General features: G+C 40.2%; 1 long non-coding RNA gene across 1 annotated transcript; it reads right to left on the bottom strand.

The window, feature by feature from the left end:
• Nucleotides 1-29,171: 29,171 nt before the first annotated feature.
• Nucleotides 29,172-47,227, bottom strand: LOC125908961 (uncharacterized). Its single transcript, XR_007453500.1, has 3 exons — nt 47,062-47,227; nt 35,639-35,789; nt 29,172-29,730 (listed from the first exon to the last, which is right to left on the bottom strand). It is a non-coding gene; the product is annotated as an uncharacterized LOC125908961 (long non-coding RNA).
• Nucleotides 47,228-72,089: the final 24,862 nt, after the last annotated feature.

The raw sequence follows: 72,089 nt of genomic DNA on the forward strand, positions 1-72,089 counted from the left end.
TGTTCCCTGGGCTCAGAACACTTTTGGGTGATCTTCTCCCTTCAAAGGCCCGATCTCCAGGCATCTCTGGCATTTGAGCTTTGCCTGAGTGCAGGATTAGTGGGCATTGCTTCATTGGCAGCCCTTTATGGTGATTTCATCTTCAATTTATGAGCTATAAAAAATGTCCTGCTCCTCTTTTTCCTCCCCTGAAAATCACTGTGTTTTCCCAGAGCCAGGCCTTCTGGGCTTTCTCCAACCATCACACCATTCCACTTTATCTGACAGATGAGTGGGGACTCAACCAAAGCTAATGGGTTCCCTGAGATTATGAGCGATTGGGTGACTCAGCTACTTTGTCACCAAGACAAAGAAGCAAATTTTCCTGTTTCTCAAAATAGTTTCTGAATTTCTCCCTGGGTGTTCATTTCCTCCTACCTCCACATTAATGGCTTTGTGACTTTTTGCTGCTCTCCACTCAATATAATTAGACTCTGTGGTCTCCAGGGCATGGACTCACATTAGGGGTTCAGAAGCTGTGTGCTCCAGATCACTTGGACTCAAATACCTTGGAGTAGGAACAAAAAAATTCCACCCCAGCCCCACAAGTGCTGATACTGGGAGTGTGCACCATGGCTCAGCTTACTGACAGAGTGATTAGTACATTTGCCATCTGACTCCAAGCCTCTAGCTGATGGTGGAATGAATAGTTTCCTACATGTATTAAGCCTTGGCAACTAGGTTTGTTGGTTTAAATCCCTTTCAGCTTCTTGGGAAGTCAGTGATCTCTCCCTGCTTAGGGCCAGCCATAGACATTCAAGTCATAGGATCTAAAGTTGGAAGGCCCTTAAGGATCTGCTGGTCCAATGCCTCCGTTTTAAGATAAGGTCACTGAAACCCAGAGAGGTTGAACTGAGCCTTCTATCCTAATTTCAGGACATTATTCATTTCTCTAAGATGCTCTAATGCACAGTGAAAATTAAACATGTCCTGAGCCAGGACTTTTAGCATTTAATCAACAATATTCTATGTCTATCTTGGTGCTAGGCATGGGGATTTGAAAACAGCAGAAGGTGGACCGTGTTGTCTAGTTGCTGGTGAGTTTGTGGTAACAATAACAATGCAGTGTGGTAGGAACTTTCTGACCCAGTGTTGGCCTTGTGAATGGGCCAGCTTCCTGTTGTGTGGACACATTCTCATCATGTGTTTATCCAGAAGTGCCCTTAGACTGGAGCCCTGTGCTTTTGGCAGCCATGCACGTTGGAGAGCCTTCCTTGAAATGTATAAAGTACTTCCCAGGTACCTGAGATGGGCTTGGATTGGTGGTGCCATCCATGCAGGGCTCCTAGTCTGTTTCTCTCCATTTGGGGAGAGATCCCCTGCTCTCTGACCCCCTGCCACCTGAGTAATGTGGACCAGATAACTTGAGGAGGGGGAAGTGCTTTGGAGCACATGCATAAGAGGTTGTCTTGAGAGTCTATGGTCAGTCCTTGATTAGAGTAGGATGGCCTGGGGCACCTGGGTGGCTCAGTCCGTTAAGCATCTGACCTCAGTTTGGGTCATGATCTCATGATTCATGAGTTCGAACCCCACATCGAGCTCTCTGCTCTCAACACAGAGCCTGTTTCGGATCCCTTGTCCTTCTCTCTCTCTCTCTCTCTGCCCTCCCTGACTTGTGGTCTCTCTCTGTCTCTCTCAAAATAAATAAACTTAAAAAATTAATGAAGTTGGGTGGCTTGGCAAGCATATTACTGCCACTGTCTGGCATGGTGTTTCTTCCTTAGCATGACATGAGATGGGGCAAACACAAAGTTATTGACATGCTGATTTTGGGTGCATCAAATCATATGGAAAGAGGCTCTGAATAAAAAGATAGAAAATCTTGGACCCTGCGTATCCTGGGATGGCTTTACACGTGCCACTTCACCCTGGTGAGATTCTCTATCGAAACTCCATTTCCATCTTTATCTGCTGAAGCCTGCACTGTCTGTACCTCTTCATCGATTTACCCACATTATTCCCCTGGAGACTGGAGGCAGGCACTTAGGAACTTTCACTTTCCATAGAAGTTAATCTTCTAGCCCAGCCTGACTCAGCAAGGAGCTTTTGTAAAGAGGTTTGTATGTTCCTGTAAATCATACACTCCACACAATACTGAAACTGCCTGCAAATATGTGGGGGAGCAAATTTGAAGAACTGGAGGGAGGTATGAAAGACCCTCTCAATAGAGGCTATTGTGACCTTCACCTTTTGCTTTGAGGAAAGTGATATGTCTAATAGGCCATTACCAAATTCTTCAGGGATTGATTCCACACTCAGACATCAAAAATGATAGAGCACATCGGGGAAGGAAACACACTTTAATTTTCCTGTGGGGGTGCTGTGCCTGGAGATGTGCTCACTTAGTAGTGACAAGCCAACTCAATTAGCTGGAAAGGAAAGGGTCAAAAGGAAGTCATTATGCAGATGTATAGTCATCTAAAGATAGCTGCTTTTATTTTTTAATTTTATTTTTATTTTGAGAGAGAAAGAGAGGAAGAGAGCGAGAATGAACAGGAGAGAGGGGCAGAGGCAGAAAGAGTCTTAAGGAGTTTCCATGCCCAGCATGGAGCCTGATGTGGGGCTTGATCCTGTGACCCTAGGATCATAATCTGAGCTGAAATCTGGTCAGAGGCTCAACCAACTGAGCCACCCAGGTGCCCCTAAAGCTAGATGCTCTTAATAATTTAGACAGAGATTGCAGGATGGGAACAGATCAGAGGCTTTCTAAGTTCAATTGTAGTGCTATTGCAATATTAGCTCTCCTGATATCATTAATTATATTCAAAAGAGCCAATGAGAAAAATGGCTAAAAAGTAATAGACTGCCATTTGAAAGAAATGAATTATTATAAGTTAGGTTTGAATTTCTTTCATGTGGTACATAAGAGGTATTTAATAAATGCCAGTGAAATAAGTGAACACTTATTTTAGTTTGTATGAGTTGCTCTTTATTGGCTATTTATTCATTCAGTAAGTGTTTTGGGGGTATTTATTATCAGGAGAGATGTGTGAGCTTGGAGATTAAATTAAATAGTCCTTGTCCTCAAGGAGCTTACCAGTACATGCACATATCAGCATATAAACCAATATAATAAATACTATAATGGGAGGATGTTTTAAGAAGGAAGATCTTAGTCTATCCCAGAACTGGCAAGGAGGAATTCACTGAGAAGGAAGCTTTTGGTTTGAAATAGGGAAAGAGTTTCTAAGACGTTAAGATTATAAAATTAGAACTTCCAGGTAGGGGTATAAACAAAGGCAAAGACAACAAAAGGAAAAAAAGAAAAAAAAATCATGAAAAAATGTTGGTTTATATAAGGCTGGACTATATTGCAAGAAAATAAGGTCAGAAAACTCACCCAAATTGATTTGAAATACCCTAATATCTTACCAGACAATAAGAGAATGGGAATATATAATTCACAAAAAGAAAATAGAAAAACTGATACACTCATAAAAATATTCAACTTGCCAATAATCAGAAAACACAATTTAGATCAAGACACCAATTTCACACATCAGAGTAGCAAACACTTTGAAAAATGATGTTGGTGAGGATTCAATAAGACAGGCACTCCTGTATGCTGCTAGGAATGTGGGTTGAGAAAGCCTTCATGAGAACAATTGGATGATGTATATTATATTTTTTAAAGCTTCTATTAACTCAATTTTTTTCACTTCTTGAAATCTGTCCAAAAGAAACATTGAAGACGGTGATGAAGATGTGCACAAAAATATCAATCATTGTATTATTTATAATTGGGAATATTATAACCAGAAAAACTATGATAACAGGGGATGATTATAGTAAAACTGATATAGTTATACATCATAATATTATGTATTAAGGCAACACACAAAAAACAGATTAGGAATGATGTATACCAATGGCAATCGCTTATGATAAAATACTGACTAGAAAAAGTAAGGTTCAAAATTCAGTATGATCCCAACTAAGCACACAACTTCTACTTTAGGCAAATATTAAAGAACTGGGTATAGCCTTATCTTCCTACATGAAAAAAACAAACCACAGATAAAATATATAAAACAATGTTTTTAAAGATACTAGACATCAGGTGATCAAGGGCAGTGATCCCTGAGAAATGAACCTTTAAATTACCTTGGTTAATGACTTAGAGAATTTCCAGGTTGAGTGCAGAGCTATGGACCCCAGATACAACTTGGTAGATGGCTTAGCACTGATGGCACAGAGTTAAGGGGAGGACTGAGAGTCTGGAGACACTAATGTGCCCAGAATTTATAGGACAGAGTGCTGAAAGGAAGAGAGCTGTACAGACACAGAGAACTCTGGATGACTTCAGAGGTTCTCCTTTAGTGTCCTTTGGATAAATACCTAGTACTGCAATTGCTGGATTGTAGGGTAGTTCTATTTTTAATTTTTTGAGGAACCTCCATACTGTTTTCCAGAGTGGCTGCACCAGTTTGCACTCCCATCAGCAGTGCAAAAGAGATCCTCTTTCTCCACATCTTCACCAACATCTGTTGCTGCCTGAGTTGTTAATGTTAGCCATTCTGACTGGTGTGAAATGGTATCTCATTGTGGTTTTGATTTGTATTTGTATTTCCCTGATGATGAGTGATGTTGAGAATGTTTTCATGTGTCTCTTAGCCGAATGGGTGTCTTTGAAAAAGTGTTTATTCATGTCTTTTGCCCATTTCTTCACTGGATTGTTTTTTGGGTGTTGAGTTTGATTAATTCTTTATAGATTTTGGATACTAACCTTTTATCAGTATGTCATTTGCAAATATCTTCTCCCATTTTGTTGGTTGCCTTTAGTTTTGTTAATTGTTTCCTTTGCTGTGCAGAAGCTTTTTATTTTGATGAGATACCAATAGTTCACTTATGCTTTCGTTTCCCTTGCTCTGGAGACATGTCAAGTAAGAAGTAGCTGCGGCTGAAGTTAAAGAGGTTGTTGCCCGTTTTATCCTTGAGGATTTTGATGGCTTCGTGTCTTACATTTAGGTCTTTAATACATTTGAGTTTATTTTTGTGTATGGTGTAAGAAAGTGGTCCAGGTTCATTCTTCTACATGTTGCTGTCCAGTTTTCCCAACATCATTTGCTGAAGAGACTTTTTTCTATTGGATATTCTTTCCTGCTTTGTCAAAGATTAGTTGGCCATACATTTGTGGGTCCATTTCTGGGTTCTCTATCCTGTTCCATTGATTTATGCATCTGTTTTTGTGACAATACCATACTATATTGATGATTATAGCTTTGTAATACAGCTTGAAGTCTAGAATTGTGATGCCTCCAGGTTTGGTTTTCTTTTTCATGATTGCTTTAGCTATTTGAGGTCTTTTCTGGTTCTACCCAAATTTTAGGATTTTTTTTGTTCCAGCTCTGTGAAGAATGCTGGTGTTATTTTCATAGGGATTGCATTGAATACATTGCTTTGGGTATCAACATTTTAAACAATATTTGTTCTCCCATTCCATGAGTATGGGATATTTTTCCATTTCTTTGTGTCTTCTTTAATTTCTTTCATAAGATTTATATAGTTTTCAGTGTATAGACTTTTCACCTCTTTGGTTAGGTTTATCCCTAGGTATTTTATGTTTTTTAGTGAAATTGTAAATGGGATCGATTCCTTGATTTCTCTTTCTGCTGCTTCATTATTGGTGTATAGAAATGTAACCGTTTTATGTCCTACGACTTTGCTGAGTTCTAGCAGTTTTTTGGTGGAGTCTTGGGTTTTCCATATAGGATATTATGTCACCTGCAAAGAGTGAAAGTTTGACTTCCTCTTTGCCAGTTTGGATGCCTTTTACTTCTTTGTGTTCTCTGATTACTGAGGTTAGGACTTCCAACACTATGTTGAATGACAGTGGTAAGATGGACATCCTTGGCGTGTTTCTGACCTTAGGGGGAACGCTCTCAATTTTTCCCTATTGAGGATGATATAGCTGTGGGTCTTTAATATATAGCCTTTATGTCTAAATATCTCAATTTAGAATTCAGAAGAATAAAGGCAATCATACTGATAAGAAAGCAAGACTCAAGTCTATGCTGCATATAAGAAACACACTTTAATGTAAAGACACATTCTAGGTTAAAAGCAATGGCATGTTAGATACATCAAGCTAATATTAGTCAAAATAAAGCTAGAGTACCTTTACTAATAACCAGATAAAGTGGATTTCAGAGGAAAGGATATTATCAGGGATAAAGAAGGTAATTTCATAATGATAAAGGGTGAGTTTATTAAGAAGGCTTGAAAACCTTAAATGTTTTTTGCACTTAATAACAGCACTTCAGAATAAAGGAAGTAAACACTGATATGACTGAGGAGAGAAATAGACACTTCCATAATTATAGTTGGAAAGTTTAATGACTGTATCTCACTAATTGAGAGAATAAGAAGAGGGTAAATCAGTGAGTATATGGAAAATTTGGATAACATTATCAACCAATGTGATATAATTGATATTCATAGAATACCTACCAACAGAAGAATGTAGATTCTTTTCAAGTGCCCATTGACCTTTTATAAAGATAGACAATATTGTGGGCCATGATACCAGTCACAATAAGTTTCTAAAAATTCAAGTGATAATAAAGTATGTTCCTGACCGTGATGAAATTAAATTAGAAATCAATACCCTCTCTCTCTATCCCTCCCATGCTCATGCTCATGCTCTCTTTCAAAAATAAATAAATGTAAAAAAAAAAAAAGAAATCAATAAGGGTCTCTTAAAGAGCCCCCAAATATTGGAAATTAAATAACACACTTCTAAAGAACACAGTGAGTTAAGGAAGAAATCCAAGAGAAAATAGAAAATACTTTGAATTGAATGAAAATGAAATACATCCTATTAAAATCTCTGGGATGCCACATACTTGAGGAAATTTATAGAATTGTAAGTATATATTAGAAAAGAAGAAAGGCCATCTAATAAATGGCCTCAGATTCTACCTTTAGAAACTAGAAAAAGATCAATATCTGAATTTAAAAAAAAGAAACAAGAAAAGTAAGAATAGAGATCAGCAAAATGGGTAAAAGAGAGAGAGAGAGAGAAATTAATTTAGTCAAAAGCAGATTCATTGAGATCAGTAAAATTGATAAAATCCCTATACAGGCTGATCAAAAAGAAAGTGAGAGAAGACACAAATTACATTATCAGACATAACTGATGAAATATCCACAAGTTGTATAGATATAAAGAGAATAATAAGGGACTATTACAAACAACTTTATGCCAATATATTTGACAACTGAAATGAAATGGAAAAATTCCTTGACAAACTGCTAAAGCTCATTCAAGAAGAAACAGATAACCCAAATAGCCCTATATTTACTAAAAGAATTGAATGCATAGTTAAAATCATCCCGACAAAGAAAATTCCTGGTTCAGATGGCTTTATTGGTGAATTCTACAAAACATTTAAAGAATAAATATTATCGATTCCACATAAACTGTTTCAGAAAATTAAAGAAGAGGGAATACTTTACAACTTATTCTATGAGGCCAGCTTACCCTGATGCCAAAAGTAGGCAAAGACGTAACAAGAAAAGAACACTACCAGCCAATATCTATTCAATATTGCATTTGAATAGAAATGCGAATACCTTTAACTCAAGTTTACCAAATTGATATCAACAGTGTATAAAAAGATGAAGGCCAATTTAAATTTATCTGAAGAATGCAAGATTGATTTCACATGAAGAAATCATTGCATATCATTTAGCATATGAAAAACTAAAAAAAATCAACAACATATGATTATCTCGATAGACACAGAAAAAGCATGACAAAATTCAACACCATTTCCTCATTAAAATTCAACAAATTAGAAGCAGAAAGGAACTTTCTCAATAAAGCACACCTGTGAAAACCATTTGGTGACATGATACTTAAATGGTGAAAGACAATTCTCTCCTCTTAAGATCAGAAGCAAGACTAGAATGTCCACTTTCACTGCTTCTATTCTACATTGTATTGGAGATTCTAGTTAGGATAATGAGACAAGAAAAAATAAATAGGGACATCCATATGGGTAAGGATAAAGTACAATTCTTTATTTGAAGATGATGTGATTATCTATGTAGAAATTCTGATGAAATCTCTGCACGCACATGGGCTACTAGAACTATTAATAAAGTTTCCAGGATGCAAAATCAATACACAAAAATAAATTACATTTTTGTATAATGCAACAAAGTATTGGAAACTAAAACTTTTGAAATACAGTTTACAATCGCATCAAAAATGTGAAATAGGAATAAATCTGACAAAAGATGTTAAAGATCTATAATATGCAAACTATAAAACACTCCTGAAACAAATTCATGAAGACCTAAATAAATAGATAGAGTTAATGGCTTTGAAGCATCAATCTTGTTAAGATGTCAGCTTTTCTTAAATTAATTTATAGATTGAATGCCTTCGCAGTCAAAATTTTGAGGAATTTTTTATTTATACAAATTGATGGATTGATTCCAGAATTCATATGGAAATGCAAAGGACCTAGAATAGCCAACACAGTTTAGAAAAAGAACAAAGTTGGAGGACTCATAATATTATATTTCAAGATTTATTATAATCAAGATAGTATGGTATTGATATCAAGACTGACAGATTAATGAAATAGAAAGTTGAGAAATAAACTTGCACATAAAGGAGGGACGATTGATTTTTGGCATGGGCAAATTCCATGGAGAAACAATAGTCTGTTTAATGTATGGTTCTGGAAAAACTTGATGTCTATTTACAAAAGGTGAATTTCAGCTTATACTTCACACTATAAAGATAAAATGGGTAGGGACGCCCAAGTGGCTTAGTCAGTTGAGCGTCCGACTTTGGCTCAGGTCATGATTTCATGGTTTGTGGGTTTGAGCCCCGCATCAGGTTCTGTGCTGATGGCTCAGAGCCTGGAACCTGCTTCAGATTTTGTGTCTCCTTCTCTCTGCCCCTCCCTCACTTGTGCTCTGTCTCTCAAAAATAAATAAATGTAAAAAAAAATAAAGATAAAATGGGTAATAGGTTTAAACTTGCAAACTACAGCTATGAAATTTCTAGAAGAAACCATTTGGGAAAACCTTTGTGACCTTTGGCTAGGGAAAAATTCTTTAGATGCAAGATTAGAAGCATACTCTATAAAGTAACAAATGGATAAATTGGACATCATAAATATTAAAAACTTTTACACTCTTCTATTATTAAGAGAATGAAGGTGCGCCTGGGTGGCTCAGTCAGTTAAGCATCCGACTTCAGCTCAGGTCATGATCTCATTGTTTGTGTGTTCAAGCCCCGCGTCGAGCTCTGAGCTGACAGCTCAGAGCCTGAAGCCTGCTTCAGATTCTGTGTCTCACTCTCTCTCTGCCTTCCTCTGCTCACGCTCTGTCTCTCTCTCTTAAAAATAAATAATAAACTTAAAAAAAAAAAAGAGAGAATGAAGATACAGGTCCCAGAATGGGAGACAATATTTGTCAGTCATGTATATCATAAAGGAGTTTTATCCTGTATATATAAAGAAAACTCAAAATTCAATAATAAGAAAATGAACAATCTAATTTCAAAATGGGCATAAGATTGAACAAATATATATTAGAAAATCATCCACCATGATCAAGTGTGATTTATTCTTGGGATGCAAGTGTGGTTCAATATTTACAAGTCAATCAACATGATATGTCACATCAATAAGAAAAAGGGTAAGAACCATATGATCATTTCAATAGATGCAGAGAAAGCATTTGACAAAGCACAACATCCATTCATGACAAAAACCCTTAACAAAATAGGTTTAGAGGGAACATACCTCAATATTATAAAGGTCATTTATGAAAAACCAACAGCTAACATCATACTCAATGGGGAAAACTGAGAGTTTTCCCTTAAGTTAAGGAACAAGGCAAAGATCACTCTCACTACTTTTATTAGCCATAGTACTGGTAGTCCTAGCCACAGCAATCAGACAACATGAAGAAACAAAAGACATCCAAATCAATTAGAAGAAGTGAAACTCTCACTAATTGCGGATGACATGATATTATATATAGAAAACCTGAAAGATTCCACCATAAAACTGCTAGAAGTCACAGGATACAAAATCAGTGTACAGAAATCTGTTGCATTTCCATACACCAACAATGAAGCAGCAGAAAGGGAAATTAAGAAAACAGTCATATTTACAATTGCATCAAAAATAATAAGATACGTAGGAATAAGCCTAACAAAAGAGGTGAAAGACTTGTACCCTGAAAACTATAAAACACTGATGAAAGAAATTGAAGATGACACAAAGAAATGAGAAGACATTCCATGCTCATGGATTGGAAGAATAAGTATTAAAATGTCTATACTACCCAAAGCAATTGCATGTAACACATCCCTGTCAAACAGCCTTTTTCACAGAGCTGGAACAAACAATCCTAAAACTGGATTTTAGACACTGAATAGTCAATGCAATTTTGAGAAAGAAAAGCAAATTTAGGGGCATCACAATCCCAAACTTCAGGTTATGTTACAAAGCTATAGTAATCAAAACAGTATTGGCACAAAAATGGACACATAGATCAATGGAACAGAATAGAAAGCCCAGAAGTAAATTCACAACTGCAAGCTCAGTTAATCTTCAAGAAAGCAGGAAAGAATATCCATTGGGAAAAAGCCAGTCTCTTCAACAAATGGTGTTGGGAAAACTGGACAGCACATGCCAGAGAATGAAACAGGACCACTTTCTTACACCATATACAAAAATAATTTCAAAATGGATTAAAGTCCTAAATGTGAGACCTGAAACCATCAAAATCCTAGAAAAGAACACAGGCAGTAACTTTGACTTCGGCCATAGTGAATTCTTTCTACTTATGTCTCCTGAGGCAAGGGAAACAAAAGCAAAAATAAACCACTGGAACTACATCAAAATAAAAAGCTTCTGCACAGTGAATGAAAGAATCAACAAAACTAAAAGGTAACCTATGGAAAGGCAGAAGATATTTGCACATGACATATCTGATGAAAGGTTAGTATCCCCCCCCCCCGCCAAAAAAATAAAGAACTGGTACTGCTCAACAACACAAAAATGAATAATCCAATTAAAAATGGGCAGAAGATGTGAGCAGGCATTTCTCCAAAGAAGACATCCAGATGTCCAACAGACACATGAAAAGATGCTCATTATCACTTACTATCAGGGAAATGCAAATCAAAACTACCGTGAGATATCACCTCACACTGGTCAGAATGGCTAAAATCAATAACACAGGAAACAACAAGTGTTGACAAAGATGTGGAGAAAAAGTAACTCTCTTACACTGTCAGTGGGAATGCAGACTGGTGCAGCCACTGTAGAAAACAGTACGGGGGTTCCTCAAAAAGTTAAAAACAGACCTACTTTATGATCCAACAATTGCACTACTGGGTATTTACCCAAAGAATACAAAAACACTTATTCACATGAATACCCCTATGTTTATTGCAGCATTATTTACAATATCCAAAGTACGGAGACAGCTCAAGTGTCTATCAATAGATGAATGGATAAAGAAGAGGTATACACATAGTCAATGGAGTATTATTCATCCATAAAAAAAATGAAATCTTGCCATTTTCAATGACATGGATTGAACTAGAGAATATAATGCTAAGTGAAAGAAGTCAGAGAAAGACAAATACCATATGATTTCAATTATATGAAGAATTTAAGAAAAACAACATGATAAAAGGGGTGGGCAGAGAGAGAGAGAAGCCAAGAAAGACTCTTAATTATAGAGAACACACTGATGTTTACCAGAAGGGAGATAGTTGGAGCGATGGGTGAAATAGGTGATGGGGATTAAGGAGTGCACTTGTCGTGATGATGTATGGAATTGTTAAATCACTTTATTGCATACACCTGAAAGTAATATAACACTGGTAAGTAACTAGAATTAAAACGTTAAAAAAAAGTTTGAACAGCTATGTCACCAAAGAAGATATATTGGCAAACATGCCCATAGAAAACATGATGAACATTAAAATTCATTAGGGAAATGCAGATTAAAGCCACAACATGATACCACTATGCACCTATTAAAAATGGGCAAAATAAAAAAAAAAGATGGACCATCACAGGGGTTGAGAAAGATGTGGAAGAACTAGAACTCGCATATTCTACTGGCAGAAATGTAAAAATGGTATAATCACTTTGGAAAACAGTCTGGCAGTTTCTTAAAAATCGAACACAAACATCTAAAAATATGTCTATTCCTTTTCTGGGTATTTACCCAATAGAAATGATAGTATATATCTTTACGAAGATTTGTACAAATGTGTATAATAGCTTAATTTGTAATAACTGAAAACTGGAAACAATCCTAATGTACCCCAACTGGTGAAAAGTAAACAAACTGATATTTTCATACAATGGAATATTACTTAGCAATAAGAGGATGAACTATTGGTATATGCTATAGCATGAGTAAGTCTCAAAATAATTATACTGAAAGAAGCCAGATGAAAAAGTGCATGCTGTATGATTCCATTTATATAAAATTTTAGAAAACGCAAAATAAATTATAGTGACAGAAAGCAGATGAGTGGACCTCTGGAGACTGGGTTGGGAGTAAAGGAGAGGGGGAGGGAGGGATTCCCGAGAAGCATGAGGAAACTTTGGGGAGGGCTGTGGCTTTTTTGTTACCTTGATGGTGGTGATGTTTTAAAGGTGCATGCATATGTAAAATCTTCTCAAATTGTGTACTTTAACTGTGTATAATTTACAGTATGCCAATTATATCTCAATATACCAGTCAAAGAAACCCAAAAATGTTCTATTTACATGAAAAATATATACAGTAAAATATTTTTATTTATTTATTTATTTTGAGAGAGAGAGAAAGAATGGGAAAGGGGCAGAAAGAAAGATGGAGGGAGAGAATACCAAGCAGGCTCCACACTGTCAACACAGAGCCCAACACAGGGCTTGATCCCACAAACTGTAAGATCATGACCTGAGCTGAAATCAAGAGTCAGGTGCTTAACTGAGCCACCCAGATGTTCTACATGGTAAAACATATACAGAAGAACACCAGTAACTCGCTTTTATCTTGGGACTATAAATTAACTTTAAAATACTTTCTATAATTATTAGGCATTGCTTTTATTTTTATGAAAATTAAAGCCAAATGAAAATAGTCGCAGTAATGTCTAATCCACCAAATATTGTATTTGATCATCTGGCTATTGGTACATGCATTGAAACTAACAACACCAACCACTGATCATTTGGTCAGTCACTTATTTGTTCATTCACAAAGGAATCGAATAGAAGTTTTGACCTAGGAGAAGAAGGCGGAATGGAGGGAAGAAAGCAGAAGTTGGTTTTCTGGGAAGGAAGAAAGCATCACAAAATGCATGGAAGCACAAAACAGACTGGCTTGGGTGGGTGAACAATGAGTTCAATATTAATATAGGTAAAGTTGAGATGCGTGGTAATAGGAGAAAAAGATGAACCATCTAAGATCTTTTTCTCTATATCTTCTCTCTCATCCTGGCTTCCTCCCTCCCTTTCTCTGCCCATTCCTTATCTCCTCTTAGGTTGTTTGTTTATTTTTGTTCTTTTGTGTTTTTCTTTTGCATTATAGGGAACTTCTCTACTTTCAACTTGAATAATTCAATTTTTTTCTGTCTGCTGTCTGCTATTCACTGCTTCCAACCAAGTTTCAATTTATAATGCTGTATTTCACATGTATATTTCAATTCTTTATATTCTTAGACTTATGGCTTCATGACACTTTGCTCTAGGGTTATAGGTGCAGATGCCATCTAGAATATTCTTAAGAACAGACATTAGGTATTTTCAAATTCATTTCCCTTTCCTGACTACATTTATTGTGCATCACAGGGAGGTAACACTTGAGTGGTAAGAAAACGGATTACCTTCTTTTGAAGTGAAGAATGGTTTTCTTTGCTATTTCAGCCTTACAGAGACACTTGCATTCTCTCCCATATTCGTTTGTAATCAATAGCACTTGAGCTGCATTATGTTGGAGTTTAGTCTAGGTTTCTAGTGAAATATTCCATAGCAGGATCTTTGGGGTCAGATTAAAGGAAAAAAAGAAAAAAGAAAAAAAAAAAGAAAGAAATCCTAGATGTTACTATTTTGCCAGTTTAAAAATCTGTTAACCTAAAGGAACAATGCAGTGGAACAGGCTCATAGCCATAGCAACAGGTTTTGCTATTTTATTTCAGTATTGCTGAGATAGTGCCCACCATCAAGGCTCACTCTCCAGTGTGTGTGGTCAGGAGCTGGCCTTGGGGGCTTCTCACATGCGGGTGTGCTGGGAGGAAGGTGACCACACTTGTGCTTGCCTGAAAGATTTGCATCGCTCTTTCACAGTGAATTCTTGTTTCTCTGGGATGGGAGTGTTCCCCCAGAGTTTGCTAGTGTCTCTGTCCATTGTCTTCTGGGGCACTTTGGGATAGTCTCCGACCTGTTTCTCAGCACTGCTAACACTTTTTTTTTTTTTTCAATTTAAATATTTCTACAATACTTTTTAAAGGATAAGGCAATTTTAGAATCCATGACATGGCAATGTTTTTAATTTCCATAGAATATTTAAAGATTTTATGCAGAAGGGAAAGTAGAGAGTACTCATTCCCATACCCTCACTTGATAAATACTCTGAATATTACTCTGTAATTTACATAGGAAGTGGGTGGAAGAGGTAAGATTTCAGTTCTACTGGAATGAATATCCAGGTCTATTTCCACCACACCATGCTGGAACATGATGACTACCCTTTCCTCAATATTTAAAAGCAGAAATGATTAAATAACTGGAATAAATAAATAAAACATGTTCAGGGGATAGTTTTACAGGGGCCTGAGGGCTCTAAAAAGGAAAGAGGTAGCCTCAGGCCTTGGTTTCCTTCAGGTTGAAATAATTTGTCTTTGAAAATGGCCTACCCTAATCATAGTAATCATCATCACATATAAAAAAATCCCATTTTATGTGGCATGCTTCAGGCCAAATAAATCCCCCCAAATGCTTTTTGGAGTTAATATCATGGTCCCCCCAATTATATGATGCTGTTATAGAGTTAAATAATTGAGTGGCAGAGTTATAATAATAATGGGCTTGAGGGAAAGTGGGAATGATCAGGCAATAGCAATGGAGGAAAGAAATGTTTCTGAAACAACAGCAAGAATCAATGAGGCAGACAAACAGAAAAGGCAGTTCTAGGTGGCAGGGATCCACTAATCCAGAGTACATGGATAGCTGACTGCCATCTCTCGGTGGCCATGGGTATTGCAGCTCCAAACTGCCTCATCCACAAGCTGGCATACATTTCGTAAAATATTAGGACTATATAAAGTGTTCTATATAATAAGAAGACTTAATATTTATAGAGATATTATTTCCAAGACAGTCCAAGAAGATAGCTTTTAAAGGAATTCATTCTTTTATTGTTTCTGTTCTTTGGAGAACCTAAATATTGACTTTCTGAATTTTATTTGTGATGGGGATAAATATTCATCTCAAGTAGAATCTATCCTATTAGTATTCTTTTCTGATCAGAGTTTCTGGTGAAGACTGAAATGAGTTCATTGAACCGTTAGTCCTTGGGTCAATATGATTCTGTTTTTCAAAGCAGAAGTATAACTGTATTTTGGAAGCCAATCGTTGAATGACGTTTGATTTTCCATGGAATTTTGTACATTTTCTATTTTTGTTTTTGGGTTTTTTTTTGGTTTCAAAAGGGAAAACAGCTTAAAAAGTAATTCTAAAATAATTTCTGGTTTTTTAAAAGGGGGTTTTCTGGGGCGCCTGGGTGGCGCAGTCGGTTAAGCGTCCGACTTCAGCCAGGTCACGATCTCGCGGTCCGTGAGTTCGAGCCCCGCGTCAGGCTCCGGGCTGATGGCTCGGAGCCTGGAGCCTGTTTCCGATTCTGTGTCTCCCTCTCTCTCTGCCCCTCCCCCGTTCATGCTCTGTCTCTCTCTGTCCCAAAAAAAAAAAAAAAAAAAAAAAAAAAAAAAAGTTTAAAAGGGGGTTTTCTAATATAAAAAGATTTTTCTGTAAGGTTTAACCTCTGTCCCTGAAATTATACTTTAGAGTTCCTATAGAGTGGGCTTCATGACTAGAACTGGTTTATGGGAGTCTAGGCTTTGGACAGTTAAATTTACTCAAAAGATGGTATGTTTGACATGCCTCAAGATGGGTTTGAAAATATCATGTGCTGTAACGTAAATCTCAGCCTCACCTCATGATCAGTCAAAGGGAAAAAATGGAGAAATTCATGACAGTGTAAAGATTGCTCTATTTTGCTGTGGAACCCCAGGCCTTCCAGCCCACCATGTGAAGTGTGGGGCTACACTGACAACAACCCTGCTTTGGACTTGTCCAAATGTTTGCTGTGAGAGTGGCATTTTAATCTTAAGAGCCAGTCTGATGTGGAACCCTGTGAAAGCCAGTCTGAGGAACCCTGTGGCCTCCACAGAGGTCTCTCCCGAGTAAATCTCACAGAGGGTACCTTTACCGCAGGCTTTCAAGAATTTGAATCATCTAATAAAAATGGAATATTAATTGGGAATCTAAGATGTGCTCGGCGTTTCAATGTACATTATCTTATTCATCTTCCACAGAATCACTCTGAAGTTGGCATATGTGCCTCCGTTTTACAAAAGAGGAAACAGTCTCAGAGCTGTTTGGCAACATGTTTATACCAGAATGGAGATTCAGGACAGAGTTTTTGACCCTGAATTCCATTTTTTTTCTCATCAGACGGTGCATACTGGCTTTTCAGTTCCTTGAACGCTAGGCTATGTTTTTTTCCATCTATAAATGTAAGGATCCCTGATCTATTATTGATACTAATGCTATATCAGATAAAGCTAAAGAACTTATACCTGCATTTACCTTTTTGCCTGTAAACAAAAACATCCAAACTGATATAAACTCACACATCCCAATGAGAACCAACACACTGACATGCAAAGATCAGTTAACAAAGTCTAATGTAAGATCGGTAATAAGAAGGGATATGGGGGAAGGAAATATATTGCTTTACATTTTAGAAGTCTGATTTCTTTACAAGATTTTATTTTTTAAATTTTAGAGAGACAGAGAGAGAGAGAGAGAGAGAGAGAAAGAGAGAGTGAGTGCACAAGCAGGGGAGAGGGGCAGAGGGGGAGAGAGAGAATCCCCAGCAGGCTCCGGGCTCAGCAGGGACCCCATTGTGGGCTCAATCCCATGACCCTCTGATCATGACCTAAACTGCAATCAAGAGTTGGATGCTCCAATGACTGAGCCATCCAGGCACCCCAAGATTTCTCTTTTTTTAAGTGAAAGATCTCTGCCCCCTTCTCCAAATAAATTCTTACATGGGGCTTCAAAAAAGCACAGAGGAGCACGTGGGTGGCTCAGTCCATTGAGCATCTGACTTCAGCTCAGGTCATGATCTCAGGTTTGTGTGTTCAGGCCCTGAACTGAGCTTGCTGCTGTCAGTGCGGAGCCTGCTTTGGATCCTCTGTCTCCCTCTCTGTCTGTCTCTCCCTCACTTGTTCTCTCTCTCTCTCTCTCTCTCTCTCTCAAACAAATAAAACATTAAACAAGCTGCACTTAGAAAAAATACAGCACAGATAAGAAGCAGTCCTGTTGGAAGTGATTGCAAACTAGAGTTCTGACTTCACTTTACACCCCATCACATTTTTCAGAACTCTAGGACTTGAAAGAACGTATGTTATAAAAGCCCTCCAAGCTGTTGAAGATAACATTGGGTCAACAGTTGTGGATTTAGATTCGAGAGTTGGCTCCCCTTCTTTCAGTGACCGTAAGCAAGTTGCTTAACTTTGTTGAGTCTCAATTTGTGAACTTTAAGAATGGTATAATAGTGCTTTATTCCATGCAGCTGTTATAAGATTTAAATAGGATAATGTATCTAAGGGATATTGGCAAGAACATTTAACAAGCCTCAATAAAGAATAGTACCTGTCACTGCTCATTCTCAGTCCCTCAGGGGTCCTTCTCTCAAACTACCAAGATTAGGTGCGGGACCCATGTGACTAAACCTTGTTCTGTTCAACAAGTACACCACCCCCAAGATGTATCCAGTCCTACATTTTGGTTTACAGTGCAGCTATCCGTATTGTCATTTGGATTCACTATCTCCTGTAAGCATTGTTCAAAGAATGAACAATCATACTTCATTTCAGATTGCGTCATCACCCTGTAACCTCAAGCATTTCTTCCGGTAATGGACAATTGTTCACAATGCTGGGTTTTTTGGGCAAGACAACAACTTGAGCCAGGGCATCTAACACTGCTGCTCCAGAATCATTATTGCCACAATAAAGAAATAGACAATTATGGGGAAAATGTTGCATCAGGGTTGGAAATTAAGGAAGGGTGTCATCCACATGCTGACAGATTTAAGGCATTTCTCGTTGATCTAGTACAGAAGGGTCCAGCCTGAGGAAAGGAGACAGGGGCCACCTTACCACCCCCATTCTCAGCAAAACTACCTTCGTCCACTAATGTAGGAGGATAGCTGCCAGAATGAAGGCAGATAAAGGATGAGTGAAGAAGAAATATTTAAAAAATTAATGCTGAAATTTTAAAATCATATGCTGCGGAAATAGAGAACTAGGATGGATGGGTAATATGTACATTTATGTTAATGTACTCATTTTATATGAGAGGGGGTCAGTAATTACTTTTTATTTTATTTTATTTATTGTAAGTAGGCTCCATGCTCAGTGTGGAGTGGTACATGGGGCTTGAACTCATGACCTTGAGATTAAGACCTGAGCTGATATTAAGAGTCAGATGCTTAACTGACTAAGCCACCCAGGCGTCCCAGTAATTACTTTTTAAAAGCCTGTTACAAGGTTCCAATTTTTTCTTTCGAAAAGGTAATATTTAATAAATATCTCCTATAATTTTACTCTCTAGAGATAACTTCTTGAAACAATTCCATGTAAATGCCTTTGAATCATTTTATACATGTATTAACATGCATATATTGGTAATATATATTATGACTATTATTATTTCACAAAAACATGCTTGTCCTGAAACAATTGCTCATCTATTGTACTTTTTATTTAGTGACACATCATGAATGCTCTGTGAGTTAGGTTACAAACATCTCTTGGCATCCTTTTTTCTTTCCTTTTTTTTAAGCTGAGGTAAAATTCATGTAACATAACATCAACCATTCAAAAGTTTATGACTCACTGGCATTTAGTCATTTGCAGTGTTTGGTAACCACCATCTTTATGTAGTTATAAAACATTTTCATCACCCCAAAAGGAAACCCTATACCCATTAAGCAGTAACTGTCCATTTTATCCTTCCTCCCCTTGCCCCAGCCCCTGGCCACCACTAATCTATTTTCTGTCTCTAGGGATTTACCTATACTGGGAGTTTCATATAAATAGAATCATATGTGACCTTTTGTGCCTGACTTTTTTTTACTAGCAAAATATTCTTAAAGTTCACCGATATTATAGAATGTATCAACACTCCATTCCTTTTTATGGACAAATAACATTCCATTGTATGAATATACTTCATTTTGTGTATCCTTTCATCTGTTGATGGACATTTGGGTTGTTTTTACCTTTTGGCTATTGTGAATAGTGCTGCTCTGAACACATGTGTGTATGTGTTTGAGTATCTGTCTTCGGTTCTTTTGAGTATCTACCTAGCAGTCGAGTTGCTAGATTGTTTAACTTTTTAAGGAGCTACTCAACTCTCTTCCACAGTGGATTCACCAGCAATGTATGAGGGCTCCCAAATTTCTTTACATCTTTGCCAACACTTGTTATTGTCACTTTTAAAAATTATTATTATAGCCATCTTCCTCTGTATGGAGTAGCATGTCTTTCTGATTTTTTTATTTGCATTTCCCTAATGATAAATGACATGAACATCTTTTCATGTGCTTATTGACTGTTTCTTTGGAGAAAGGTCTATTCAAGCCCTTTACCTATTCTGTAATTGGGTTGTTTGTCCTTTTGTTGTTGATCTTGCCAACCTTTTTAAATGTGTGCAAAGTATTCAGTGATGGACTCCACCCTACCTTTATTCCAGTGTAAAATCAAGGCACCATTTCTATGAAAAGGAGAAGTAGACAGTGGGCAGAAAAAAGTAACAATTGCCCACCATATTAGGGAAATACAAAAGGCAAGATGCTCTGAGGACCCCTAGGGGAAGTTTCCCATAACCTTGCAGAGCAATAACTCTGTACCCCAAACTCACCAGTTTTACCTAATATTTTTCTTTTCCTGGCTGGGAAGTCATTATAAATGGCTGCTAGGGAGAAGTAGATGGGGTGGGGATAATAGACTCCTAGAGTTCATGATTTCTGTTCGGTTCCATCCTCTATCAGAGGAATGATTAGAAGCTCACAAATTCTTACCATGTGATTACCATATGCTCTTACCCAGGTGAAATGAACTCTATCATGAGATTTTTAACAAAATACAAAAGGAAGTGTGATCATCCTACTTTGATTGTGACAGCCTCAGTTTTTGCCCTAAAAACCGTGAGCCCTGGGAACCCCCTCCATGAGACATGAAAGGTCTTAGTTTCTGGTGATGGGTGTGGAAAGTTGAGGGGAAAGTGAAAAACTCATATGGCAACCCCAAAATAAAGGCCGAAAGCAATAATGTCTTTAATGTCAAGTGGGTATGGTACAGATAGATAAATGGATAAATGGACACCTTGTGTGGTCACTATTGTTGCTTCTGACTGTTGATGCTAATACCAGCATGACCCAGATATCATTGAAAAAGAAAGCTAATTGACTATGTGATTTGAATGAAAGATGGAAGGGCACATACAAGTGGATTAGGTGGTCAAAAACCCAAACCAAACATACTGCACAATATGCAGAAAAGAATTTGGGAATTGTGCATGTTGGAGAAGGGGATGAGAAATCACATATGGACACTGAATTTCATAAATCTGTAATGAGACAGTTAGGTACTTCTAAAAGACACTAATGTTTAGTTGAAAATAGTGGCCTCTGAATTGGCTTGAGCACACTGCATGAATGAACACACATGATTGTACAATCTTCTTGAATGTTCTGTGAAACTGAGTAACGTTGCATTTTCTGATTCCAGTGTTGCAATTAAAATATTCTGTGGTTGAACAAAAGGGGAAATTTAGTAACTGATCTGTTGGCCCTTCACACTCAAAACACAGAGGCAATTAATAAATTCTTGGCTTTATAGAGATGAGTTAGCATCCTATAGGGTGGCACGTCTTGACACACTGTTGCTGGCTATGAAAAAGGTTTTCAAATGTTGGCCAGCTCTAAAAATATTTTCAAATGTGAGATAAGAAGAATCTCTTTCTCTAATTTAGAAATACCTTGGGGATAAAAATGGAGGAAAGGATTACTTTATGAATGTTTTTAATGTTTATTTATTTTTGAGAGAGAGAGAGAGAGAGAGAGAGAGCGAGCGAGCGAGCATGAGGAGCAGAGGGGCGGGGAGAGAGGGAGACACAGAATCTGAAACAGGCTCCAGGCTCTGAGCTGTCAGCACAGAGCCCATTGCGGAGCTCGAACTCGGGAACAGAGAGATCAGGACCTAGGCTGAAGTCGGACTCATAACCAACTAAGCCACCCAGGCACCCCAAGAAAAGGATTACTTTAGAATAGATTTATATGCTGTCTCTCTGAAGCTGTTTGGTGATCTTTGAAGAGATATTAAGGAGCTTAGAAAAGGATGAATTGACTGCACTTGAATTGTTTTGGGTTGCGACAAACACTTGTGAAAAAAAAGACCCATTTCTTTTATAAGTAAGACTGCTTCAGAATTAAAAAAGAAAAAAAGTTGACAGAAAGGGCAGCCAAATTAAACAGGACTTTCTCCATTTCTTTACTAAAACTGTAACTTATTTGGAGTCCAACTTTGATTTCAGAACTTCAAAATACCTCTGCGATTTAAAACCATTTTCCCCGAGAGAGGCTTAACTTTGGAGTATTTCAAAATTATGGACAATTTAGATGCAGAAATGTATTTGATGAATTTAAAGATGAAAAGACCTGGTGGACAGACAACTGGTCTACCACAGCAAGCCAGTAGATATGGTATGGATGGATATTTTTATAGAACTGGAAATGAATTCCTGCAAGTGTAAAAACCTGGTGTTGCTAATAAATAAAATCTTAAGTACTCCATGCTCAAACACTTTTGTGGAGATGGTATTTAGCTTAATATACTAAAAACCGGAAACTAATGTAATGGGGTTTATGAGAGCAGAGCTGCAAGACAAAATGAATTGTACATTGGATTGCTTTCAGTTTCACCACTACATTAAAGAAGGACGTCCTAAAAGCTTCAGGCAGTTCAGAGAAGAATCATTAGAGAAGGATTTAGAAAGATTACAACTATTCTATTGTATCATGGGGCTAAAATAAACATTATTATTTTTTTAATTGAAAATGGGTAATATCTAATTAGTCCTATTATATTTATGTTCTCTCTTTAAAAATATTATATTGTTGTATGTTAATAATATGTACTAATATAGCATAATAGTAACATACAATAGTTTTAAAAGATTTAAATAATTACCCTATAAGAAGGCAGAAAGACATTATAAAAATAGTATTATACTTTTATTACATGTATTGTTTAGACCTACTATAAATTACTCCTAATTTCCCCTTTAAGTCTTATTTTTAACTATTTGCATTTATGTAGACTAATTATGATTTCAAATGAACATCTACTCTCCATATTTTTATATTAAAGTAATAACACATATGTGTATAATTATTGGATATTACATTATTATGATTTTATTTGAAATGTGTTTGGTTTTCCAAAAACTTGGTGAGTCTACAGAGGTAAATGCATTACAACCAGCACTAACCCTACCTGGACATCCTCCCTCCCTCTTCTCGTAAGGTGCATGAAAGTAGATATAACTACTCAGGCCTATAAAAACCAAAATAACCTACAACACTCAATCTTCCAGCTGAAACTGTGAAGGGAAGCTAATCAGATACCAACTAATGTGGGAATGGATTAATGGATAATTCAACCACATCTATATAGAGAAAATAAAATATGCAAAAAGGAATGTTCTTGTCAATATGGAAAGTAACAGCATGGAGGAAAAAATGTCTAAAAGAGGCCAGAAGTCAGGTATAAAAAAATCCAGAAGAATATAACCTGAAGCAAAGAATCTAACCTGAAGAATCTAACCTATGAAGCAAATGAAAATTTCTAACAGCTGCTTTGCAGTGTAGAACAATTTAAAGAGAACATGAATTCAGTGACTCAAGAACTCAAAGATAAGTTGCTGGAACAACAGAATGAGCTGAAAAGAAAATTGCTGAGGAAGAAAACAATGAGTACAAATTCTTTTTTTAATGAAATAAGCAGAATAGGAATAGAAAAGAAAGAGCAGAAAAGTGTATTCATGACTTAGAGCAAAGGCTTGAAATGATAACCCTGAATGCAGAAAAAAGATTAAAGAGATTAATGCAATTAGAACAACAGTAATAGATAAAAACTTAAGAGGTGATGTCTTTAAGAATAATCGGTGTTCCTAAAGTGTAGGGTGAAAAGAACGCAACAGTTGTGAATGACAGAAAACCCTACCATGGTAGCCTCAGAAATCCTGGGTCAGGCATCCTGGGACTGGTAGAATGACAAGCACATGTCATCATGAATCAGGCTCTTTTCAGCTTTTTTTGCTCCACCATCTTTAATATGTGATTACTGAGCCTTCATGTTTCAGCAAGGAAGATGGATGAGGACATGGGACACATTTCCTTCCACTAGTGAGAATTTGTCTTTTTACTTAAGAAGAAATAAGCTCTCCAGGGCTATTTGCCTATACCTCATTGGCCAAAAATGTATCAAAAAACCACATCTATTTTCAAGGGAGTCTAGAAAGGTATTCTAGTTTTTCATCCTCCATAGTTGAGGAAGGCAAGACAAAGAGGGTATCTATGGCTTTCGGGAGGCCAATCAGAGCCATCTACCGAAACAGCTGTCTGTAGGCATTGTCTAAATACAAGGTCAATAAGTAGCATTATCAGCATATTTACAAGGTTGGTGGTAAATACTAGAATACACAGCAGAAATATTTGAAGAGTTTGCTACTGTGGAGCAAGACTTAAATATAAGGAGAAGTGTGGCACTGTATTGCTGTTTTCCACATGAGTCTTTTAATTTTATCTGAGTTTATAACCATGCACTTATAAAGGCAAATATCTTTGGGAAGAGTATAGGAAAAAGGGAAATAGAAAAAAATCATTAGGTGATTTCTCTGTTTAATTCCCTGTCCCTCTCCCCAACAAAATTAGAAGTACACATACAAACAAAAATTATAAAAAAAACTTTCCATCAGTAAAATTCAAACTGAACACATTGTTAAGATTTAATTATACATAAAGGACAGGATAACTTCTAGAAAAAACATAAAAAAAGATTAACTTTTAAAACAGTAGAGGAAAAAAATGAAGCAAAGAAAGTTTAGCTGATCAAATAAAAGGAAAGGAAAGTAAAAAGAATAAAGAATGCACTGCAAGTGAAAAACACAACATAAGATGGCAGAAGTCCAAACCTGTCCCAACAAATGTGAATAAACTCAACAATTGCAACAGAGATTAAAATGTTGCTGTTTCATATTGACAGGATACATTCTGAAAGCAAAATGACACCAGAAACCTGAAAATAAAGACATGAAAGCAAGTAGATCAAGAAAATTCTGCTGATGAGTACAGCAACAGTGGCAACAGCCACTACAGCTAACAAATAAAAAATGAAAAAGAAAAACAGATGAAGGATTTGTTGGCCGTTTGTCTGTCTTCTTTGAGAATTGCCTCTTCAGGTCCTTCAACCACTTTTTAATCAGATATTTGTTATTCTTTTGTTTTTGCTATTGAGTTGTAGGAGTTCTTTATATATTATTGTTATTAGCCCCTTATCAGACACAAGGTTTGCAAATATTTTCTCCCATCCTATAGGTTGCCTTTTCACTCTGTTCATGGTTCCCTTTGCTGTACAGGAAGCTTTTTAGTTTGATGTAGTTTATTTGTCTATTTTTGCTTTTGCCATCTGTGCTTTTGGTGTCATGACCAAAAACTCATTGCCAAGACCAATGGCAAGAAGCTTTTCTCTAGGCTTTCTTCTAGTAGTTTCATGTGTTTAGGTCTTACCTTTAAGTCTTTAATCCACTGTGAGTTGACTTTGTATATAGTGTGAGTTAAGGGTCTAATTTCATTCTTCTGCATATGGATATTGGTTTTTCCAACACCGCTTACTGAAGAGACTTCCCTCTCCCTATTATATGTTCTTCACACCCCGGTAGAAGATTGGTTGACCATAAGTGGCCAACAGGTTTGTAAAAAGGTACTCAGCATCACTCATCATCAGGGAAATGCAAAGGAAAACCACAATGAAATATCCCCTCACATCTTTTAGAATGGATATTACCAAAAAGATGGAAGATAAGCAGTGGTTGGTGAGGATATGGAAAAAAGGGAGCCCTTGTACATTGTTGGTGGAAATGTAAACTTGTATAACTGTTATAGAAAACAGTTATAGAAGTTACTAAAAAAATGAAAATCTAGAACTACCATATGTCCTAACAATCAAACTTTTGGGTATATATCCGAAGGAAACAAAATCAATATTCAAAAGAGATATATGCACTCCCATATTCATTGATGCATTACTTATAATAGTCAAGATATGGTCCATCCATTGATGGACAAATGGATAAAGAAAATGTGGAATACACAATGGAACATTATTCAGTCTTAAAAATAAGGAAATCCTGTCATTTACAACAACATAGATGAAAATAAGAGGATATTATGCTAAGTGAAATAAACCAGACATACAGACAAATACTGCATGATCTTACTTATATGTGGAATCTATAAAAAGTACAACTCAAAGAAGCAGAGGGTAGAATGGTGGTTGCCAGGAACAAGAGGAGGGGAAATGAGTAGATGTTGGTCAAGGGGTACAAAATTTCAGTTATGCAAGATGAATGAGATTGGGAAGCCTAATGTCCAGCACAGTGATACTGTATTGTGCACTTGAAATCTGCTAAGAGGATAGATCTTAAATCTTCTACACATACACATACACACACATACACATGCACACTAATAACTGCATGGGGTGATTTAGCTTCATTGTGGTGATCTTTTCATAGTATATTCATTTATCCAAACATCAACTTGTATACCTTAAATATATACAATTCTCGTGCGTCAAAGATATTTCCATAAAGTTGTTAAAAACAAAAATAGATAATGTGGTTATAATATCAAAGAAAGCAGAAATCAAGGCAAAAAGCATTAAGCAGGACATAGGAATAATACATACTAAAAATAAGAGTAATATAATAGTTATTGCTTTTTCTGCACCCTGCAACATAGCTAAAAAATATGTAAGGCTAAAACTAATATACCTACCAGAAGAATATGGTGACTCCAACAGATATCTCTTAAATGCAGTAATGAAATAGACACACGATAAGAGAATATAAGAGTACTTAAAGAATACAATTAACAAGGGTCACATAAATATATATATATGTGTGTGTGTGTGTATGTGTGTGTGTGTATATATATATATATATGTATATATATATATGTGTGTGTATATATATATATATATATATATATATATATATTCTGCTGACAGAGCAGAAGTTATGCATTTTTTCTTAAACAAATTTTTTTAACATTTATTCATTTTTGAGAGACAGAGACAGAGCACAAGCAGGGGTGGGGCAGAGAGAGAGGGAGACACACAGTCTGAAGCAGGCTCCAGGCTCCGAGCTGTCAGCACAGACTCTGATGCAGGGCTTGAACTCAAAAGTTGTGAGATCATGACCTGAGCTGAAGTTGGATGCCTAACTGACTAAGCCACCCAGGTGTCCCTGCATTTTTTCAAATGTACTTAGATCACTCATAGAAACTTAACCTGTATGCAAGCTCCTACTCTTACCACTGGTATTGAACACTGTGTATGAAATTCTAGCCCACATGCTACCATTAGTGAGACAGTTAAAAGTATTGAATATGAGGAGACAAATAATCATTTGCTGATGACACTATTATCTACTTGGAAAATCCAGAGTATCCATGTTTACTGGATAAGCTAGGAAGATCAATAAGAAGTTTGGTGACGTTTTTAGCCATAAGGTGAACACATGAATATTGTTTTCCCATTTACCAAAAATAACCAGTCAGAAGATAATATTGGAGAAAGAGATTTAAGTGTAATAAAATAGTAAAAACTTAGATCTGCTGCAGGCATCCTTGCAATGGAGATGTATCTATTGTGGGACTGAATGAGCCTTATCCTGGGTTTGGGATTGTGTTGTAAAGCGTTTCTTGGGGTTTTTCTCAACATTTGTGCCTGCAATGCTTCTTTTTCTTTGATTACAATGGCCCAGGCTTTTTTTTTTTTCCCTCTAAATTTGTTAATACATTTAATCCATTCACACTCAAATCTTGTTGGGCTAGAAACCATTCTGTCTTTTACAGATCACTTGGCATGGGGTGCCCTGGTGGCTCAGTCGGTTATGCATCTGACTCTTTGTTTCAGGTCAGGTCATGATCTTGTGTTTCTGAGTTCAAGCCCCACATCAGGCTCCATGCTGACAGCACAGAGCCTGCTTGGGATTCTCTCTCTCTCTCCCTCTCTCTCTGCCCCTCTCTATCTCATGCTCACTTGCTCTCTAAAAATAGATAAATCAAATTAAAAATAATAAAAATCACTTGGCTTGTCTCTGCTCTGAACTTTTCTGTGTTACTTTTAAAGTTTACATATGTTGGGAAATCTTCCCTGTACCTAGTATTGGGAGGTAATATATTAAATTTATAATAGAATATAAATATTGTAAGTTTATAATTTTTAAATATACAATAGAATATTTTACTATATAATTTATAAATATATAACTTTATTATATACTTATAAAATACATTGCATACATTAATGTATTCTAAATAAATCATATAAATATATAATAAATTGTATGAATTTAAAAATTGGAGGAACAATGGTATGTGCACTTACTCCTGTGTGTATACACATATATCTTTTGTCTACCATATGGACCAGTATAAAATGTGATAGCATGAGTTCTGGTGAGGGCAGGGTCAAACAGGTGTCTTCATATACAGCAACTGTCTGTGTAAATGAAAAGCCATAAAAGAGCTTAATTCCTCTTACCTGGGTATTCCACTTCCAGAATTCTTAAAAGAATGATCATAGATTCACATCCATTGATACCGAGACAGCATTGTTTCTTATAGTAAAAGATTAGAAATAACTTACAAACTGAACTGTAAAGTATTGATGAGCGGGTAACAGTATATGCATAACACCAAATATTATGTGGCCATTAAAACGTATTTTAGGAAAATGTTTGAAAGTATAATATTAGGTGAAAATGCAGATGCGAGTTATAAAATAGTGCGTATAGTATGATCAATAGAACACATACATCATCTTGTTTAGCAATCTGTTCGTTCACCCATCCATTCCATCCTATGTCTTTTTTTTTTTTATGTTGAAAAATTTATCTTTAGAATTAGCTGCACTCAGTTTAGTTGATCTCAGTTTTGTTGGCAACATCTAAAGCATCATCATTAGGAGTCTTATCAGGGTGTTGACCTTGGCCACGTCAGTGTCATACAGCTTTTTCACAGCCTATTTGATCTTGTTGGCCTTGATATCCACAATGGACACATGTGTGCTGTTGACTTCTATCTTCTTCACTGCTGACTTGGTGGTTGGGGGGTTTGATGACGGCATAGTGGTCAGACTTGTTTCCTCTAATGTGCTTTTCTAAGGATATTTGGGCTGCCATCAGAGCTGTAGTGTCTTAGGCTATTGGAAGGCAGGTGACCTGCTGATCTTTTTTCTCTGGCTGAGGCCTTTCAGCTTCACTTTCTTGGCTTTCAACGCCTTTTCTTTGGCCTTGGCTTTTGGAAGTGAAGGGGCTTCCTTCTTTGTTTTTAGTACCATCTTTGTAAAAAGCCTACCTGTCTAATTGAGAACAGGCATGATAAATACCATAAATAGATTTATTTTATGCTTAATTTTTTTTCACATTTTCATTGCTAAAAAATACTTTAAAAATTCTTGTAAAAAACCTAATTCATTTTTTTGGAAAGATAAATAATTATGAAGACAGAAATAATATCACCTTGATTTATTTGTAAATGTGATTATACCAGCTACTGTGATGGTTGATTAAGCAACCTTTGGGAACCCTTTCATCCTAGATAGGAATACTTTCCCTGACTCTATTTAGAAATGTCACTGAGAGGCAGGTGAATTGGTCCGTTATTATTGTCCAACTTCCCCAAATCATTCCTTTTCCAACAGAGGAGGTGACCAGAGGAAGGACTCATGGATTTGGCAGAGTGTAAGCACAGAAACGGGGCCAAGGAATACCATCATAGGAATGGGAGAGGATCTATGAGGTGAAAATTGCTTCATTCCACTGGAGTTCAGAATGCTGTGACAGAGCCATGTAGCCATTTTTTCCAAATTAGAAGGTGGCAAATGGAAAGTGTCACTCTGGCCCCTCTTGGCTCTTTCTGATCTTGACTCCATAGTTCACTTGAGATGGAGCCACTTTTCTTCATTCTGAGTAGGTTTTGCTTAATGGTACACATGAGGTGCTCAAGACTTGCATGTAGGCACAGAGCAGGTGGCTGGCTCCACAAGTCTCATTCGAGGTGCTGGAAAACCTTGACAACACAGAGACATAGTTGGACATCAGAATCAGGGTCTGGGCTGTTTCAGACAGTGGTAAAGTCCAGACTGTAAAGAATGGGGCTGGGAGTACCCCTCTCAGTTAAGTCACCCTTTTAGCCAGGTTCTGAAGGTTGTTCAAGACCTATTCATTTAGGAATATTTTCTACATTTTCTAAACATCCCCCCTTCTAAACACAAAGCTGTTCACATTAAACAATCATCCTAATTGGAAATGACAGGACCCTTCTGGCTGCCCAGTCAGGCCAAGTGAGGGGCATTACAGACAGAAACTGGGGTCTGCAGTAATCCTCTATCTGGAGAATAGACAGCCATGGGGGAAGATCTGTACAGAGTAACACATTCTCCTGTGAAGACTTTTGTCCTGACACTGGGTCTTGACTTTCCCATTTTTTATTTCTTCCTTTCACTCCTACCCACATCCTGTTGGAACAAGTCCTTTGGTTCCTAACCTGCTCTGGGGTTTACTTCCAAGTGCAAAGCAGAAGTACATCTGCACTTTCTCAGCAAACTCATCATTTGGGTCTCTTCATAATTAGATTTTTCAAAAGCCTCTCTCCTCATATATCAATTATTCCACTCCCTTAATCATCTTCCTCAGTGTTCTCCATGATCCTACTCATTTGTCAAACTGGGTCTGCGCTGCGGCATTTTCAAAAAAAGAGTGATACATACTAATGGCGTGCAATGTCTACTTGGCCATAGTCTTGGGGTCTTTCTCCTACATTTCTCCTACATCCTCCTTCTGCTCCCCACGTGCCCCTGCCAGATTATAGCATTGCTTTCAGTGTCTGAAAAAAAATATTGTTCAATGTAATGTATTGGTGGATTTCTGCGATAGTGGTTTTAGAAGTAAAGCATTCTGGAAAACAAAGCTCTCCGTGTCTATGTCCCTGTATACTGGAAGATCCAACCTCCTGAAACATTAACCAGTTTTACAACTAATTAACCTATGATAACCTTTGTGATAACTCAAGAGACACGATGAATTATGGAACAAATTTCTGATCCCATGTTGGATAGTTAGTAAGAGGGGAGGATGTGCCATTACTTGGGCACAGAACAGGCAGCCCTTCATTCCAAAGGGAGTGCCAGAGCCACCCCCCCCCCAGTTCTGCTATATGATTTAATCATGCTCCCAACCCCATCAAAATATGCACAAAAGGATTAAGTTACCAAGTTTTAGGCAACAGACATATATAAGGAAAGATACACATTTCCATAATTTGTCAAATAAGTCTTTCTGGAGAACCTGATACAAATATAATCTTTGACATGTTCTCTTCTACTTGTAGACATTATTTTATGATGGGCATATATTTATTCTTTATTACAGTCACTAAGCATGAGTGATTCACTTCTTCAGTTGATCTGTGAGTGTTATTAAATGCCTTATTCACTGATGGATTCATTCTTTTATCACATATTTATTAAGAGTTTACTATAGGTGGGGTACTGTGTAGGCACTGGGGATGGGATGGTAAGTAAAATAGATATGGTCCCTGTCCTCATAGGTTTTATAAATTAAGAGGGAAAGACATGTTAATCATAACATCCCACAAATATTTATAAAATCCTCATAATCATAACTGGTAGTTCGAAGGCACCTTGGTGAAGGGCTTTTGGCTGGGATATTTCAGATTTCTGATTGGTTGAATTTGCCTGTGGTCATCCTGGACCAAACGAGACACCTGTGTACAAATATGCCCTTCTCTGTGACAGCTCCGAAGGTGAGGTTATGTTGCATTGCCTATTTTCCATACGGTTTACCTAGTTTTTATTTGTATTTACTACATATTTAATTGTTTAGTTCATCAGATTCGTGGGATAATGAGTCCCAAATGTAATGCCCCCACCCAAATGATACCTAGGAAACATATATACGTGTGTGTGTGTGTGTGTGTGTGTGTGTGTGTGTGTAGCATTACATAGACAGATTGTTGGAAGTCTGAAAATCATCTGGCTTGCTGGGATTCCATGTCCTTGGGATTAAAGTGAAATATGGGAAATGGAGTATCTTTTTGCTCTCAGTATTCACCAGTAAATGTCTGCATGGCAGACTTAAAGAAGACTTGGGACCAAAGATGTTTGTGATGGTATTGAAACCAAAGGGCAGCATAGTAAAAAAAAAAAAAAAAAAAGATATTGGACATCCCAGATTTTAAAAGTCCCTCAAGAGTTTCCTTCCTTAGGGAACCTTTGCTGCTAGTTCCTTCAGTTCAGGCTCCTTCATTTCCCCATGTTGCCCAGTCTATCCCAGCTGTGCCCTGGGGGTGTCTTTCAACAACTATTTCCTTTTGTTGATGATATTAGGACTTGCTGAAGGGAACATAAAAGGATCCCATTATCAAATAAATTTGGGGAGCTCTGGTTCAGCCACAATAGGATTTTTAAAACAGATTTGTCAGTCTTTAGTATGCTAATATATGTTGTAAATTTCTAGGAAAGTGATTTTTAAAAAAATCTTTAAGAAGATTCATTTTAAGCATTTCTTACAAATTGTATCATTTATGATGATTTTGACCAGGCCACAGAACAAACCCTGACTTATAATGATCTGAGCAATGAGAAATTTTATTGTTTCGTGTGACTGGGAAGGTCAGCTGTGGGATAGTTGATCCTGTGAGTCAGTGACAGCATTAAGAGGTTAGGTTTTCCCTTCTTTGCCTCTGCCATATTCAGTATTGACTTTATACTCAGATTGGTAACAGAATGGCTGAAGCAGGTACAGGCCTCAAATTGAGAATGGCTATATCCTTAAGAAGAGGAGTGACCATTGCTTCCCAGGGCTTTTTCTTAGGAGATAAGAGACTTGTTCTAGAATCCCTCAGTAGACTATTTCTCACATGTCTTTGGCTAGAATTGGGTCTTAGCCTTATTGCTAAACTAATCCATAGCAAGGATGGATGAGCCCTTCCTTAAGCACCTGGCTACACATGGGATAAGTAGATACCTGCACAAAATAGAGTTTCCATTTGGAAGGAGATAAATGCTGGGCAGGCCGCTAATAATGTCCATTAAAGAAACATTTACAGAATTGTTTCCCTCCCAAAATTGGTATGTTGAAGCCCTAACTCTAATGCAACTGACTGTTTTTGGGGATAGAGTCTTCAGGAAGTAATTAAGGTTAAGTGAGGTCATAAGGATAGGGCTCCAATCTGATAAGACTGGTAGCCGTATAAGAAGAATGAGAGAAAGAGAGAGAGTGTACACCCAAGAAAAGCCAGATGAAGGCAGTGTGCAAAGGCAGCCATCTGCAAGCCAGGAAGAGAGATCTCACCAGAAACCAACCCTGCTGGACCTTGATCTCAGACATCTAGTCTCCTGACCTGTTAGAAAATTAATTTATGCTGTTTAACCGATCCAGTCTGTAGTATTTTGTCATGGCAGCTCAAGCTGAAATTAATAGGAAATTAATATAATGCAGTTTTTTTTAATAATTTTTTAAAATGTTTATTCATTTTTGAGAGACAGAGAGAGACAGAGCATGAGCGAGGAAGGGGCAGACAGAGAGGGAGACACAGAATCTGAAGCAGGCTCCAGGCTCTGAGCTGTCAGCACAGAGCCTGATGTGGGGCTCGAACTCAAGAACTGTGAAATCATGATCTGAGCCTAAGTTGGACACTCAACTGACTGAGCCACCCAGGCGCCCCTATAATGCAGTTTTTAGAAAAATTACAAATGCTCCTTTTTCTATACCAATTCCATTCCCTGGAGATTGCTGCTAAATACAATTTGTGGCATAAGTTCCTATTCTTTTTAATGCTTGCCAAATGTCCCTATATGTTCATATGTACATATGTGCATATATCATTCATTGCACATGCGTGCTTTCTTGTTTACTTTTTATTTAAATTTTTTTATTTAAAAAAAAATTTTTTTTTTTAACATTTATTTATTTTTGAGACAGAGAGAGACAGAGCATGAACAGGGGAGGGGCAGAGAGAGAGGGAGACACAGAATCTGAAACAGGCTCCAGGCTCTGAGCTGTCAGCACAGAGCCCGACGCGGGGCTCGAACTCACGGACTGTGAGATCATGACCTGAGCCGAAGTCGGGCGCTTAACCGACCAAGCCACCCAGGCGCCCCCTTTTTATTTAAATTTAAAAAAATGTTTATTTTTGAGAGAGAGAGAGAGAGAGAGAGAGAGAGGCAGAGTGTGAATGGGAGAGGGACAGAGAGAAAGGGAGACACAGAATCTGAAGCAGCCTCCAGGCTCCAAGCTGTCAGCACAGAGCCTGATGCGGGGCTCAAGCCCATGAACCGTGAAATCATGACCTGAGCCGAAGTCAGATGCTTGACCGACTGAGCCACACAGACACCCGCACTTTTTACTTTTTAACATTGACATGTTACTTACTGTTATTCAGGTTATTATCACTCAGCAAAAATACATAGGCCTATCCATTCCTTGTAAGAGTTGCATAGGTATATCATGCAGATGTATCATAATTTGTTCAACTATCTCAGTATGGAAGGATGTTGTGCGAAGTGGCTTGCACACTTATTTGAACACAGGATATTTGCTGGGATTTGTATTCAGCACAATAGCCTTTTGGACCTGCTGATTGTAACATTATAGGTTCCCTCTCGTTCTGTCTGTTGTCCTAAAAGAAGATTGCACTTCTTGAGACTCTCATGACATTTGACCACAGCAGAATGTAGTTGGCTGATGGTACCCAAAGGACATGATGGCAGAGGGCACTAATGAATGATCATGTGCTGGACGGTCATCATCTGATTTCTGCTTTATCAAAAGTGCTAACTTCCCATTCTTTAGGGACCCAAGCACTTTGTTCTTTCATGCATGACATTGTACTGTTATGGAAATTGTGACATTCCTCAGCAGCTGACTTATTCCATCTTAGATGAACTTTTCTCTAAGCTACATGGCTCCAATAGAGTAAATCTGACTAATGAATTTATAGGCAGGCTTCTGGCAACATAAAAGATTCTGGCCTCCCTAGAAAAGGCTTAAACATTTTCCTGTTGTTTACGAGGAAAATTAGTTCTCATGATTTATGTTTTTTTGAACCTAATTTTATTTAGCAAAAAACTCTCTGCAAATGTAGGAAACCCACCCTAGATAGGCATTTAATCTTTAAACCCATTTAGTCCTATCAGTTGGGGTTGTTAAAATAAACATGGGTGATTCTCATATGCCTGGGGGTTGACACAACTGCCTGGTTTGCAAGAGCCAAGATAATTGTTGTGTTTATCGTAGACAAGGATGACCTTCCCTTGGGGCTTGGATTGATTTCCAACGGAAAGATTAGATTATTCTGTAAATCTAGGTCCCAGATGAATGCTGTTCATTGTTTTACACTGTTTCCATTTGTTGACCCAGTTGTTTGAAGGACAGATGCAGTACTTTGGAAGGTCTGTCTCACAATTTAATTTTTCATTTCTTCATTTTTAAGGCCTCATTTGGCTTGGATTTATTTTAGGTCACAGCACAGAGAAGTAGAGGAAAAGCAAAAGAGCTGGAGTTCTTAACTTGATGGATCAGAGACTTAAATTTTTTTTAAATGAAACCTCTCGGGGCACCTAGGTGGCTCAGTCGGTTAAGCGGCCGACTTCGGCTCAGGTCATGATCTCGCGGTCCGTGAGCTCGAGCCCCGCGTCGGGCTCTGTGCTGACCGCTCGGAGCCTGGAGCCTGTTTCCGATTCTGTGTCTCCCTCTCTCTCTGATCCTCCCCCGTTCATGCTCTGTCTCTCTCTGTCTCAAAAATAAATAAAAACGTTAAAAAAAATTTAAAAAAAAATGAAACTTCTCTCTGAATTTCAAAAAATCATAAGAAAAAATATCTTTACCAAGTCCACTCAATCCTTTGTGCCTCATATAAGTCATCTATGGTGTCTTTCTAGACAAGGGTGACTTACCAATTACTCAAACTGCAGACCCTGGAGGGGGAGATACCCCCTATGGTTCATTGTTTAAAGGTGGTAATTTTATAGCATTTCTTACTTCCATCATATTCTTCTGCTAGAGTAATAGCCACTGGGATTTTCATTAATTTTCATCATGGTTTTGCTGCAAAGAATCAGGAATTCATTACATTGGAAAAAAGTGTAGCCTTCTTATTCAAACTCCCATCCACTTATAATGCTCTTTCATGTATTTTAAGTGCACGGCATATAACAATGGTGTAAAAAATATAATTACATAGCTGCTAATATACTGATAATCAAAAGCATATTAGGTATGTTTTGCATTATTTAGCCTGTGTGAATACTTATATGTGGTAAAATGCATATCTATTATTAACATCACACTCTACTTGGCTAACACAATTTTGATAATACATAGGAATAGTCCAGTCTACAGGTGTCCTAGAACTACTGTAGATTTGTCAATGGGTCAACCAAGACCTAGCAAAGATATGGAGAATTCTGTGTAGGATATTATATTTTCCAAATCTTTTCCTCTCTTCTCCATAGAGAAGGGTCACCACAAAACGTCACCCTTAAGTAGAGGGTGCTCTCATAGTCAGGAAGGCTATCTTGGGCAAGGTGTTGATTAAAGACATCATGTGCCTATCATCATTCTGGTCTTCTAATCTGGATATAACTAACAAGCACACATAGTTTCCTACTGCCCACATTTGAGTTGCTTGACCACAGAGTAGGAGCTGCCTTAAATAGAAAATGACTTTTAGAAATCTTTCAGTCCACAAAGATGATGCTGTCACATAACATTGTGACTCAGTGGGTTGGCAGAACCCATTTTTTTCACAGTATGAAGAAAATGTATTGTGTCCATCTTCACTGGGAAAGCTTTGTCCAGGGATCAGGTGATGGCAGCTAGTCTTCATCTCCAAACCCATGATGTACATCAGGTACCACCAAAGAAACATCATGGCTGGAGGGAGGGGTAGAAAAGCAATGGAGAGGAGCAGTGTTACAGATTGTTAGATAATATCAAAATTCTTATATGCAAATGTGGAATGTGTCCAACTCTCAGGCCACCTTAGGAATTTGCGGCATCCTTTTTTTGCTGAAATGCATTTGTGTGGAGCTTTAGAACTTTGAATCTGTCTTATCAGCTACTTTAGTATGTTGCATGGGTCCAAGAGAGTTGGAAGCTCCTTCTCGTCTAAGGGTATTTGTAATGCAAGAACAGATAGTCCTGGACACATGTAGGGGGGAGGTGCCTGAAGACAAAGAAGGCCAATTTGAGACCATCAATTTAACTCCATTACAAAAGTTCGACAGACTAAACTCTGTGTTGGACATGGGGGTAGGGGCACTTTCATGTGGCCCTGTTTCCTCACCTCTTCCTTTTCTCTGCTTTTCTTTCTCAATCAGTTTCTTAGAAGAAAGACATTGTGCTGTAGAACCAGCACTATACTTGGAATCAGAAGACCTGGGTTTAAATATCTGCTCTGAGAAGGTTTTGTTAATCTCCCCAATTGTAGTTTCTTCATAATAAGATGGGACAACCTCAGATCTGTTGTAAAAAATTTGAAACAAGTAAGTAAGGACTTGGCATGGAGCCTGCCACATTGTGAACACTCAGTGGATTCCAGTGACTGACAATCCACTTTCAGAAGAACCTTTTATGTTGGGGGTGACATTTTATCATCCTTAAAATAGCAAAAGTTCAATGTCCTTATTCCCTACCATCTGGAAGCTGTGGGAAGCTTTCATTTGGATAGCATCCATGGAGACCTACCACATGCAAAGCCTGGGTGCTAGGTGTTGTGAGAGTTACCAGGGTTCATCTTTTCCCTGGAGAGGATAAAGATTACATAAGGGGTCTGAGGGCAAGGGCATAAATTACTATTTAATAATCACCTCAAAAGGCTCTGAGAGGCTGAGGGAAATACAAAAAGTGGGAAGTTCATCCATGGCTATGAGAATCAAAATATTTCATGATGTAGATCTGTGTTTGCCAATCTAGGCACAACACATTCTCAAGAGTCTGAGAGCTGCACACAATGAAAAAAAAATGTTTTTCTTGTACTTGAAAGTCACAGTGTACCATCTTACCTGAGATATATACAAAACTTGTCTTTTAAGTGATAATTTAGGGTTGAAAATATTTTCAGAAGAGTTTCTTAAGATATTGATTCCAGAACTAGCAATCTGAATATTGTTTTCCTTTGTGAGGTTTTTGTATTTTACTCAAGAATAAGAAACTGTTGTTTCAGATGAGAGTGGGGGGTTGGGTAGAATTTTGACCCACAGCCTTTCTGGGTTTCTGATTGAGAGATTGCCCCCTACATTGAAAGACCCCTTCAGCCCCATCTGCTGTCCCATTACAGCTATTTCTGGGCTGTGGCTTCCTTCCCTTTGCTTCATTTGTCAGTAGACTTTCTATTTGTCTCCCAAAATTTGTTAGAATCTTTGGTTGGCTTATGACTTCCCCCTCTCATTACCTCCACTGTTATGAAATTATTTGTTTTGCATTTCCACAATGAAATTAATGGGGTTTTGGGAGGAAGGGAAGTGAACTCATTAAGAGTTTTACTTTGAACGAGAAGCTCGTATCTCTTGTGCCACCTTTCCATCCATCCATCCATCTGTCCGTCCATCCACCCATACATCCCATAGGCAAAGACTTGTTTACGGTACAGTGGTTATGAATAATTCAGGAATTCCAAGTGAAATAGAAACAGAACTGTAAACAGAGGAAAAAAATCCTTCACCTTGCAATCTAGGCAAAGCCATCAAATTCTTCATGGTACTTCTGGATGAAGATTGAAGGATGAGGCTTACAGTGGGTGAGGGGTCTGGGAAAATATCCAAGCTCTCTAGAGAGAGTCTGAAACAAAGCAGGTGGACTCCACCAGTAGCTCTGGCTGCTACCAGCTCTGGCTTTACTACAAGCTTGTTGACTTACCTTGAAGAATCATGATGCCACACCCCCTTCTCAGCAGAGCTGAGCAGCCTGCCCATTGTCATTCCCCCTTACCCAGTCAGTGCCTTCCTTGCCCCCTTGCCCTCCTCCCATATTCCAACTCACTCCTGATAGTCTTAAAAAAAAAGTTCTTCTTTGTGACCCTTATTTTATGTGGTTTCTAGAGGTAATGTAGGGTTAAGATTAAGGTACATTTAAGTTTAGCAGAAGACTTTTGCCATCTATTCACTTATTAATTTATTCAGACACCAAGCCTGTATTTAAAAATTACTATGGGGGCGCCTGGGTGTCTCAGTTACTTAAGTGTCTGACTCTTGATTTTGGCTCAGGTCATGATCTCACAGTTCGTGAGTTTAAACCCTATTTTGGGCTCTGCACTGAAAGCATGGAGCCTGCTTGGGATTCTCTCCCTCTCTCCTCCTCCCCTACTCTCTCAAAAATAAATAAATAAACATTAAAAAACATATTTAAAAAACTACTATGGAGCAGGTGCTCAGACTTCAAAGATCATAATACAGTTTCTGTCTTCAGAGAACTTCTAGCCAAATATGGAGTTAAATATACAAGTAGATCATGTCTGTGTTACTGTAAAAATGCTGTGGTAAGAGAAAGTAGAAACTGTGATGGAAACTCAGAGGAAGAACTTTCCAGAAGTTGGAACTGAGGTAACAGGGGCTGGAACTTGAGCTGGATTGTTGGGAGGTAGGGAGGAGTTTGCTAGATGGGAAAAGGCAAAGGGAGGGAAAGCTTTTTAGAGAATGAGAATCCTCCCATTGCTTGTCTAAACCTGTGGCAAAATGCCAGACCATGATGTGTGGAGGGGAATTTCAAGTAGCACTATGTGTCTTGAGTTCTCTGGAAGATTATAAGTAATGTTGGATTTGTTGACAATAAAGCCAGTCCTTTAACGAAGTGGAGTTGGAGCACCTAGGTGGCTTAGTTGGTTACATGTCTGACTCTCAGGTCATGATCTCATGGTTTGTGGGATCAAGCCCCATATCGGGCTTGCGCTAACAGCACGAAGCCTGCTTGGGATTCTCTCTTTCCCCCTTTAACCGACTCTCCCCCTCTCCCTCTCTCTCTCTCTTTATTTCTCTCTCTTTCTCTCTCAAAAGAAATAAATAAACATTTAAAGAAGTGGGATTGCCCCTATCATCTGAATTTTAGTGAAGCCTCTGATTTCTAGAAGAGATTCAATACTCCAAGGATGTTGGGAATCCCAGGCATTAATCCTGTCAGTTGAGAAATGAATGCCAAGTCATGGTAAGGCTTTGAGACAGACAAAAATGAATAATGGCTTCTGTTGTCTGGAACCTCAGACTCTAGTTTGGAAAGAGTCTCTGAAAACTCATGGATCTCTTTTCAGGTGATAGTCTGTAATTTTAGTTCAGAGAGAGGGATGTTTATGGAGTCTTTGCCTTGAGGTCCAGCAATCATGGCACCACTAGGAGACATCACTGAGGGTCTTGAGAATTTTGCAGGAAAGAATCATGTCCCAGGAGCACTCCTCTCCACCAAGTCTACTGAGCACCCGCTACTTGGGTCTGTGGTTTAAAGTGTGATCTGGAGACCACCAGCATCAGTGGCACCTGAGAAATTGTTACAAGTGCAATTTCTGAGGCTGCCAACCGGGACCTCCTAAGGCAGAAATTCTGGAGGCAGGCCCACCACCCTGTTTTCACAAGCCCTTCAAGAGGGTTCTGATGCTCACTCCAGCTGGAGAACCACTGGCTGAGTGACTGGTGAACTTTTCTGGTGCTATTCCCATGTCCTGTAAAGAGAGGGAGCACTTTGCAGGCCATTGCCCTCTTACCCCTTCTTTCCTAAAAGACCTAAGTTGGTTTTTTGAAGAGAGGACTCATCAGATCCAATGACTTTTTTTGTAGTAAAATGCACACCACAAATAATTTACCATTTTAACCATTTTACAGTGTATGATTGAGTGGCCTTAATTATATTCCTGTTGTTGTGCAACCATTACCACTATCAATTTTTAAAACCTTTTTGGTACCCCAAATAAAACTCTGTAACCATTACGGAATAGCTCTCATTCTCCTCCCCACCGGCCCCAGATTGCCTTGAGTCTGGTTATGAATTTGCCCATAATAGTTAGCTCATATAAGTGGAAAGAATCATACAACATTTGTCTTTTTTGTGAATGACCACCTTTCAAAGTGCTGGTTGTATTGGTGCTGGGGGTGCTAAGTCTTGGCACCAAGCTTGGGGGTCCCTCTGTTATCCCTCAACCAAACAGGCCAGAATGGTCAGGCTTGTCTTTGCTCTGGCCTTTAGCCGGATCAGAAATCAGACACATTTTTTTAAGCCTATTTGTTTATTTTGAGAGAGAGAGAATGCAAGTGGGGTAGGGGGAGACAGAGAGAAAAGGCTCTCTCTGTGAGATCATGACCTGAGCTGAAGTCTGACACTTAACCAACTGAGCCATCCAAAACCAGATCTCCAAAATCAGATACGTTTTTATTTATTCATGAGGTCAGGAAATATCTATTGGGTACCTGCTCTGTGCTATGCAATGAGATAGGGATCCGGTCTTTCCTTTTTGCGTCCAAATATTTCTAGATGGGTTGAATCACAGGAATATGACTAAATGTGTGATATAGCAACTGATCTACAGCAATATAACAAAACATTCTGTAACATTTTATTTTGCATATATGTGTATGATTATATACTGTACTCATTATACATTTATATATATGTACACACATTACAGAATAGGCTTAGAGTCACATATCCATGTATATTTTACTTTATGAATAATTTAAGAAAGCCCAAAGGTAATATTTGCTTTAAGTACTAACTTGAGAGTTACACCCCTCTGTAGAGAAAGAGTGCCCTGTATGTGAGAGTTTATTGGAATCCCCACCCTTCTTCTCCCCCGCCCTCAGACATTACTCTTCCTAGTCCTGGCCTTGGGGAGTCTCAAAGGCTTGTGTCCAAATCCTTGATCCTGCTGCCCCTACCCCTGAATTTAGAAGTCCTTCCAAACCATTTCTGCTTTGCGGAGTTGCTCCTCTGACAGACCAGGTGGGGTGGGGTTGTCCCAGCCTTGGCTGCAGAGCTGAGCTCCTGGTTCCCTGGCTCAGGCAGTAGTCACCCCTCCATCACACTTCCTGCTGAGTATTACTAACCACACCAGTCTGAGGTCTGTGTTTTAATTTCTCCTATAAAAATTTTCCATGATGAATGATGGCTCCCACAAACTGTCTTTGGCAGCATCTGGACAGAGCTGGGAGGTGGGGTTGTTTTTTCTTCCTCTCCCCCACCCCCACCCTCCAGAGAAAGAGGGACAGTTTCCATGCTGGGCACAGGATCAGTTCAACCTTTACACTATGTGTTCAGGGTTTTTCTTTTCTTTTCTTTCATGATGCTAGAGCCATCTTGGTTTCCATTTTTATTTTCTCCTCTCTCCCTTGAAAATGGTGATCAGGGGTACCTCAGTCAGTTAAACATCTGACTTCGGCTCAGGTCATGACCTCACATTTCATGGGTTCTGGGTTCGAGTGTCACATCTGGCTCCACACTCACAGTATGGAGCCTGCTTGGGATTCTCTCTTTCCCTCTCTCTCTGCCCCTCCCCTGCTCTCTCTCTCTCTCTCTCTCAAAATAAATAAACATTAAAAAAAAAAAAGAAAATGCTGATTAGCAAGATCCATTTTCCATCCATTTTCCTTGGTAACTCAGCTTCTCACGTGTGCACGTGTGTGTGTGTGTGTGTGTGTGTGTGTGTGTGTGTGTGTACTTTTATCCATCCAGCTACTCGTTTTCAAGCCAGGCAGGAGGCCGGGACTGTACCAGATGGCATTTTGGGTGCCTGTGCTCTGCAGGCAACATGTTCTATCCCTTGTAAAAGTCCTCTTGCTTTATCCGCCTGTTATTTAGCTAATTCCTACCCACCCCCCCACAACCACCACCACTTTCTGTTTCTGCTGTTACACCCCCACATCCCCCAGCCAGCTCTAGAGAGGCTTTAGGGGCAAATTCTTAGGACCACTTCCTTCTTTCTTTCTGACCATTTTCTTCCTTCTTTCTGAAAGCTCTATGGGCCCAGTGTTGGGGTTAAGGGCCCAGGGGCATTAAGTGCTCAGATGTTGGGTCAGACCAACTCAAGGCCAAATCCCAGCCATGTTGTCTTCTAATGCTACTTCAGACAGGTTAATGTACGTTGATTAGTTCCTTCATCTTTAAAATGGGGATTGTTGTGAGAAATAACTGAGCTACTGTTACGTCTCATAGGAAGCTGTCAAGAAATCCTGTTAGCTCTAAATTCAAAACATATCCATGTTCCTCTTGAGATCACTCTGGCTGTGCCCTGAAGGAGGAGGCCTGGAGTGTACATGCTTGCACTGGTTTTAGGTCCATAATAGTAGTTAGGTGGCAGGTGAAATTTAGAGAATTTCTATTTATTTAAATCTTAAGAACTTTATTTTCAACTATGTTTTCTATTTTTTTTTTCAGTGTAAAAGCCTGGGTCTCTTCTGTAATTTTATTACTGAGAATTGTATTATTCTTTTGGCTGCCATGATACGTGAGGTTGCTTTTTTAAAATTTTCATTTCTGAACTACTCATTGTTAGTGTATTATACAAAATACAATTGACTTTTGTATAGTGATCTTTTCTCGTGGTCACATTGCAGAACTTGCTCTGATAATCTTTTGGTGGATTCTTTCAGACTTTATCTATACAAAATCGAGCCATCTGTAAATGGAGATAGTTTTAGTTCCTCTTTTCTAGTCTGTATGCCATTCATTCATTCATTCATTCATTCATTCCTAAATGCTGCGTCTAGGACCTCCTGTACAGTGTTGGACAGAGGTGGTGGGTGACGATGGGCATCGTTATCTTGTTTCTGATCACAGGGGAAAAGTATTCATTCTTTTTTTTTGTCTGTGTATCATGTTAGCTGTGAGTTTCAAGTAGGTCCCTTTATCAGGTAGAGAAAGTTCTCTCGTATCCCTAATGTGGTGAATGTTTTTATCATGAAAGTGTGATGGATTTTATCAAATGCTTTTTCCGTGTCTGTTGAGACAGTAATGTGGATTTTATCCTTTATTCTGTTCCTATGGTGGATTATTACATTGGTTGACTTTCAGATGTTAAACCAATCCTGCATTCTTGGGATAAATCCCACTCTGGCCATGGCATGTAATCCTTTTTGTTTGTTTCTGCGTTTGGTTTGCTCCTTGTAGAGCAAGCTCCTTGTAGCTTTCTACTGGTTTCTATTCTGGTCTGTCTCCAGTTTCTACTCTTGCTTCCCTAGAGTCCTTTTTCATTTTCATTTAAAAAAGTAGAGTAGCCAGAGAAACCTTAAAACACGTTAGATCATTTGCTCAAAATCCTGTAGGGAATGCTTTGCTTGGAGGGAAGTGGAAGCGTTTACAGTGCTTTCCAGACCCTGTGTGAATGGTCCCTGTTCCTCCCGTCAGCTCCAACTCTCCTCTCTCACCCTCTTTGGCTCCAGCAGCCCTGTCCAACTTGCTTGTTCTTGAACAAATCAGCCTGTTGTCATTCAGGGTGTCTGCACGTGCTGCCTTCTGATATTTATACGGCAACTTCCTTTCTTTTCACGTCTCAGATATTGCCTCCTCCATGAGGCCTACTCCAGACAGTCTCTTAAATCTTAACCCATCCCAGCACTTCTGATCTCTTTACCCTGTTTTTACTTTTTTCTGTTTTTCCCTTAGCATTTATCGCATTTTAGAATACGAATTTAATGTATTACTCAAAAATATTGTATACTAGCTATTTTTTTGTCATGCTACCTCAACCCTTTTGAACGCAAAAATCTTTGGTTTATCAGTTTATCCCAGCACATAGTTGGTGCTCAATAAATATCTCTGGATGAATGAATAGTGTATATGAAGCTCCTAAAGCAGAGCCCAATTTTTGGAAAAGGCTCAACAAATATTTGATGGTGCTCTGTATTCAAATACTATTAAATGGTGGGGGGAAGAATAATGCAAAATGAAGGATTCTTGTTTTCTGGAGTTTGCAGACTGCAGGGAGGAGACAGAGATTAATAAAATAATCACATCACTGAGTGAATAATTAAAAATCAAATTGTGCAATGAGAAAATGGGGGGAAAGGATAAACACACCCATAAAGTACATGGACCTAGATTAGCCATCAAGGAAGTCTTCCCTGAGGAGGTGAAAACTAAACTAGGATTGAAAGGATGAGGTAGTAACTACATGTGAAGGAGGAGGGAAGGCCCAGAGCATTTCAGGCTGTGGCGTTAGCAAGGACAAAGGACAAGTGATGGGAACATGTTCCAAGGATTGGCAGAGGGAATATTGGCCTTATGGACCACATCACCAAGAGAGGGTGATGTGAGACAAGGCTGGGTGGAGGGGTGGTGGCAGGCAGATTTGGTAGAGCTTCCTGGACCATGTTTCAGATTTAGGTTGTTATCCAAGAGCAAGACTGGGTGTGGGGTGGCAATGTGAGGGTGCCCTAACCAGGTGTTCTTGAGAAGATCACTCTAGTTGTAGCTTGAGAGGTTATGGAGAGATTTGTTTTAGAGTTATGGCAGTAGTTAAGGGAGAGATATTTGGGTGATTTTCATGATTTCTACTTCTTTATGCTTAACTGTATTTTCTAATATATCTAAAATGATCATGCAGCTCAATTTTCATTTATTATGCAAGAAATTAAACTGTAAATTTCAACCAAGAGCTAATAACTCTAGAAACTCCAGAAATTACATTTCTCAGTGATGTCCCAGACCCCCATATGCTTGGACTAGGGTGGAAACATCAGAGATCGAAAGGAATGGACAACTTAAGAGCACTCTAGACCTTGAAATGGGGGTGTTTGAGTGTGTGCCCGGTAAAGGCAAGCTGGGGAGGAGGCTGCATGCTCGGTTTCTGAGAAGGTAGTGTTCCATTCTCTGGAAAGGAGAAGACGAGAGAGGGTCACGTCCTGATGAGGAGATTATTAGGATCGTGGTATCTGAATGCTAAAGATTACAAGAAGCTCTGTGTGGTATGTAGAACTGAAGATACCCTCCACCCCGTGATCCGCATCTCCTGGTGTTTATACTTTTGTGTATTCCGCTCCCCTTGAGTGTGGGGAAGAGTTGGGACTTGCTTCTAACTAATAGAATACGACAAAAATATAGCATGTTTGTCCTGTGATTATGTTGTGTTTTATCAGACTCTATCTTATTTACATATTCATGTGGAAACTCTCCCTGTTGGTGAAGAAAGTAGTCACGTTGGGGAAACCCACTTTGCAAGGAACAGCGGGTGGCCGCTAGGAAGCTGAGACTGGTCTTTTAGCCAACGGACAGCAAGATGCCAGGGTCCTCAGCAAAATGATGTTGCCAACAGCCTGTTTGAGAGGGGAAGCAGACCCTTCCCCAGTGGAGCCTTTAGATGGAGACTCAGCCCTGGCTGATGCCTAGCTGACACCTGACAGTCTTGTAAAACCATAACAGAGAATTTAGCTAAGCCGTGGGTTCCTGCCCCATGGAAATGGTAAGATAATGAGTGCTGTTTGAAGCTGCTCAGTTTGTGGTAACTTATTACACAACAATATAGATAAAAAAATCTAGGTGGCAATTTCTATATCTAGGCCATCTGAGTTACAGAATATTTTTTTAAAAATTTTATTTGTTTTGAGACAGATCATGAGCCAGGGGAGGGGCAGATAGAGAGAATCCCAAGCAGGGTCTGCACTGCCAGTGTGGAGCGGATGCGGGGCTTGAACTCAGGAACTGCCGAGATCATGACCTGAGCCAAAACCAAAAGTCGGATGCTTAACCCATCGAGCCACCCAGGCGCCCCTGAGTTATAGACTATTTCACTTCCAAGAGATAATTTGGTCATTCTGTTTCTCCATGTACTGGGGAATAGGGACTCGTTTTTCTCCAGGGGCCTCTCCTGACTGGCAAATGACAGCCTGCGGGCTCACCATCTGCAAACACATGTGCAGACATGAACCTTCACTTCCTCACTTAGTTCTGCCAGTGATGCCATTCAGGTTCATGTCGTGTTTCAGGAAGTGTGGTAGATTTTAATTTAATTTAATTTCCCTTAATTTTTGCTTCACCTCACTCTTCATACTTTCCCATCAGTTACATCTTATTATACCCACTTTACAGATGAGGAAACCAAGATTTGGAGCAGTCAAGTAAGCCCAGAACCCACGACCACAAAAGTGGCACCTCCAGGCTTCTAACCCAAGCTCTGTAGCTCCTAATTCATCAGCTCAGCTCTGGCATTCACGGACCTCTGTGGCTTTGCTACCAATAGAGTTCTCCTTCCTTGTCACCATGACTACCTCTAAATATCATCATCCACTCATGCTTCAGCTTAACTGCTTCCTGTAGGCAAGCGCTAGAGTCAAGTGGAACAAGTTGTTTGTTTCATTGGCCCAGTGACACATTAATCCTATGATATGACCTCGTACCAGTCACCTACCTGACCTCTTGAACTGCACAGCCCTTATTGAAATGATGAAGAAATTGAACTGAGAGCTATCTTATAATCTTTCTAGAACTATGTTGAAGGTGGAGAGATCACTAGATCTCTAGAGCACTAGCTCTAGAGTCAGGCAGATGTAGACTTTTGTGTCAACACTGCCTCTTGCTAGCTGCGGGAACTTGGAACTTGGAACTTTGCTCATTGTGAGATTCACTGTTGCCATTGTAAGACAGAACTGATGATTTCACCCTCTGGTATTCCTGTGAAGATTAACTGATGTGTAATCATGTCCATAGGACACTTAGCACAGGGCTTGGCATTTATACGGGCCCCCCAAAGAGTGGAGACAAATGACTTAAGACTATTATAAAGCCTCTTAAAGTTTATTTCTACTTGAAGAAGTAAATTGAATTCTTGTAAGTCTGTGGCTTTTTGCTAAATTCATGACAAAAGAATATTTAGAAATTTGCCAGTGGTTTAAGTTTGGCTTTATCTGAGGAGGAGCATGGAAGTGACCTCTGACCTCTAGCATCTTGACTGAGTTAGCCCACCCCATTGGGACAATGGATAGGATAGAGGCTGTTCTACTCCTTTGGGTATTGTTGTAGTTTTCTTGGAGCAGGGTATTTTGTAAGAATCTATTAAATGACCCATTCAGTGATGTACAGTCAGGGAAAGTTGATGAAGGAGGACATTTTGGCATTTCTATTTTCAATCCCACTTGGACATCCAGCTGGGGGGTGCACATAATGTGGGATGGTGGTATGGGTTTAAACTCTGAGAAAATAAGCCCTCTCAAAAAGTCCTCTTCTGTGGAATCAGTGAAACTACTAGCAACATGGGTGCTGGATGTCCATGTGGAGCGGGGAACAGCTCAGCACCCCAAAGGCACTGATTTTGGGGCCCCTGTTCACTGTCTCAATGCAGTGGATTTGGTTTCTTGGAGTGGAAGTGAATATTTTCTTACTTACTTAGACTTTAGCTGCTTAAAGTTTTGCTTTATTTGTATTTATAGCCGTTGGTTGACAAAGTGGTTACCTCATTTCTGATGGGTTTTACATTCTTAGTTACACTGGGAGAGCAGGAGAGAAGCAGAGAGATATGCTCAGAGAGTGGACCGAATTCCAGATATTTACTGTCAAAATAGACCCTGAAATACAGAGCCTCTGGGTGACATTCACATGAGTGGCTTGGTGCCTGGATCTCAGCACCATCTGGGAGATCAAATACTTTGTGTTTGCTCACTAGTTCATTAGTTGATTCCAGACGTTTGTTCTTGTTCAGATCTTTTATGGACCCTATCCATTAAACAACATCTTTGTAAGCTTTTTATTTTTAAAGGAAAACATTTACATCAGATTCCCCGTATGCACACATGCGTGTATATGCATTGAAATAAAAGTTTCTAGATCACAGTGGACCTTTGCTACATGAAACGATATTGATATAATCTATTCTATTACAGTTGATTCAATTTCATCCACAAAGTTAGTCAGAACCTATGAAATTGATTTTACAATCAACTATTGGGTCACAACTTGCAGTTTGAAAAAAAACTGTTCTTAGAAAATCTAGAGAACTTTTTGTTTCAAAACAGAGCCCCTTGCCGCCTCTCTTCCTACTTCCTGGATTGCACATTCTCTGAGTCCTTTAGTGTAGATGCTTTGGGGGCCAACCCTGTACTCTGTTCTTGATTGCATTTCCTCACAGATATTATCTGTTCCTGTGGCTCCAATGATCATTGTTACCATAGTGACTCCTGAATATGTATCTCCAACTCCAGATCTCTCTAGAATTCTGTATCTATGCTTCTAGCGTCATTCTCAAAAGTTCCATGTAGCTGTGTGCCCCTCATCCTGAGCTCAGCACTTCCCAAATAGAAATGATTACCTTCTGTAAACACCTCAGTTTCCCTCTTTTGTTGTAATGGCTTTTTTGTTCTCCCATTTACCCCAACTGAACACTTCAGGCCATGACCAACTTTTGCCTTTACTTTGCCCTTCACAACAAGCCTGTCATCAAATCCTGTGAATTTTTTGTTTACAAGCTTCACCTCATGTTTCTGACCTTGACACCATACCCCTTTGATCCAAAATCAATCAAAATCAATCAAATGGCCTATGACCTGTGCACTTGAATCAGGTCTCTTTAGAGTAGTAGGCTACAGTGGTCTGAAACCTTATGTCCATCGTTGCCCTAAAGGTGTCTTACGCTGCACTACATGTTCATCCCCCAGTTAGGAGCTGAAAAGAAATCTTTTCTTGTTACTCAGGAATCAGCCTCACCTCTTTGACTAATATGACACTTTAGCATGTATTTCCTGCCATGTAATGTCACTATTTGGATTCATAATTATTTGCTATGTTATCACACTATTCGATATTTTCTAGAGGGTTTGGATCTGGGAGTCACCTTGAACTTTCTTCTCAACATCAAAGAGTAACCAAACCGTACTGACCTATCCTCTAAACCAGTTATTTTCCAACACTCATATGCCTATGAATTCTCTGTTGGAATGAAAGTTCTGATGCAGCAGGCCAGGGATGGGGTTTGAAAGTCTACGTTTCTGTTTGGCTCCCAGGGAATGCAAAGCTGCTGATGGGAGCCCCATGCTTTGAGGAGCAAGGCTCCAAGCTTCCGTTCAACCTATCTTTCTTCATTCTCTGTCCATGCTACACTTCTGGCTGGAGCCCTTGTCACCTCAAATCCTCTTCCCCACCTCTAGTATGTCCCTCATAAAACTATCATCTAATGGATCATTACCTCCTCAGTGAACTCCCCAAAACAAAAGTGCCATGCAAATCAGAAATGCAGGGTCACCTTATAGACCTGGCCTGTGATCTAGAATGGGGCTCGGTCCTTTGCTTGGAACACCCTCATTCTTTCTTTTCATGCTTCCTTCTCTGCTAATCCCCTTTGATGAACTTAATGTGGCTACTCTACTTCCCCCACTCCCTCCAGCACTGATTTCCTTTCGCACCAGCCCAACCCAGGCTCAAGAAGTTTTGGCTGCATTGGTGTACTCACTCAGCCTCCACATCCCTCCCTTTCCCAACCCATCCTCCAGAGTTGCTGGGGTTCCCAAGTATAAACCAAGAGACTGGCTGGAGCTCTGGCGGGGATGAGCAACAGATATATGGGGAGCATAGTGTAAGGAAGGTGGTGGAAGGTGGGAGGCAAGACAGGGGAGGGGGGAGATATTTCCAGCAGCAATGGAGACTCCTGAGACCCATTTTCAAAACAGACACTTTGCTTGAAGCAATTTCTGCATTTATGCCTCTTTGATGGTCAGTGCTGCAATTAATGGAATGCCTGCTCCCCGGTTAATAATGGGGCTGTTAGGTGGCAGCAATGAGCCTGCTGGCTTTGGGATCCATGGGCTGACAAAAAGACCATTGAACATTGACTTTTCCACTTTTCTTTCTCTTTCCCCAGGGCCGCCACCGAAGTTCTGGCAGCATTGCTGAAATCCAGTAAGCACCTCTTTTGAAAAGTCGTTATTTCTTTCCCCTCTGAGTTCAGTGAAAGGTGCTCTTGGTATCTCCATGGCTCATTTTCAACCTGGAAGGCAATAGAGCCATTTCTGGATCTTTGGGGGGTGAGATGGAGAATACTATGGCTATTCCAAACACAAGGCTGCAAAGAGAGAGTTAATATCTGTCCATGTGGGCATGCCTGTGCATAATGCTGTCAAGATAATTTATTCTAAAGGGAGCATGTTGTCTTCTGCAGACCTGAGGAACTCTCCAGCTCCTTCTAACAGGGCCAGTGGCCCTTAAGGACTGTTGAAATGAGGTCCAGTTTCCAGTAGGATTGTCCTGTAGAAGAAAAGATTATGGCACTGGGTGGGAAGCAGGATTCTTGCATTTGGTTCTGATACCAGTTCATGACTCTGTATTTTTGAGCAGGTGGGGTGTTGGGAATTTCTTGGACAGTGTAGATTCTAATAACAAATTTATATTAAAAATTTGGCTCTCTTTTCAGTTACTTGAGTGATTGCAAAAGAATAGCTCTGGGGGTCTGAATAATTTGAAGATTTTTTTTTTGTTTGCCTAGTAGCCCTGGTCTAATTACATTGGGAGTCAATTTCATGTGTGCAATATAATAGAAGACTCCATGCACTTGGGAGCAAAGAAGTCTTAGCTAATGTTTTTATCCCCCCCCCCTTACCTCTTCATCTATTTTAATTTGGCACCTTGGAAACCAGCTGCTTCAATTGTGATATTTGTTTCTCTATAGGGAGCCCGAGGCCTGTGGGTAATAGGTGAACTTTAATAAAACTTATAAATAAATAAATAAAAATAAACACACACCCCCGTCCCCAACAATGTATCTCTGTCAACTATACGCACGGAGAAAGAGCCACATCCTGGAGCACTTCCATTTGTAGACTGAAGGAAAAAAAAATTAAAGCTTGAATTTATTTGGTTGATTGTAACTGGCCACAATACACAGGACTGTTCACAACTCTCTGTCCTGCAGGGAGAGTGAAAGTGCTTAGTGCAGGTTGGGGGAGTGAAGAGTGACAGGTTAGAAAGCCTTGAGATAGGAGGCGAGGGAGAGTATAACCTGTGGGTTATGGACAGGTTAAGGCAGAACTTGCTTCGGGTTTGGCATCTGGGTTCTCATTATTTACCCGCCCCCACTGCCGCTCCTGATGACAGTGCCCGGTGTTTGGTGCAGCAAGAGTGCTGGGTTGCAGGAAGTAAAGGACCCGAGAGGGGCTGGGTAAGCCATCCTGTGAATGCTGTGCCTTGGGAATGTAGCTTTCTCCTATATCCCCCGGAGTTTGGGTGGTAAAGATCTTCATGTCTCATGGGGAGAGAGCCCTGAGAGTGGAGAAAGGCTGGCCTCCCTTTCAACACACACACACACACACACACACACACACACACACACACACAGCCCTATTTCTCAGATTGCTGGCTTAGAGGTAATACACAACGTACTGCTATGTGTAGAAATTTGAAAGCAGTCATATGCCCGTTATTAACTATTTCCATATGAGGCATGATGCACGGACCCATGGGAAACAGTAGCCAGTGAAAATACTGACTAATTCGGGCTTGGAAACTTTAGCCAGGTTTTCGGCACACTGGCTGTCCTTAGCTAACTGAGCATGCTGTGCTAGGGGATCAACTTAAAAAGTTTCTAACCTCTACCCTGCCTTCAGAACTCAGCTCGGACCTTTCCTCCGAAAAAACTTTCCCTTTCCCCACCAAGACTGGGTTGGAAGACCTCCCCCATGTTCCCAGAGGCTCTCCCTCTCCGCATGATTCCTCTGTATTGGAATCACCGGTGTTCACCTCTGCCAGCTGATGGCAAACTTTTGCAGGCAAGGGGTATCTTTGTAGGTTGTTGAATTATTTGCATTAGCACAACGAAAAGCTCAAAGTAAATTTATGGACTAAACATTAAAATGAATGAATAATGAATACCTATGAATGAATGAAATGAATGAATGATATTTACATATATAAAAATGACAGTACTGCCCTCTACTACCTGAACCCAACAACCCACATACAGAACCAATGATCTTAACACTTGTAGTTCTAATCTCTATTTAACTATACTAATGGACTGTTAGGGAACTGATAGCCTGATGCTCTCCATATAGAAAACAGGTTTTATTGCCCCATTAGAAGGGTGTGTGGGGTTATTCCTAATTCAGCTTACCTGTCCATACAGACTTTTGTTTGGGTCTTAGCTGTCCACACTGACTTTTGTCTGGGTCTTAGCTTCTTTCTAACATGAGGGAGTTGGATGGGAGGTTCTCTATCATTCTTTCCACCACTTAAAACTCTACCTTAACATGTATTGGGGTTTCCAAACATTGGCACTCCTGCGTGCTGGACTGGATAACTCTCAGTTGTTGAGGACTGTTCTGTGAATTTCAGGAGGTTTAGCCACCTCCCTCACCTTGACTCACCAGATGTCAGTAGCATTCCCAGTTATAATGAACAAAATTGTCTCTAGACACCACCAAATGTGCCCTGAGGGTCAAATATACATCACTGATGTATATTTGACCAAACCCATGAGTTGAAGCCCATTCAAGGTTTCAAACTACCTCTTCCCAAATACCTTTATTGGTGTTTCATAGAAATGTTCTTCTTGAATAACTGACCTTATAAATTCCCCAGCACTGGCATCATTGCTATGATCTCAAAAGAGGTAAAAAACACAAATGGCAGAAAGTTGCTATGGGCATGCAGACATTACTTGAGAGGGAACAGGTTCTAAGCATTTAGAGGATCTTAGAACAAGGAGGGCAAATAGGTTTCATTACAAGTGCCAACTTCCATGTGTAGGTGGAAGGATTCTGAGATCCTATTTGAGCTCAGCAGGAAAGGGCTCAGCAGGAAAGGTATTTAAGTAGCAAAGTTTGTCATGGACTTGGGGAGGTGCAGTAACACAACACCAGACAGTCACCATCTTTGTTCTACCAGCCTGACCAAAGTATTGAGTGGCATGGAGGGTCTGGGGAAGGGTGGTACTGCTCCAGTAGGCTGGGGTTTCTGTGGGAGAGGTTAGTGCCATGGAATCCTCTAGTTTCTTTGTACTGTCTTCATGCATAGTTAAAACCTGACATGGAATGCCTGTCCATTTGGATCCCAGGGGAGTCTATGTCTGCTGAACCTAAATTCAGGAAGTCAGTTTCTGCCTAAAACTTACCATATGGCACTGATATCTGGGAGTGTTTATGTGAGCCTTTGGTTCCTAGAGGCATAATCCTTTCAGCTAGTGATTAGTCTGGTCTTTACGCTTGTTGGTCCTATAAAAGTTGACACCGTCCTGTATCTCTGTAATTGCTTCACAAAGGAAGTGCCTTCCCCAGTTAAAATAAAGCCAGAAGGACATATCTACTACCTTGGGGCAGCCAATGCTTCTGTGGAAATAAACTTGGGTGGGCCTGGGAATCTGAGGCTAGTAAGGTCCTATCTGTACCTAATGGGTCTAGAGGGGGCTGGAGACCATCCCCACCAGCATCGAGAAAGCAGGACTGAGGATCTGGGAGACCTGGAGCCTGTCTACCTTAGCAACAAAAGAGAGAAAGAGGACCTGGGTCACATAGGACAATTTTGTTATGCTGCCTTGGCTCTCTCTTCCATCTAGTAGCTGCTACATGAGAAGCCAATGTAGGATAGGTGGATGGCAGGAAGAGGGAAATGAACCAGAAGACATCTCTTGTCTCTTTCCCTTCCTGAGGGATAGCAGGCAAAACAAGCTTGGAAGTCCTAGGCCTGTATTCCAACTGCCTCAGCAATATAGGACGCTAAAAATGAAAAACCATTGCCCATCAAGTGTCCTTTTTGTGTGTGCAGGGGCTAGAATGGTCTAACCCAAATGTCATACCTTTCATGACATCTGTTCCCCTGTTTGACTCCCATGTGTGCAAACCCTTCTTCAATTTCACTGTACTGAAAGTTTTGCCCTTTTATGCTTTCACTTATGCAAAACCACTTAGCTTTTCATTACCAAAACTTAACAAAGCTTTGATTAAGAAATAGTGCTTCTACTGCAGGCAATTTTTTTCCCTCTAATAAACCCAAGTAACATATTGTCCTTTGTCTCTCTCCATCTTGTGGATTGCCTCCAGTCCACCTTTCCCTCCATCTGTACCTGTACCTATATCTCTGTCTTTGTTTTTTTAATGTTTATTTATTTTTAAGAGAGACAAAGCATGAGCCGGGGAGGGGCAGAGAGAGAGAGGGAGACACAGAATATGATTCAGGCTCCAGGCTCTGAGATGTCAGCACAGAGCCTGACACGGGGCTCGAACTCATGAACAGTGAGATCATGACCTGAGCTGAAGTCGGACACTTAACTGACTGAGCTGCCCAGGCACCCCTGTCTTTTTTTTCTTTTTTCCTCATCCTCTTCTCCTTTTATCACTGTCTGCCCCAACCCCAACCCCTGCTTCTCTCTCTTTTCACTCCTTAACACCCCTTCCATGAGCATTAGGTATAAATGCAGGTTTGAAAAATTGTGGCTCTGGAAGCATCACTTGAATGAACGTGTGGTGATGGCAACCTGCCTGATTTGTACTGGGTCCAGTGATGAATCTTCTAATAATGCCTCGGTATTAACCTTGTTGCCCAGATTTAAAGGTCACATTCCTGCAACAAGGCAACACCCAAAATACTTTCTGGTTGAGACCTTAAATCTTAATAAGATGATGGTTTTACTTCAGACTACTCTGCAACTTAAGAGGAGTCTGGAAGTTTTCAGAAGTGAGGGCGTGGGGAGGGTGTTGGAAATAGGGAAGTAAGTTAATACAGGAAGGAAGACAAGGAAGAGGGAGGGAGGGATACAGGGAGCAAATGGGAGGTTTGGCAGGAAGATCAGACTCGTCCTAGGTCTTCCTAGTTAATGCTCTGGCTGGCCGGCTCCTGGGAAGGCCCATCAGCCTGTTGCTGTGGGAGTGTAGGCAGGGAGGACCTTCTAGTACCTACAGCCCTGACTCTGTGGAGACACCCTCATGCTCTCAGTGATGTCTACTGTGGCCTGGTCTTCAGCAATGCAGTGATGGGAGGGCACGATGGCCAGACACCTGCTTTGCTGCAAAATGTCATAGTAGGAGCCGTTATTGAGGTGCACCCATCTGAGGCTTTTGTAGGAATTGTAGGAGCTCTGAAGAGTTCTGAGAATGACACTCTATGTTTTAGGATGGTTGGCACTGCGATTCCTGTGACCTTGTGATGATGCACAGGTAGCAGTGGGTCAGCGCGGCCTTCACGGGACTCACAGGTACAACCTGTGTTCCCATGGGGCCTGTCCTCTTGACTTCAAGGCTCTGACCTGCCTCAACAGGGATTTGCCCACATAGTGTGTTTTCCCTTTCTGTTTCCAGGTGAAGGCCATACACTGTCAGAGCTGGAAGAGACCTTTGAGGTTGTTTAGTGCAGTGGTAGTCGACTGATTGGTTAATTGATTGATTGAGAGCTCAGAGCCCTGTCTATCTTCCACTAATTTCCCTCCAAGATGGCTTCACAGACACACTCACAAAAATGTAGGGCTTCTGAGAACCTAGAAAATGATTGATCTTTAAAAAAAATTGAAAGTAGGGGTCCCTGAGTAGTTCAGTCAGTTGAGTGTCTGACCTTGATTTTGGCTCAAGTTGTGATCCCAGGGTCGTGGGATCAAGCCCTGTATTGGGCTCCACACTGAGGATGGAGTCTGCTTAAGATTCTCTCTGTCCTCTGCCCCTCTCCCTGTCTTGTGCTGTCTCTCTCCCCAGTGGAAAAAAAAATAAACACTTTTTAAAAAAACTGAAATATATTTGACATATAACATTGTGTAAATATAATGCATGTTGATTTGATACATTTATATATTGTAATGTAATTGTCATTGTAGCACTAATTTGCACCTCTATCATGTCACATAATTATCAGTTCTTTTTAGTGGTTGGAATAATTAAGATCTAATCTCCTAGCAAGTTTGAGAATTATAATACAGAGTTGTCATCTATATCCCAGAAAACTATTGGCTTTGTCCCCTCCCCTATCTCCTTATTTTTACACAGGGAAACTGAGGACCAGAGAGAGGGAGTGACCCACCCAGATATCTGTGACTTTGAAGTTTCCTGTCCGGATGACCCTGGCTCCTTCTTCATATCTCAGCACAAATACCTCTGTGCGGAGTTTTTCTGAATACTACTCAACCCCATTTAATGCCCAGCATTAGATTAAACCTACTAAACCTTTTATAGAATCTTATATTTATACCTATAAGAACTACCCATACAGTAATCAATGATTCCTGTATTTTTGCATATGTGTGTAAGGATTTTTCTTATTGGGTATAGCTCCTTGAAGACTGGGGTCCCTTCTGTGTCCCTCATACTTCACATTGGGCTGCGCCCAAGACTAATACATTCATGGTGACTAAGGAAGGATTCCAGTTTCTTGATTTAAATCTCATACATTTATTTTCAGCATGCCTTTAGTGAAGAGGCCAGCCAAATTCCCATCCCCAGAAAGAATCAAATTGTGATGTGATTCTAGACTCAATGTCTCTTCTTCTAACATATCTTTTGGAGAAGCGGGCAGTATATTTCTGTGATGAACCAAAAACCTGCTTCAAATAATATTGATAGATTTTGGCATTTTCCACACTAGGATGGACTGCTGCAGTCAGCTTTGTGTGAATGCGGAGTAACAAGCTATTATCTATCACACTGCTGTATTGAAATGACACCACAGATATCTACAGTTTATTGAGTTCTTAGTATGCCAACAACTTCATATACATTTAGCCTGTCAAGGAGACATTGTTATCCCCACTTTACAGGTGTAAGAGCTGAGGTTTGGGAAGCTTACATAACGCACACAACTTGTGGGCTGCAGAGCATACTGCCTGTGTCTAGATGCTGGGACCTGAGCCCTGTGCATTCCAAGAAGAGAATAGTGAGGATAGGTTTATTTAGCCCAAATAAGATAAGATCAAAAGCTGAAAGGAGGCTACATAAATACTTTCTAAGTATCAGAAGGATTTTTTTTTGGGGGGGGGTGATTGGGAGCATTTGTCATTTAATTGAGAAAAGAGCAGTACGTGGTCTATCCCATATAAGCATTGGAATGGGACCTGGTAAGAGATGCCCAACATACCAGCATGGCTGTGCAAGGGGCCAGAGTCTTTGCTGTGAGGCTGAGCATCGGGGAGAATCTGATGAATGATGGGGTGAGGGAGAGGAAGGGAACTGGGACAGGAAGAATCACAGACTCCCATTATGTCATTCTGCATTCAACTTGGCACATTGGTTGTTGGTTTTTTCCCCCTCACCTTGGCTCAAAGTTCAGACCTCTGCCAAATATTTTTGTCTTTTGTACAAGTACATAAAATATTTTAAAGGTTTAAGCTGATAGGATACCACACATTCTCTTTAATCCCCTTCCCTGTCCCCCTCCCCTGGTCAGACTCCGTAGCTGAGTGTGGACGGACAGGGACTGGCCAGACTGCAGCAGGTGTAGTTCCTCTTCTTGCCATGTGGTGGTGCTGTTCTTTTAGTTATCTTGGCCCCAGCAGTGGAATATTTATTTTCAGTGAGTAATTTGTTTATCAGGAGGTTATTTTAATCTAATTTTGGCCATATTTGCTATTCCACACTATCTGTACTTCCCAGCATTAGCAGCTTGCATGTCTTGAAGGAAATTAGCTGAAGATGGTCTCAGAGGCATTTGCTCAGCCATTATTTAAGGGAGTTGGGAGGAGGCGGGGTGAGTGGAGCCCTTGGTTGGAAAAGCCTCTGGAATTTGTTGCATCCCCAGTGATGTTGAGCATGATTGAGCAGGACTTACGGAGGGCGGGGAGCATCCCCAGCAGCTTTTCTGAGGGCTGCCTCTGGTGAACAGCAGCAAATCTTGCAGTTACCTTTCCCCATCTCCCTCATGCCCTTCTGACAACCTGTATCTTCCTCGCCTTTGCTGCCAAGGCCAAAGGCACCACTTAAGGGAAATGCCTGTCGGCCTTCCCACGCTCCACACGAACCCCTCATCCCATTTCATAATGGGTTTCTTGAACTGTTTCCTGCCGCCACTCCAGGAAGTACGAAACAGGGCCGAATGTGGGAAGAGAATTACTGTTTATTAGAGTACCTTCAAGGAATAACCATCATGACTGGTGATTACAGAACTCTGACACTTACCATGCATTTTACACGCCCATTTTACAAACGAGGAAGGAATAGTGAGGGAGGTGTGTGAATTTCCCAACGATCCCCGAAAAGGTAAGTAGAGAGCTAGGGTTTGAACTTGGTTATGACCGTCTCTGAGGCAGAATATCGTCATATTTCAAAGGCGATCCACACTTTCCACGTGGGAGTTGGAGAAATCTGGACTCTGCTGATCGCCCGTGTGCTCTTAAATTGCTTCCTCATCGTTGCACTTGACTTCAGCCTGGCTTTACAAAAATGGGCGGGCTCCACAAGATGAGTACTTGGAGGATTCCTTAATAGGAGAACCGTTTTCAAAATAATGAGGATATGACACATCTCAAGTAGATAAAATGGAAGCAGAAGTGGGAGGCCCCAACGAATGATAGAATGATAGCCTGATCTGTCCCTGGCTACCCCCTCTTTTCCTGGCTTGCTTGCTTACTTGCTTTATTTATTTATTTATTTATTTATTTATATGCTTATTATTGAAGTAGAGTTGACATCCACTGTTTTATTAGTTTCAGGTGTACAATGCACTGATTCCATCACTCTGTATATTATGTGGTGCTCACCACGATAAATGTAGTCCCCATACAACATTTTTACAGTCTTATCGACTATGTTCCCCTATGCTCTACTTTTTATTCCTGTGACTCACTTATTGTATAACTCCCTTCGGTGGCTCCTGATTGACTCTGAGAAACTTCCATTATGTTCCTTGGGGCTTAAAGGAATCAAGTTTGAGAACCTCTGAAATAAATTTTCTCACGGGACGCTCTCAGCATTCAGTCTGTGGTCTGAGATTATGGCTTAAAGATGCGTGGACACGTCCTCCAGGAGGTTGGAAAAGTGTGCTCGGTTTTTACTATGTGGTGGTCATAAGGAAGGTGGCCATAGTGAAGTTTGTTTGACTCAGAGAAAGATCCGAAATGTTGTATTCACCACTGAGACCTGGTTGAGGAACTTTTAAGTCTCTTGGAGCCAAGAGACTCAATTAAACAATTCAACTAAATCTAATTAAATGGGGAGGCTCAGCATCCAGTGGAGATTATAACGGTGGGAAGTATGGGCAGGATGGTGAACCACCCTCCCAAGATGGCTGGGGGGTTGGAGGCATCCACACCGCACAGAGCTGTGGATGGTGGCGTTGAGTTTTTCCTCTTAGGCACAAAAGTGTTGGCTACATCACATACTGTTGTAATGAGATTGGAACCAATCCTGGTTCTTACACCCACACAGGATGCTGTCTTTTACCCAGGTGGTCCTGTACTCTTGCAGTAATGTAAGCCCTAGTAATGTAAGTTCTGTATCCAGGGCTTTCCCTCTGGCTTGATTATCTGCCTGTAAGTTTGAGCCAAGGTGTTCCTTTGACAACAGTGTGAATGCCTCCTTAAGGAGGCTCAGGGTCATGTGTGAAGGGTGTGTGTTTGCTAAAAGCTCAAACCACTTATTCTCTGAAAGGATAAGACCTTGTGGAGAATAGTGTTTGGATAGTGGTCTCGAAGCTGGCTCTGATCTTCTGTGGATTCCAATCAGAGCCCCTCTGGGTGTGTTCCTTAGTGACTGTGCTGGAACCACTTCATGTGTAAAGTGGGGAAAACGATACCCTCCAAGGATAATTAGTAAGATTTAAACAGGGTGATGTACATGTGGTAGGAGCATAATGCTAGATCTTAGTACATCTCCGTAAAGATCACGTCTCACTTTATTATCACCACCATTTGGAAAATCCTGGGAATTTCAGGAATTGATCCTACAAAGGCATAAAGCCTATTGCAATGTAAATTCATCTCCTAACATATCCCCTGAGTATTGAATGAGACACAATTGCTTTCAGCCTCTGTCTTCCCTCTAGAAGCTTTTTCTGCAAAAGGAATAGATAAATCATTGAATTCAGCATATGTGGCCCGTTCAGTTGACCCAACTGAATACCCTTATTTAGTTTCCATTCTAGGGAATCAGGGGTTAACATCCAAGGTTGCTGAGCTCTAAATGTTTTAGACTTTAGAACTTGTATCATCCTGGCATAATAAATGACTGGCTATGGATTGACAAAGATAAAGTATCACAGAGATTTAAAGAGATAGACAAAAAAGATAAACATCTCCCGGCTCTGAAGGTGCACAGTAACTTCTTCATCACATTCAGGACCGACTGTACAATTATTTGTTTATGTCGAGGTGTAAGTCAGGTGTTTCCTCCAGACTCTAATATTAGCAGTTTACAAAGCACCTTTTCATGTATTATCCCATTTAATCTTTACATAGTCTTGCAAGACAGGCAAATATTTAACTATTGTATAGTGATTCTCGACATGAGCGATTTTGCCCCGGAGGGGACATTTGGCACGTTTTGGTTGCCATATCTAGTGAGTAAGACCAGGATGCCACCCAACATCCTGCAGTCCCCACTCCTGCTCCCCAGGAAATGAGAATATCCAGCCCCAAAAGGCAATCGTGCAAGGCTGAGAAACTGTTCTGTAGAGAAAACATCGGGGCTCAAAGGGGTTGACTGACTTGCCCAAGATTGTGTAATAGGAACCTGACATATTGGCATTAAAATCCATACGTTCATTTCACTTCCAGAGAATTTCATATCTTTTTTTTTTTTCCTAAGAAATAAGAGTTTGCCTAAATGAAATGCTTCCCAGGACCACTGCATGCACACGGATGATGGTGAGGCTGCTGTGGTGGCAGGGGCGGTTGGAGACCCCGCTCAGCCTCTCCCTGAGCCCCTGCCCCAATCCCAGGGGCGCACAGCAAAGCAAGCACTGCCACCCATACAGTATGACCCAGGGAACACCAGACCCCACCTGGCATCCCCAGACTCCCAGCTTTCATTGCAGCCATCACATTATCTAATCTATCTATCTATCTATCTATCTATTATTGATTAGGGGATGACAGACTGAGAGTTGTGCTTTAGTAAGATGTGTTGGGCCATGGAGGAGAGCTGGAGGCAGAGGGCCCCCATAAGAGTCTACTGTGAGTACAGTCTGGGTGATAGGAGAGAGGACCAGATGCATCAGGGGTGACAGGACTCAAGCTGGAACCAGGGAGCACAAGGCTAGGGTCCCGTGCTTCCTTACCGCTGTGCTGTTGAACGCCCTAAGGCCAGAGGGCAGTCTTAGCCAGCAGCGCGGAGGCACACACTCCCGCCTTCCTGCAGCGCCCCCTCCAGGCCCGGAGGCATACTGCAGCATGTACAGATTGGCATGGGATGTTGCCTCACTTTGCGGGTGTGTTTCCCGCTGATATCACTGTTCCTCTGTCCCTGGCCAGAAGCAGGCAACGCCACCGACAGACTGGTATCTCACTTAGCAATTGACAGAGAAAAGCAACGGGGAAGGTCTCAGCTTTCTTCTTTCTGGTGTAAATCCTGGCTCTCCTCTTCAAGTATCATCTTCTGATGAGTTGACGATGGAAAGACAGTGAAACCAGGAAGGTTTTCTGCAGGGACTCAGATGGGACAGTGGCTTGTCTTGGGTCTTGGCAAGTGTTTCTTTCCCTACCGAAGTCTAGACTCAAAATAAAAGTTGGGATGGGTAGGAAAGCACCTGGAAAAATTGAGGTCCAGGCAAAGATGATCATTCTTAAGTGCTTTCTTGCAGAGATTACGAAAACAAATAACAAAAAGGAGAGTGAGAAAATCTCAGCGTGACATATCCCTCCACTTTTACACAACCTGCCATGATGGATGTCAAAATGGCAGAGGTCACTCATTCTGATCCCTACGCTCCTTTTCAATAATCTCCTACTCTTGTCTCACTTTTTCTACCCGCTTTGGCTGCAGACTTTTTGTTATCTGTACACCAAGTTTGGGCTTCTCCATTTGCTTTCCTCTCAAGATTTCTGGAATTTTCTGCCACCAGATCTCTCCTTCCTGATTCCTTCTTATCATTCAGATCTCAGCACTAATACCGTCTCCTTGAAGGGTCTTTTCCTTGACCACCCAATCTAGAGTAGTTGCGCCTTTAGTCACTCTACCATTACTATTTTTTTTTTAAAGTTTATTTATTGGGGCACCTGGGTGGCTCAGTCGGTTAAGCATCTGACTTTGGCTCAGGTCATGATCACGGTTCATGAGTTCGAGCCCCACATCAGGCTCTGTGATGAGTCTGCTTCAGATTCTGTGTGTCTCTCTCTCTCTCTGCCTCTCTGCTGTTCTTGCTCCATCTCTCTCTCTCTCTCTCTCTCTCTCTCTCTCTCTCTCAAAAATAAATAAAAAAACATTTAAAAATTAAAAAAAATGTTTATTTATTTTGAGAGAGAGAGAGTGCATGCATGGGGTAGGGGCAGAGGAAGAGGGAGAGAGAATCCCAAGTAGGCTCTGACTGGTCAGTGTGGAGACCAACATGGGGCTTGAACTCACAAACTATGAGGTTGTGACCTGAGCCGAAATCAAGAGTTGGATGTTTAACCAACTGAGCCACCCAGGGACCCCTCTACCATTGTTCTTTATTTTGCCCTGTAGTACTTGTCACTATCTGAAATTATTTTTTTCCCCTTTGTGTGTGTGCCTATTTAGATGTGTGTCTCTCCAGCTCCCCCATGGGAAAAAAGCCATGGTCTAGCCCATCTCCTACTGTAGTACCCCAGTGCTTAGAACAGTGCCTGGCATATGCTGGTGCATAGTACTTGCTAAGTAAGTGTTTGTTGAATGAAGTAATGGTGGTGCCTTGGATGTGGGGAATATGAGCATAATTTCAGTTGACAGTTTACTGAGTACCTCACTACAGCAGGATCTGGCTTTCAGGACCAAATGCCTCTGCATATTTGCATATGCAGAGAAAACCTCTCAAGTGATAACCTCTTGCTGGGAATGAAGTCCTTTTAGAGAATTTTCAAACTAACAATATTGAAAAGTTAATCATATTTCCTCAGACCTAAGATGTCATGGACTATAAGATGTACAACTTTTTATGTACCACTGAGTGAAAAAACACTGCCAGTTATAATGGAAACACTATCATCGGTTAGAAGCACCTTAATTTTGGAAATGCCAGTGTGAAAAAATACGTTCCTTAGAATTGATAAAGTACAAAATGAGATTGATCCATCGTGGGGAATGGCGAGCCCTGAACCGCAGGTGTGTGGTGTGGTGTCATGTCTGGAGTATGTCCATGATGGTACCGCCTTCTCTTTTAGCATCGCAGCCAAACGCCCTTCCTTAGACATGGTTCTCACCAAGGGCTAGCAGAAAAGGAAGATGTGGATTCCGAGGCTTTCCTGAGAGTGGAGAAATTCCTAGGGTTTGGGAACATATCTATGGAGAGGTATTAGAAAGAATTGGCGACTAAAAAATAAAAGCAATGCAAGAGTCTAGATTGAAAACTGCTGTGAAGGATATTCTCTAATGCCTCTCAGCTGTGATTTCTGGGGCTTAGGAAAAGCATCTTTAATTTTTTAAAGGCGGTCAGTGGGAAAACACCTTCAGTTGAAATCAAAATTTACTTTATAGTCAAGTTTCCTGAAATGCATCTATTCTAAAAAAGGGGAAAAAAAGGATCCCTGCAAGCTAATTCAATAACATCATTCTTATTTGGGCTAATGATAGTCATGTAGAATTTCCACCATCAATGACATTAAGATTAGCCCTGTCTCAGTACACGTACTTCTGCTCCTTCTTTGTGAGCGAGACCTGCTGCAGCCACCAGGGGGAGGAGCCCATGAGAGCTGGCCTGTTCCCTCCTGCTCCACAGCACAGCACTCCCATCAGAGCCTGGCTTCTGGACTGGCCTCATGGAATCACTGGCTGAGAGTCAGGGAGACTCCCAAACACCTCCTCCAGTGACCTGAAGAGCCACAGGTGTCCTGGGACCTTTAAATCTTGTCAAGTTTCCTATTAAAAATAAACTCTCCTCACAACTTAGAGGCCTGGGAGGGAACAGAGAAGTTGGGTGCATGGAAGGGCTGAGCCAAGGTAAAATTGGCTGCAAGCCACTCCCCTCAAGCACCCCAGGCTTCAGGTGTTCACTGGCTTTATCTCCAGTAGCTTTTCAGGAACCTTCCTCAAGAAGTTGGTTACTCTGGCAACAGCTAAAGGGCTTTTTTTGGGTGCAAAAAAGTGTAAACTATCATTGCTTCGGGAATAACAGTGTGGGATTTCATCTTTGGTGGCAGATGGGGAGTCCCACTGGAATCATGGATAGGGCTTTTGTGAGCTCTAAGGGCTTCAGTGAGTTGTCTGACTTCTCCCAGCCCCTGTGCCTTCATTTGTAAAAGGAGGAAGATAATGCTTATCTCAAAGCATTTCCATGAGATAAATGAGATAATCATGTAAAATGATTAACCCAGTACTGAGAACATAGGAAACATTCAGTAAATAAATACTCTGTAATTGTAAATGGTGTTATAATGGCAGAGTAGGCAGCTCGTTGTTCATATAATATGATTTATAAGTCTTAGTAAAAGCCTGCTTTGTCCAGAAATATCTTCTAAATTGACTCCCTGTAAAGACCACAAAAGTAATGTGTTACAAAGCCAAGCATATTGTTTCCCATAGTTAAGGTCACCATTACCTTGAGTTTTAATAATGTCCCTCAAGGGGGAGTTCTCGGGTGGTTATTATAGAATGAGAGTACTGTGTGCAAAGTGGGTCTTTCTTTAAAAAAATTTTTTTTTAATGTTTTATTTTTTGAGATGGGGGGAGGGGCCGAGAAAGAGGGAGACACAGAATCTGAAGCAAGCTCCAGGCTCCAAGCTGTCAGCACAGAGCCCAATGCGGGGCTTGAACTCACAAACCATGAGACCATGACCTGAGCTGAAGTCAGATGCTTAACCAACTGAGCCACCCAGGCACACCCAAAGTGGGTCTTTCGGTGTGGGGTCCTGGTTGGGATCAGGCAATGTTTGTGATGTAGTTGCTCAGAGTTGGGGGACATAGCACAGAGAGGGTTTGGAAGCAAACTTTGAAGAGTAAATGGACATTTGGTATGTACAGTTCAGTGGTCTTCAGCTCTGAGAAGGGGCCACTATCCTGAAAAGGACTAGCTGAATTGTCAATAGTTCATATGAATGGATTTTCATGAAATTCCTAAAACAGAGGATAAAGCTATTTAATCACCCTGGGCAAGAAGTTCTTGGGATGGTAATGTCATAGTACGCTGTGTGGCTGAAGATAATTTCTGTTCTCAAGAATGATGGGAGCCTGGAATCCTTGTATTTATTCTTACTCCTATGTGCCTTATCAAAGGCAGGGATGGGCTGTTAGCCAGTTAAGCATTATCAGTCAAGAGGATCTTAGAACATTAGCCAGTCCTCTATAAAAAGCTTTGGTGTAATGGGACTCAACTGAGGTAAATTTTGCCAGAGAGGGCAACAATAAAGGTCTGCATTATGGACTTTTCTGTAAGGACACCTGGGATAAATTGGGGTGTGACCCTCAGTGTGTCTCTATCAGGATGTCTAAGGATAGATGGGCAGCAACATAAAACTGGTGGATATTTTGGGGTGAGAAGTCAACTATGTTACACAGAGACTGAAGACACTTGACTATACATTTTACTTATTTAGAAACTTTTCCTTGGGGAATTATCACCGGTAAAAGGTATGTGAAGTTTGATGTCATCCTTATGGGGAAGGGAATTCTCATTTATCGAGCACAAGCTTTGTGCCGGGTGCTATGCTAAGCATTTATTCCCTCTAATGAGCTTGTAGGGCTGATGTTGTAATTAATCTTTTTTTATCTTGCTTTACTCTTTGCGGATGATGGAAATATAGTTGAGAGTGACTAAGCAACTGAACTGAGGTTTCAGAGCTGGTAACTGGTAGAGCCAACATTCAAATCTACAGCTATGTGACCCTGGAGCTCCTGTTCTTGAATGAAGCTGTCGAAAAGAATATGTTCATATCCCGAGCATTTGGCACTTTGTTGTCCATAGTAATAGAGGGGAAGTTGGAGCCATAAGTAGATTTTGCTTATCATGTTGATAATGACAGTCATAATGGGTAACAGGTATTGGGTGCTTAGTATACGTCAGGCATGGAGCTATCAACTTTGTATGTGTTATCTCATGTAATTTTCTCAACAACTCCCCAGGAAGGGATATTATTAGTTTTGTCATTCAGATAAAGACTTAGTGATACAACAGTGAACTGACAGGTTCAAGTCCACACAGCTGGAGAGTGGTGGAGTTCCTGGCCAGGTACAAGGAGTCCCAAAAGAAAGCAGACACCTGGAAGCTCTGCCTGCAAAGCAGGCCCATCGAGGCCATGAAGGGTGGGTGACTAAGGGATGGCGGAGTTTAGAGGTCTGCAGTAATGTGTCCGTCTCATCTGAGAGCGCGGCTATTGTGTTGTTTGGTTTGTTGCTCTGCTGCAGGTTCCCACGCGGCCTCTGCTTTAAGTCATCACTTGACCCTAAAGGGGCTGATGAAATTCCCAGATATGGGAAGTGAAGAGCAGAGATGAAAATTTTCTTTGGTTTTGCCAAGGAACAGTGGCAGAGGCGTGGACTGCTTGCAGGTATAATAATCTGGGTCACAGAGCATTTCTCCACCAGCCTGGCATGGGGCTGACTGTTCCCCATGAGACAGTCAATCTTTGAGTCTTGAAGGCATCTAGACTTTCCTCTTTATAAGGATAAACATCTCTATAGAGATGATCAGGGTTTCAAATGACTTCAGGGAGTAGGCAGGTAATTCACTTTTGAAGGGGATGGGGTAAGAGTAAAAAAGGGAGTTGGTTGCTATAGTAACCTAGGGACTGTTCACCCTGCCCACAGGCATTTACAACATGGCATGACCAATAGTCTAAGGACCTCCTGTCAAAAAGGTAATATTTTTTACTGCTCCTGATTAGTAAAATGCATTGTAGAGTATGTGGGGAATAAGAACTACAGAAAAGCCTAAATTGAATCTAAAAAGTCTAAAGCAAATAGAATCCTCAGTCTTTTCCTCCTCTGTAAGTACTAGTGATATCTTGGCACATTCCCTTCCAGTTATTTATTTTTTTTCTTTTTACCTGAGTGTAAAAATCTGCATCGATGGGGTCTGAGCCAAAAGGAGAAAAAAAAACCATCTGAACCTCAATGAAGAAATACGTGGGGTAAAAATAAGAATATTGCTAGGTAACATTTCAGACATAATTAGCTACACAGACTTCATTCTGGAGGATAATATAATCTGGAGAGGCAGAAGTAGTAGAATATAAGAGGGTGAATTAGAGGGAAGGTCAAGGTTGAGTTCATGGATTTGCCAAAAGAAAACTGGCCAGAGAAGACATTCAACAGGATAGAGACAGGGCACTGAGAGTGCCTTTGAGATGGGGTGGGAGTGAGGAGTGAGATATTAAACTCAAATCTCCTCTCTGTCCAACCTACCCCCAAACTCCTAGAAGTTTAAGATAAACCAATCTACTTGAGAAATCTTAAAAAAATTGAGCAGGAATTTTTTTCCCAAGGAAATCTTAGTAGAAAGTCCTTTATATAAACAGACTTAAGTACAGCTGATCTGTTTTGAAGAGGGTCAGGGGACCTGGAGCCCTCCTGCCCTGAACCCTGCATTCACCCAAAACATTTTCTCATGGCTATTTGGCCCCTAGAGAAGCACTGTTTCCCTCTCAGATCTTCTAGACCTCCTGCATATCACTGATCTCGGTGACCCTCATTTCAGTCTTAGCTCTTCTCCACATTTGCTCTTCCTCAGTTTGCTGAGGGTTTTTGAGGCATATTGACTTTTGCAAAACTCTGCAAGCCATTCTTAGAGAAAGATTGACTGAGGTGGGGTCAGCGGGGAAGGAGGTGTAGCCATTTTCGATGTTAGTAAACACAGCAGCTTGTTGAGGATTAACGGGAAATCATGAATAAAATCATTAGGATTTGATAAGGGATTTTTCTCTGAGACAATTAAAGATTTTTTCCCCATTATCCCTGCCCCCTACCCCTCCAAAGAGTAGGGGATGAAGGTCATTAAGATAACACATTATTAGTCTCATACCCTTAAAATAGATAAAAGACAGAAGACCTTAACCTCTCTGTGCCCACGGGGCCTCTGTCCACTGTGTTTGCTATTCTGGCATCTTTCCAGCGGGTGATACTTTAATACCTCCTACTTAATACTCGATTTTCTTTTAAACGTCAGATATTGGATAGGCTGGAACCTCATTCAGGCAGTAAAGAACTCTGGTGCTTTGTGGCTGCAACCAGCCAAGGAGAGAAATACGGTTGATGCAAAAGAATAATTCATTAAAGGAGGTAATGACAGCGATTTAAACCTTCTGCAAACACATCACCTGGCAAACAAAGCTCATCACCCTCAGTTCAGGGTCATGGCTGAATGAAATGTTGTAAAAGTGAAAAAACAAAAAAATTAAACAAACAAACAAACAAACAACAATGATCCCAACTGTACAAATGGCTCAAAAATCTCAGTGGGGCTCAGTGAAGCCTGACAACTTAGAATTTGACAAACTCACAGAAAGCAACAACAAAAGAATTTCTTTAATATTATGAGAAAACCCCTCTGGAATAAAGCCCTGAGTTTTTGTGTTATTTTTTCACTTATGTGTACTTACATGGTCTTAGGGAAAAAAATCTGACTTTGAGCTGAAATTTGCTTCTCCAATTACGGCTCAGGGGATCTGTCTCACACACCCTCGGCCAGAAGCCTATATTGTCTCATAAGCCAGCTTGAACGGTGGGGGTAATGGAGAAATGTGGTAATGAGAGCAGGGCTGCAAGATTTGGGCATTTGTGCTGAGAGTCGGCCGGTGATAGCCTCCCAATGCACCTTGTCCACACAAGCAGAGATGACCAGACGTCTCTGGGGTATATGTGGGCTGGGACACATTTGTCCACCAAGCCAGTAGCCCAAGGAGGTTCAGCTGGAAAGGGGCATATGTTAAGTGTTGAGACAGGATTCTTGGACTCCTTTTCCTCTGTGTTTCTTCAAGGAGAATTTAAAGTATCTCTTGGGAAAATTAGGACTTTGTGCACTTACCCTCTAGGGTGTGTCTCATGGGAGGCCTCCACCAGGATCGTTCAGTCAACAAAGAGAAATTGTGTAGACGTGAAGGGAACCAGAAAAGCACTCTATTATGTTCCCCATCAGATGTAAGAAAACCCCATACCACATCCTGCTGAGTGGGCTTCCCACCCCTGTCTTAACATTGTTAGTGCCCGGATGTCCATTTCCACATAGAGTCCATTCTCTTGTTGAATAGTCTTGACTATGAGGAATTCCTTTCTTGGACTGAGCCAGACCTTGATTATCTATAAGCTGGCTTCTGTGCTCTTTAGGAAAAACACAATATAGCTGTTACACATGATAGCCTTTCAGATATCATGTCTCATTCAGGGTCTTCTTCCAAGACTAAATCTTATAATTTGCTCAACCCAATGACAATACCCTAAGTCCACTGAGATTTAGGAAAAGAAGAATGGAAATCTGGTGGAAATGTCTCTGTCTCTCCCTCATTCATCCCACGCCCCTAACTATTACAGTTTTTTTCTGAACTTTTTAAGAATAAGTTACAGACTTTCACATATTCCTATTGTGAATTTCCTAAGCACAGGATTTTCTTTTACATAGCCACAGTTTACCAAAATCTAATGTACATCGATACAATACTTCTAATTTATAGACCTTATTCAAATTTTACCAAATGCATCTCTAATGCCTTTTGGAGCAAAAGAAAAAAAAATTATTTCTAGCCTAGGATCTAAATTATAATTCTACATTGTACCTACATATTATATAAATACTTTAGCCGAATTCCTTCCTTCCTTCCTTCCTTCCTTCCTTCCTTCCTTCCTTCCTTCCTTCTTTCCTTCCTTCCTTCCTGTTTCTCTCTTTATTTCTCTTTTCTCTGTCTTTTCCCTTCCTTTTTTTTTTTTTTCCTTTCATGACCTTGACATTTTTGAAGAGTATAGATCAGATCACTAGTAGCATGCCCCTCATTTTGGGTTTGCTGGTTTTCCTCATGGTTAAATTCAGGCTATACATTTTGGGCAGAAACACCATAGAAATGATGCTGTGTTTTTCTCAGCACAACACACATGGTGATGTCCATGTTGATCCCTCAATGAAGGTGACATCTGCCAGTTTTCTCCAGTGGAAAGTTATTATTAGTCCCTTTATAATAAGAATCTTGCGGGAGGTACATCGGGGCATCCTCAGGCAGGTGCAGCCAGGAGAATCTGTCATTGACATCACCTTTCCCATTGGTTTCAGAGTCTAACAGCCGCAGGGCTGTGAACAGAGGCTACGTCACCAGCTTGCTCAGGCTGCATCAGGACTGGCACGGCCATGACACAGCCAATACCTATGTGCTGATCCGCCGGACGCTTCTGCTCTGCCTCAAGCACATTGCCAACCTCCGGTCTGGCAGGGAGGCCTTCCTGGCAGCTCAGGGCATGGAGATCCTCTTCAGCACCACACAGGTAATTAACCCTGGGAACACCTCTGCAGTTGGATGATATCTGGATGGTTCCTGCTGAACAGAGCTGTGAGAACCTCAGTACGTTTCTTACTGTCTGCTATGGGCAGAGGTTCTGGATTCAAAACCTCATGCATTTGTTCACTCTTGTGCTGATCGATTCATTCATTCAATACATGTTTATTGGCAGGGTGCCTGGGTGGCCCAGTTGGTTAAGTGACTGACTTCAGCTTAGGTCATGATCTCGTGGTTCATGGGTTCAAGCCCTGCTTTGGGCTCTGTGCTGACGGCTCAGAGCCTGGAGCCTGCTTCAGATTCTGTGTCTCCCTCTCTCTGCCCCTCCCCAGCTCATGCTCTGTCTCTCTCTCTCAAAAATAAATAAACATTAAAAAATTAAAAATAAATAAAAATAAATTTAAAAAATACATGTTTATTGGCTACACACTGTGTGGTGCAGTGGTTCACAGTATTCACTATAAAGCTAGTACCTGGGTTCAGGTCCCAGCCCAGGCACTTACAGCTGTGAAACCTTGGAGGAGTCACCCAACCTTTCTGGGTCTCAAGTTTCTTCTTTTCCAAAAAGATGGAAATAACAAAATCTAGGTTATTGCACAGCTTAAGTATATTAATGTGGAAATGTCTTCCGTTTAATGGAGTGCTTGCCATGACTTGGCTGCTCTAGGAATGTGAGCAGTGATTGGAATAATTAGAGTAGTGGAATCTGGACATGAATATGACAGGCAAGACCCCTGATCTGGTGGAGTAAACATTCTAGCGGGAAAGTCAGATAATAAGGAAGCAAAGAATTCAACGAGGAAGAGAATTTCATATTGCTCTGTGACATCATTAAAGTCAGGCTGTCCGCAGTGACGCCCATAGGTGGAGGGAGAATGTGTTCTGTGAGAGAGGTCAAGTTCTTCTCTGAGCAGGTGACACCTAAGCTGAGACCTGAATTACTGAAAAAGGCTGTCAGGCCAAGTTCAAGA

This window comes from Panthera uncia, assembly GCF_023721935.1.
Source record: "Panthera uncia isolate 11264 chromosome B3 unlocalized genomic scaffold, Puncia_PCG_1.0 HiC_scaffold_1, whole genome shotgun sequence".
NCBI lineage: Eukaryota > Metazoa > Chordata > Mammalia > Carnivora > Felidae > Panthera > Panthera uncia.